This window comes from Synchiropus splendidus, chromosome 4 (genome assembly GCF_027744825.2).
Source record: "Synchiropus splendidus isolate RoL2022-P1 chromosome 4, RoL_Sspl_1.0, whole genome shotgun sequence".
NCBI lineage: Eukaryota > Metazoa > Chordata > Actinopteri > Syngnathiformes > Callionymidae > Synchiropus > Synchiropus splendidus.
Genome location: NC_071337.1, coordinates 1,432,541 through 1,503,728, shown reverse-complemented (window position 1 = coordinate 1,503,728; position 71,188 = coordinate 1,432,541). Strand labels below are relative to the sequence as shown.

Below are 71,188 nucleotides of genomic sequence, written 5' to 3'. Positions count from 1 at the left end.
AGATCAAGACCACGTCCGAGTCCAAGAGTGAGAGCGAATCCGAGTGCGAGACCAAGACCAATGATAGGGTTGGGACCAAGACCAAGTCCAAGAACGAGTCTGAGTCCGAGTCCAAGCGTGAGAGCGAGAGCGAGAGCGAATCCGAGTCCGTGAGTGAGACCGTCTTCTCAGGACAAAAAGGGCCTGATACTTCGGTGGGACGGAGGCCTCTGAACAAGACAGCTCCAGTACTTTAACTACATGGCGTTACGTGCGTCCGTGGTGTGCAGGCAAGCTCAGTAGGGGGTGCTATTGATGTGAAGTGTCATTGAAATACGATGTGTATACAGCAGACAGCAGTGTTGACAGTTGTCACTGAGTACTCCCCTCATCCAGTGGTCTGTCCCAGCTACATAGGGCCAGTGGCAGGGGAGGTCCTGAACAGCTCCACCCCTTCTTCGGTGAAACACTCCTACTGTGAAGGAGAACTTCAGCGAGAGCCAAGGTTTGGGATGGAAGTCAAGTCACTCCACCAATGTGTGTATTATGGCGCCACCTGGGGAATTACATCACTTTTACTGGTGTTTATCTGAGCCTCTGGAGATACTCTTCCTCACCACTCAAGCAACAAGGACGATGATGATGACGCCTCCTGGACCGGGTCACTTTTCAATCTCTGGAGGAGAAACACGCCCACAACGCTGCTCAGATGGAATTCACATATGCTGCCATCTGCTGGTGTAAGGGGGGAACTACACCAGGCTCCATGTTCACAGCGGGGCTTGTTCAAAAGCTGCGATGCTGCTTGTCACCACTAGGGTTAAAACGATGACTGTCTTGGAAAATAAAAGGTTATTTTAGTTTTAGACTCAAATTCCAGTGAGTGGGGAGTGACTCTGCCGCTGAAAGTTGGAGTCAGGCTTGGTTTAGCCAGAGAAGCTCGACACCTCCATTTTCCTGAGTGTCTTTCGTCCGTCTGCGACACTCGTTCATGTGAGTGTCACCGGCCTCGTGTCAGATGAGGAGCGAGTGCTGACGCTCCGATCACCAAGTCAGTTCTGCAGAGTCAGGAAAAACAGAGTCAAAAAAGACATCAGTCGATTTCTTCTTCTTGACATAAAGTTCTCATCCACAGAGTTGGGTGCATGGAGACAACCGACCCTGTGGTGCCTCCATCCAGGCATCTAGGGAGCTTCATGAGTCACCAGAGGACCACAGCTGGGGCAGCTGGACTCCTCATCTGAAGAAGCGCTTCATCTTGGACGACCTGGGACTGTGTTGGACCTTGTAGCTTCAACCTCAAAAAGACGCTGATCTTATGAGGACATTTTGGCAGGTCCTCGTCGAGTTTTGAGGGTGGAAACTTCAAACTAACTAACAGTCTGGTTCAGAGTCCTGGTCCAGGTGAGACAACAGAGCTGCTCTTCTTGGGTTACATGTTGCACCACCGATGCTCCGCAGCAGCGCTACGCTGAAGCCGACAGGAGGGTTCAGGGCCCTGTTCCTTCCTTTACGGAGTCCTTCACCCTCCAGCGCCCCCACATGGAGCACCTAAAACCGTGGCGCCCACCCTCAGGGGTGACTCGGACAGATGATCAAACAAAGATCTGCCAACACGATGAGCGGCCACAGGAAGTGTGACCTAGTGGGGTCCCGGCCTCGCCCTCCTGACTCTGGTCTGAGATGTCAGACCCACACCTTCATCTGCTGCCCTCCTCTTCCTCCCTCTGACGCCTCCATCCAGTCCTCACGAGATGAAACATGGGCTCAGGTTTGTCACACCGTCCTTGTGGGGACCTCTCATCACCCTTTCCCCAGCCTCTCCCCCTAAACCTAACCCTCCAAAACACATGGCTCACCTGAACCAGGACTCTGAACCAGACTGGAACCCAGTCATTTTGCTGTTTCCACCCTCAAAACTCTCGGAGGACCGGCCAGAATGTCCTCATAAGCTGAGTGTCTCGTCAAAGATTGGTCCACACACGAATGTTAATACACACACACACTCGTGTTTCTATCCTTGAAGGGACACAGACGCGCGCACCCACAGGCGCGTGAGTGTGTGGAGGGTTCTGAAGTCCAGGACGGTGGAGACATGACGCAGGGTCGGAACACGGACTCGAGTGCAGGATCTTGATGCCGGGATTCAGAGGGTTTGTGATGCGAGAGAGGCGGAATGACGGGCTCCGTCTCTCTCTCAGGCGCAGGCAGCGCGGCGTCACTGGATCTTCCCGGGCTGAACCCACTCTGCTCACCTCACGGTGGTTACTCGCGCCATCTTCTGGCCGACAGCCGCCACTACAGCAGCTGGGCATCCTCCAGCCTCCACAGACGCAGCAGGAGAAGCGGGCGTGTGCCTCTTCCAACGAAGCTCCTCTCTCTCTGTAACGTCGTGTTCAAGCCACACGCCACGTGTGTGGCGCGGAAACACGAGGGCAGATCAAAGGCATCGGTGTGAGGTGGCGCCATCAGAGGCGAGTGAGCGGCTGCAGCATCACAGCAGCCACCAGGGGGCAGCAGCGTGTTTCCTCTGTCTTCCAGAGCGCGTGAACTGATGCTTTGCTCGAGGGAACGCGGGCATCCACCCAGCATGAGGAGGGGTCCGAGCGGAGTCCTGGTGCTGGACCTCCCAGGTCTCCACCCGCAGATCCCGGCTGATCCAAACGCAGAGGCTCAAAGGTGTTTGAATGATGTCGACCTGTGAAGTCCTGAGCTCCAGTGACGTCATCACTGGCTCGTGGAGTCGCCAGGGTTGCCATGTCAACAGCAAACAAGAGGTCTGCTGCAGAAAAGACCAGGTACCATGGTGTTTACTGCAGAGACGGAGGTGTGGCTCACGGTTTTCACTGGAGCTATTTTGATATTGTGGTGGGCACTCGGGAGGTGTGGCCTCTCACCCAGAGGTATGATGGGTAGGGTCCTGACCGAGGGTATATATAGAGGCTGTGCGGGGAAACGTGTTTGAGTGTTGTGGCCCGAGAGACAATAAAAAACATCACGTTCTCAACCAGCGACTCCGGACCGTTTTGTCCTGCCACATTGGTGACCCCGTTTTTGAACATGCTCGAGGTGGACGAGGACTATGTTCCCTCATCTTCAGCCGAGGGACGTGTTTCCCCCTCGGCTTCAGCGCTCCAGTTCCCGCAGCCGACCAGCTTGGAGGGATCGGTTAAACTCCCGGAGTTTTGGCAGAGCGATCCGGCTCCGTGGTTTCAGCATGTCGAGGCGCTTTTCCACCTGCGTGGAGTTGTGGCAGACGAGTCACGGTACTTTTTGGTCGTTGCGGCTCTGGACCGGCAGTCCACACGCCGCGTCATGCAACTGCTGCGAGCCCCACCACGACACGGCAAGTACGTCGCGCTGAAGCAGCTTCTCCTTCGGCGCTATAGTTTGTCTGCCGCGGAGAGAGCGGATAAACTCTTGTCGCTACCGGGCTTGGGCGACGGTTCCGCGGTGGACCTTATGGACGAGATGCTGTCGCTACTCGGGTCGGAGGACGGCGGTTTCCTTTTCCCTCACCTTTTCCTGCGCCAGCTCCCGCTGACGGTGCGCTCCACTCTGGCGAACTCACCGAGCCTGGACGCCGGCGACTTCCGCGGTTTGGCTGAAGAGGCGGATCGAATCCTGATGACTTCCAGACGAGCGACCGTACAGAGTGTGACAGCAGATCCCCAGCAGATCACGGCGCAAGAGGCGGAGATGACGATGGCGGTCGGTGTCTCTCCTCGGCGAAGGCGCGATGAGCTCTGTTTCTTTCATCGTCGGTTTGGCGTCAAGGCTCGCCGCTGCATCCCTCCTTGCTCGTTCAAGGCTCCGGGAAACGACAGAGCCAGCGCTCAGTAGCAGCTGTGGGCGCTGGCGAGCATGAGGAGCTGCTGTTCGTGAAGGACTCGCTCTCGGGAAGAAGATTCCTGGTGGACTCGGGTTCGCAGAAAAGTCTCTTACCTCCGGCTGACGCGGACTTGTCGGCGCGAGGGCGCGGGCCGTCCTTGAGTGCGGCAAACGGATCCTCCATTGAGACTTTTGGAACTAGGTCGGTGACAGTTAATTTCAATGGACACAGTTTTGTTTTCAATTTTGTGATCGCATCCATCGCGGTTCCCATCATCGGCGCGGACTTTCTTTGTGCCAATAGTTTGTTGGTGGACGTGGCTAACCGTCGTTTGATTGACGCGGTGACTTTTGCCTCATTTCCGTGTCAGGCTGGAGGACCCGGCTCGTTGACGCATGCCAGCTGTGTTGCAACGGGAGACGGCTATCAGAAGTTGTTGACCGATTTTCCATCTCTTACAACGCCTGCTTTTTCGTCCTCTGTTGCCAAACATGGAGTGGAGCACTTCATTCCCACGGTGGGGCCTCCGGTTTTCGCGCGCGCTCGGCGTCTAGACACGGCTAAGTTAGCCATAGCCAAGGAGGAGTTCGCTACGATGGAACGCTTGGGTATAGTGCGGCGCTCGAACAGTCCCTGGGCCTCACCCTTACACATGGTGCCGAAAGCAGACGGCTCTTGGAGACCGTGTGGAGACTTCCGTCGGTTAAATAATGTGACTGCGCATGACCGTTATCCCATCCCACACATCCAAGATTTCTCGGTGCGTTTAGCGGGCATGAAGGTGTTCTCAAAAATAGATCTGGTGCGGGGTTATCATCAGGTTCCTGTACGTACAGAGGACGTCCCTAAAACCGCAGTCATAACGCCATTTGGGTTGTTCGAGTTCCTGCGCATGCCTTTTGGCCTAAAGGGGGCAGCACAAACTTTTCAGCGGTTGATGGACTCTGTGTTGCGCGACCTGGAATTTGTGTTTGTGTACTTGGACGACATTTTGGTGGCCAGTCCTTCAGTTGAGGAGCACCAGCTGCACCTTAGGCAGGTTTTCCAGCGTCTCCATGATCACGGTCTGATCGTGAACACAGCCAAGTGCCAGTTTGGCCTCCCAGGTATCGACTTCTTAGGCCATCGCATTTCGTCGCAGGGGGCTGTGCCTTTACCGGCTAAAGTGCAAGCCGTGTCAGCTTTCCCTAGGCCGGTCTCTGTCAAGTCCCTACAGGAGTTTTTGGGCATGGTTAATTTTTATAACCGTTTCCTGCCCCGCGCAGCTCACCTTATGCAGCCGTTGTATGAGGCTTTGAGGCTGAAAAAGGCCAACGATCAGGTCGAATGGACCTCCGAGAGGCAGCAGGCTTTCGACGGCGCGAAAGCTGCTCTGGCTAACGCAACACTTTTGGCTCATCCTGCGTCCCAGGTACCCATTGCTCTCACAACTGATGCTTCCGACATTGCTGTGGGCGCTGTGGTAGAACAGCGCGTGGCTGGTGTGTGGCAGCCACTGGCATTTTTCAGTCGCAGGTTACGGGACAATGAGCGGAAATACAGTACGTTTGACAGAGAGCTTTTAGCACTTTACCTGGCTACGCGTCATTTCCGTTTCCTGCTGGAGGGCCGTGAGTTCACCGCATATGTGGACCACAAGCCGCTGACTTTCGCCATGGGCAAGGTGACAGAGCCTTGGTCTGCTCGTCAACAGCGCCACCTGGCTGCTGTTTCCGAGTTTACCACCGATATACAGCACGTCGCCGGTAAAGCAAATCCAGTTGCGGATTGCCTGTCTCGGGTGTTGGTGTGCCCTGTGTATCTTGGGGTCGACTTTTTTAAGATGGCTGCTGACCAGACTGGGGACCCAGATGTTCTCTGTCTCAAGTCAAGCGGTTCTGGTCTCAAGCTGGAGGAGGCAGTGGTGCAGGAGGGCAGTCCAGCTCTTCTGTGCGACGTCTCCACGGGTCGCCCCAGGCCGGTGGTGCCAATAGGTTGGCGACGTCGTGTGTTTGAGTTGGTGCATTCTCTCTCTCACCCGGGAGTCCGGGCATCAGTTAAGCTGGTGGGGCAGAAATTTGTGTGGCCTGGTTTACGGAAGGACGTGAAAAGTTGGGCAGCCGCGTGTGTAGCTTGTCAACGGGCAAAAGTACAGCAGCACACAAAGGCCCCTCTGGAGCCGTTTGAGATTCCAACCAAGCGGTTTGATCACGTCCACGTAGACTTGGTGGGGCCACTACCACCTTCTCAAGGTTTCACCCATTTGCTCACAGTGGTGGATCGCACCACTCGGTGGCCGGAGGCTGTTCCTCTTTCATCCACTTCTACTGCAGAGGTGGCGCGTGCGTTCCTTTTCGCTTGGGTCGCACGTTTTGGAACTCCGTCTGACATCACTTCAGACAGAGGTTCCCAGTTTATTTCCGAGCTCTGGTCAGGACTAGCGAAGTCCCTGGGGACGCAACTCCATCGCACAACTGCCTATCACCCGCAATCGAACGGCATGTGTGAGCGTTTTCACCGGTCTCTGAAGGCCTCGTTGCGTGCTGCTCTCTGTGACGCAAACTGGGTTGATCGTTTGCCGTGGGTGATGCTGGGGTTGCGTTCGGCTCCTAAGGAGGATCTAGATGCCTCTCCGGCGGAGTTGGTGTTCGGTCAACCACTTCGTCTGCCAGGGGAGTTTTTGCCTGAGGGGCCGGCAGGGTTTCGTTGTCCCATGCTAACTGAGTCTTTTGTAGCCCCCGTGCCGGTGCACCATTGTTTTCCGCAGTCGTTCGTGCCGACAAAGCTGGCAACGGCTCGTTTTGTTTTCGTCCGTCATGATGCTCACAGGTCTCCACTTAAACCCCTGTATGATGGCCCTTTTCGGGTACTAGAGAGGGGTGACAAATGTTTTGTGCTTGATATGGGAGGCCGTCGTGAGCATATATCACTGGACAGACTCAAGCCTGCTCATTTTGTGACAGGGGAAGATGTGGTGCCAGGCCAGGTTCCGCGTCGTGGGCGTCCCCCGGCTGAGACCTCAAGGACAACAGTTTCTGGTGCAGAGCCGGCAGCCGAAGACGTTTCTCCAACAGCTGCGCTCGAGGAGAAACGGAGTATTTTCGGCAGATTGTTAAAACCCAACAGTCGTTATGCCGACTTCAAGTAAAAGTTCAAGTTTTTGTTTTGCTGTTTGTACTGGTTTAAAAAAAAAAAAAAAAAAAACTGTTTAAGGCCCTGAGGCCCTTGTGTTTCCCTCTGGGTGTTCGGGGGGGAGCTGTGTGGTGGGCACTCGGGAGGTGTGGCCTCTCACCCAGAGGTATGATGGGTAGGGTCCTGACCGAGGGTATATATAGAGGCTGTGCGGGGAAACGTGTTTGAGTGTTGTGGCCCGAGAGACAATAAAAAACATCACGTTCTCAACCAGCGACTCCGGACCGTTTTGTCCTGCCACAATATTTAGTTTAGACCACTTTCATGGGAGAGAGACAGAGACGCTCTGCAGGGCAACTCAGGAGTCAGAGTGAGACGAGTCAGAGATGAAGAGACGGAAGCTGCTGCGGTGAGGGACCAGGCAGGACGAGTCTCCTCTTTCACTGAGATAGAACAACCTCACCAGATTCGCATGGTGAGATTAGTGCGGAGACTCAGGAGTCAGAGTGAGACGAGTCAGAGATGAAGAGACGGAGGCTGCTGCTGTGAGGGACCAGGCAGGACGAGTCTCCTCTTTCACTGAGATAGAACAACCTCACCAGATTCGCATGGTGAGATTAGTGCGGAGACTCAGGAGTCAGAGTGAGACGAGTCAGAGATGAAGAGACGGAGGCTGCTGCTGTGAGGGACCAGGCAGGACGGGTGTCAGGGATCTGAGGACAAGCTGAAACAACTCTTCCACTGCGGAAAAACAACCTCACCAGTTTCACATCCGAAAAACAACATAAATATTTGTGACAAACTTCTTCTTCTAGAAACCTGAGGCCTATATGAGAAGCCAAGAAACGTGTGTGTCACTCAAACACTGGTCTCAAACTCCATTGTTGTCTGACCACCTCAGTTGGACAAGGAGGGAAACACCTAGTGGCGGGCCGCGGAATTGCATCCAAACCAGTCAATTATTTACACATACTTTTTACTGTTTCCACCGCTCTACTCCTTTATAACAAATAAAGATTTCAATGAAATGAAAAACGCCTTCAGAGTTTGAAATTCTGGCTCCATAAGTGTCTTTGGAGGAGACACACTGTTGGACACACACTCACTGAAGTGAGAGGACGCCACCTGCAGGCAGGAAGCCAGGACACCACTCGTGTGAGGCGCGTCCCTGGTGGGGCGGCCTCTAGTGGTGAAACACCTGAGCGAGTGGAAGCAGTGTTGAGCTATAAATATTAAAGCAACACTGAGATAAGAGTTTTCATAGAAGCAACACTAAAAACATGGCTGCCACTTGAACCCCATAATAACCCTGTTATTACGTTTGCGATCATGTTCCCGTCCTTGTGACGCCATTGGTTGTAAAGAAGCGGTCATGTGATTGGACAGTGAGTCATTTCAGAGGTGGCGACCTGCTGTGCAGTGACCCCTCAGCTCCAGCCCTCAGCAGGTGGCGCTCTCGGTTTGAGGTCAGATTAACAGAGCACTGACACGACAGGATGTTGCCTCTCCTGCTTCATGGTCTCAGGACTTTCCGCGGGTTTTTCATGGAAACCCGAAACTATTCTTGCTCACTTTCACACTGACCACAAGGGGGCCTGGTGGAGCCAGAGCGGTGGCCCAGTGTGGCCCCCGGACCACACTTTTTCCTGGTCTCTTTCGACATCATGAGCTTTAGAGGCTGGTTGTTTACCGGTGATGCACGAGCCACTGGGCCACCGTGCTGAGGCGAGAATACAGGAGGCGCTGCGCCCCCCTCCCCGCTCCCCAGCAGGATCAGAGTGAGGCAGGACCTCAAGGACCTTGAGAAGGGAATTAGATGCTGACGGTGCAGAACTCTATCTTCAAGGTTCTCTGCGCTCAACTTTTTCATTTTTTATCATTAATTATTTCTCGCTAATTACCAGGATTAGGAGCGAGGAATGGCGGCCGGGGCCCCAGAAGTCTCTGACCAGCGTGTGTGTGTGTGTGTGTGTGTGTGTGTGTGTGTGTGGAGCAGGTCTGCATACATATAAAGACAGGAGCGAGGAGTTCTTGGTCAGCAGGTTGTCAGTGGGTGATGATGCTTTTCCAACCAGAGAGCTGCTTCCACTAGCTCTGAGGATGGTCACATGGTCACACGGTCACGTGGTCACATGGTCACACGGTCACATGGTCACACGGTCACATGGTCACATGGACACACGGTCACACTGTCACGGTCCCTCCAGTGACGTCACTAGATGGCGCCGGTGTTTGGTCCCTCAGTGACATCAGCAGATGGCGCCGGTGTTTGGTGCCTCAGTGACGTCACTAGATGGCGCCGGTGTTTGGTCCCTCAGTGACGTCACTAGATGGCGCCGGTGTTTGGTGCCTCAGTGACGTCACTAGATGGCGCCGGTGTTTGGTGCCTCAGTGACGTCACTAGATGGCGCCGGTGTTTGATCCCTCAGTGACGTCACTAGATGGCGCCGGTGTTTGGTGCCTCAGTGGCGTCACTAGATGGCGCCGGTGTCTGGTGCCTCAGTGACGTCACTAGATGGCGCCGGTGTCTGGTGCCTCAGTGACGTCACTAGATGGCGCCGGTGTTTGGTGCCTCAGTGACGTCACTAGATGGCGCCGGTGTCTGGTGCCTCAGTGACGTCACTAGATGGCACCGGTGTCTGGTGCCTCAGTGACGTCACTAGATGGCGCCGGTGTCTGGTGCCTCAGTGACGTCACTAGATGGCGCCGGTGTTTGGTCCCTCAGTGACGTCACTAGATGGCGCCGGTGTTTGGTCCCTCAGTGACATCACTAGATGGCGCCAGTGTTTGGCGCCTCAGTGACGTCACTAGATGGCGCCGGTGTTTGGCGCCTCAGTGACGTCACTAGATGGCGCAGGTGTTTGGTCCCTCAGTGACGTCACTAGATGGCGCCGGTGTTTGGTGCCTCAGTGACGTCACTAGATGGCGCCGGTGTTTGGCGCCTCAGTGACGTCACTAGATGGCGCCGGTGTTTGGCGCCTCAGTGACGTCACTAGATGGCGCAGGTGTTTGGTCCCTCAGTGACGTCACTAGATGGCGCCAGCGTGTGACTCTCTCATGAGGACCTGTGCAGCTTGGACACTGATGATCACAGACGTGTCCTCCAGTCAGCCACGCACCAAGCCGGCGAGGAGCTGGGGCCAAACTTACTTAGGTCCCTAAAATCATTTGAGGACAGTTATTACAGGCTTATTACTGTGCATGACATCGATGTGTAAAGCTTTTGACAGCACATCACCCTGACTTCTCGATAATAGCTGCGCCTGGCAGTTCAGAAGTGGAGAAAATAAATGAGAAACCGTTCCCCGGGGATTTTTCCCTCCAAAATAGCAGCAGTGCGATGAAAAAAAGAGCCATGTGATCAGACAGAGTGGACTTTGATGAAGCAGGAGAGGGAGGCGGAGGGTGAGCGGCCTTCACGCGGCTCCTTGTCCCGCTGCCCAATCCAGACCACTTTTTTAACAAACGCTTCAGGAATGGATTCAGGATCCTTCACCTCTGAGTTTGGCGTCGCACATGACGCCATGTCAACAAGGGGGGAGTGATGCCGCACATGCCGCGGAGAGGGGCGGGGCCAAAGGAGACTTAGGAGACTGGCGGAAGTGACACACCTGCAGCGGCTCACGGAACTGGCCCGGGTTGGTAGCTCATCGCTGTGACCGCAACACTGCCTCCTCCTGGAGGGACTGGTCTATGACTAGTGACTCGGCCGCTCGATACGTGAGCAGCTTCTTTGAGACACTCGTCTTCCAGCAGAAAGTCTGTGGCGACGCAGCGTCTCGACCCAGCGGCTCCCTGAAGGCCGGACTCTGTTCAAGGTCGTGCCGGCAGACGTGTGAGCACCGAGCGTCTCTCGCCGACTGCCACTCCAGAGGGTGTGTGAAATGAGCACACCTTTATTGATTTGCTCTGGTTTGGACGCTTGACTGCCCTCTGCTGTTTGTCTTCCAAGCCCAACCTTCGGCAGCACGTGACGGGACGTGTGCTTCCATGGCGTGGCCCTCCTCTCCTTCAGGGAGCAGCAGTTAGGACGACCTTAGGAGGAAAACATGGAGGTCACGTTCCCTCCTGAGCAACTCCACTGACCAAGTCAGCCATGGATTTTGAAGAAACTTTCAGGATGAAACTTTCTGTCTCCTGCTGTGAGAGGTGAGCGAGTGAGTCCAGTCTGAAGCTCCATGACACACACCACGACGGTCACTGACGCCATCCGAGGATGAAGCACGACACCTCAGACTCACAGGCAGAAATGATACGCTCGATTGTGTGTTTGAAGCTAGGTTGCTACGCTAACTGAAGAGTCACGCAGCTTCACGCTGTTGCGTTGCCATGTCAATGAGAGGAAGGGTTATTGTGGGAGGAGCCCAGGTGGTCTGGACCCATGGAGAGGAGAGGCAGTGTTGGACCAAGGATGGTGGAGGTGAAGTAAGCTAGCATGTAGCCAGTAGCTGGCCTAAGCTAGCATGTAGCCAGTAGCTGGACTAAGCTAGCATGTAGCCCAGTATTTGGACTAAGCTAGTGTGTAGCCAGTAGCTGGACTAAGCTAGTGTGTAGCCAGTAGCTGGACTCAGCTAGCATGTAGGGAGTAGCTGGACTAGGCTAGCATGTAGTCAGCAGCTGGACTAAGCTAGTGTGTAGCCAGTAGCTGGACTCAGCTAGCGTGTAGCCAGTAGCTGGACTCAGGTAGTGTGTAGCCAGTAGCTGGACTAAGATAGCGTGTAGGCAGTAGCTGGACTCAGCTAGCGTGTAGCCAGTAGCTGGACTCAGCTAGCGTGCAGCCAGTAGCTGGACTAAGCTAGCGTGTAGCCAGTAGCTGGACTAAGCTAGCGTGTAGCCAGTAGCTGGACTAAGCTAGCGTGTAGCCAGTATCTGGACTAAGCTAGCATGTAGCCGGTAGCTGGACTAAGCTAGCGTGTAGCCAGTATTTGGACTAAGCTAGCATGTAGCCAGTAGCTGGACTCAGCTAGCGTGTAGCCAGTAGCTGGACTCAGCTAGCGTGTAGCCAGTAGCTGGACTAAGCTAGCATGCAGCCAGTTGCTGGACTAAGCTAGCATGTAGCCAGTAGCTGGACTCAGCTAGCATGTAGTCAGCAGCTGGACTAAGCTAGCATGTAGCCCAGTAGCTGGACTAAGCTAGTGTGTAGCCAGTAGCTGGACTCAGCTAGCATGTAGGGAGTAGCTGGACTAGGCTAGCATGTAGTCAGCAGCTGGACTAAGCTAGTGTGTAGCCAGTAGCTGGACTAAGCTAGCGTGTAGCCAGTAGCTGGACTCAGCTAGCGTGTAGCCAGTAGCTGGACTCAGGTAGTGTGTAGCCAGTAGCTGGACTCAGGTAGTGTGTAGCCAGTAGCTGGACTCAGGTAGTGTGTAGCCAGTAGCTGGACTAAGCTAGCGTGCAGTAGCTGGACTAAGCTAGCGTGTAGCCAGTAGCTGGACTAAGCTAGCGTGTAGCCAGTATCTGGATTAAGCTAGCATGTAGCCAGTAGCTGGACTAAGCTAGCATGTAGCCAGTATTTGGACTAAGCTAGCATGTAGCCAGTAGCTGGACTAAGTTAGCATGTAGCCAGTAGCTGGACTCAGCTAGCGTGTAGATAGTAGAGTTGCACGACACAAGCGCCGCCCCCTGGATTCAATTGCACTTTTGCATGTTTCACAGCTGAATAGTCATTTCTCTTCCATTGACTTTGGTCCCACGTCTCAGCTCTCTCCATATCCTCCTGTCATCCTTTTTATATTTACCTTTCTCCTCCCATCTCCTGTTGTTTGCCAGATTAGCGCCTCTAAATGAAACGGAGACGGCGAATCTCATCTGTCCGTGAGCCGCAGCGTCGACAGTTTCCCTCGCTGACTCTTTGGTACAAATGAAAAGACAATATTTTCCCTCGCTCCCACGCCGAGCCCGCGCCCACCTCACTGTCGCAGAGTTGGTGAAGTCTCTCTCATCCGGCTCTATAAATACGCCCAGATTAGCCAACCCACAGAAGTGGGGCTAACGTTCCCGCCGGCCAGCAGCTGGGAACATGGAGGGAGGCGGAGGAAACCAAACAAGAGGAAGTTTGGAAAACAGCTGCTGAGCTCTGGCGCTGCTGTGTTTGCAGAACGCCTCGGCAGCTGGTGACCCAGAAACTTACCGCCGTCCTCGCTGCCATCACGGATCGGCGAGAAAGCGTCCGCGGCGCAGCAGCTCATTAGCATCGCGGAACACAGATAGCGATCGAAAAAACACATCCAAAGTATAAATGAGCTCGACTCAAGTCTCACGTTGGAGCCGGCGCCGCAACACGACGTTTACACTGCCCTCAGTTGTTTGTCTTCTTCCTGTGTGTTTTGTTTAATCCGCTGGCTCATTACAATATTAGACGTAAATAGAGGGATAACTCGAGCCTGCGAGGCGCCGACGTCGCCTGCATGAAGGGCTGTTTACCGCCACACTGCTCCAGGTGACGACTGAACCTGATGCACGGAGCGGTGCGAACAGACAGCAGGTCATCAGGTCACTTCTGTGGTGACGTCGCAGAGTCTGGAGCTCAAGCTCTTGTTCTAACCACAGATGACCCGGTACTGGCCTATTTCACGCCATATACTCACTCGTGTGATACCTCCCACAGTGACCGCGGTCACATGACGCCCAGAAGACTGAATGACTGCGTTAGTCCGGCTAAGTTCGGGCTTTTAAAGTGCAAAGAAACAGCTGAGTCCGACTACTGGAGAGAAACTGGAATTTCTCGTCGAGTCGGAATCCACCAGTATCGAGACTATGCTAGCGTGAAGCCAGTAGCTGGACTAAGCTAGCGTGAAGCCAGTAGCTGGACTACGCTAGCGTGAAGCCAGTAGCTGGACTAAGCTAGCGTGAAGCCAGTAGCTGGACTAAGCTAGCATGTAGCCAGTACCTGGACTAGGCTAGCATGTAGCCAGTAGCGGGACTCAGCTAGCATGTAGCCAGTAGCTGGACTAAGCTAGCGTGAAGCCAGTAGCTGGACTACGCTAGCGTGAAGCCAGTAGCTGGACTAAGCTAGCATGTAGCCAGTAGCTGGACTAAGCTAGCATGTAGCCAGTACCTGGACTAGGCTAGCATGTAGCCAGTAGCGGGACTCAGCTAGCATGTAGCCAGTAGCTGGACTAAGCTAGCGTGAAGCCAGTAGCTGGACTAAGCTAGCATGTAGCCAGTAGCTGGACTAAGCTAGCATGTAGCCAGTACCTGGACTAGGCTAGCATGTAGCCAGTAGCGGGACTCAGCTAGCATGTAGCCAGTAGCGGGACTCAGCTAGCATGCAGCCACACTATGAGTGGACTGATGTGCGGCTGCAGCAGCTTCAGTAAACAAACTCTGAGACTCATCTCGGTCTCATGACGTCTAATAACCTTCTATACAATGGAGCAGTGGTGTGTGGAACCTGGTGCAGTGTGTTTTCCTGGGTCTGAGCCCATGTCTGCGGTGGTCACATGACTCACCTGATATCAGCTGTGTTGTGGAACTGGTCACCACCATGATCTGCAGATGTGTCTTCACCTTCCTTCACTCAGGGGGTTTGGATCCTTGGTTCTCACAAGGAGACCTGACGTGTTGCTTTCAGGAGACGACATTAGCTCCACATTAGCAACTGTTAGCATGGTTGCTAAGCTAGTCGAGGCTCACGCTGGTGATGAAAAGCCCGACTCTGTACTTCAGATACTCCACATCTATCGTCCTTGTGACACAAAGAAAACTCATTCAATTTTACTCAGAAACCTGTGAGTTTAACTCCAAACCTGTTGAAGGAAGCGTGTTGAGGACGGTGACAGCTCCATGACGGTGAGGGCGTTGAACCATGTCTGGCTGATTCTGGAGCTCTGCAGTGAAACTAGTGCACCAGTCAGCACCATCACTGTCTCCACAGCTCAGTAGAACAGTGTGAAGCGGCTCCTCGCTGCCTGTCAGATGCCACTGCTCTTCCTCTACGCTCAGAGGAAGCAGAAGGACTGAAGAGCTCACAGCGCCACCCCTGGTCACAGAGGGGAACTACTCATTTCACTGCATGTAAACCAGGAGAACATGAGGGGATCGGACTGGAACCACAGTTAGCATTTCCGCCCTATGTTCCGTGGGTTCAGTGCGTCAAGGGTTTTTACAGGTGTGTCTACTCTTATGCTAATGAGACGGTGGCAGGAAGTAATGAGGCCTCATGAAACACTGCAGGGTTGATGAAACACTGTCTTCATTTTCAGAGGCCACTAGACGGCGCTCTTGATTCATTGGGTCCGTTGTACAAATGCAAATATTATACAGCTGACTGCGCCACCTGCTGACCTCTGAGAATCAGGACACTGTTTCATGAAGCTTCATTCATTGAATGCATTCGACATGTGATGGAAATCTGACCGTAAGGTGTGCACTTACTTTGCTATGATACCAATGAGCGAGCAAAAGCAGCAGAGGTGGAAATGAACTCTGCAGGATGGTTAAAACAGAAACTCTGCCGCAGTTTCACACTGACCTCTCTGACCTCTCTGACCCCTGGAGGTCCAGCTGCACGGAGCCCGGGCAGCCACCAGGTTAGCATTAGATGTGAGTGGAAAAACAGTCGCTCATGTTGCTCATGTTGAAGTGAATAACAAATGTGTGATGCGGCCAGAGTTTGCTCTTCATCAGCTGATGTGAGGGGAAAGAAGTGATTGGATTAAAGCAGAGACGTTTTGATTTATGCGCTGATGCAGATCAGAGAGCATCTTTGAATAAAGTCGCATGGAAGCAGCACTTTCACCGATGAGTCAAACAACTTCAGCACGGCGGGAAAGAACAGCCCGTGGCTCGTGTGTGAGTGTGTGAGCACCTTGTCTCGCTTGCTCGTGGGGACCCCCTGTGGGAAACACACCTCCTTGTGGGGACCATTTGGCCGGACCCCACAAGTTTAGCCTTCAGTTTGAGGGTGAAGACTTCAAAATAACAGAGTTCCAGTCTGGTTCAGAGTCCTGGTTCAGGTGAGCTGTGTGTTTTGGATGGTTAGGTTTAGAGGGAGAGGCTGGGGAAAGGGTGATGGCCAGGAGAGGTCCTCACAAGGATAGAGACTTCTTGACAAAACACTTGCGTCTTCTTTAGCATTTTCTGATGAGGGCCAGAAACGAGGGCCAAATGGCCTCACGTGGCCCCCGGGCCAGCCTTTGACCAGCGTGCATGTCTGGAATATGGTTGCGTTGGGGATTCGTGCTACACGGCGCTATGGCACAGAGCATTTTGTCAAATTGGCGGCTTTATTTTCCAATACATCAAAGGTTTTATTAAATCCATTCCTCATCTGTGTAATGAATAATGTCGGGTGTCCTGCAGAGCCATTCAGAAGCAGCAGCGTATGAATAATTCTGCTGGGCCTCATGCATCTTTACTGAGGCTCTGAGAGGCGGCGCTCTGTGGAAAATCACACATTCCCTTTGGCAATTAGACATCCTTGATAAGGAAGGTGCCTGGCAGGTGCGGGCCCCTGACGTTAGGGCCCCACAAATGAGAAGGTCCTCCATGAATTCATGAGGTGCGGCAGGAGCGCGGCTCCATTTACGGCCAGCCACAGGTGGATCCGTCACCATGGATACCCGCCGCTCTTCTGGAGCCGTCTCTTCATCCAGCTGCGGCTGAGGCGCGGTGGTCCCTCCGCACCTCTCCCTTCGGTGCCTTCCGTGGAAAAGCAGAGGAGCCTATAGCTTCATAATAGGGCGGGAGGAGGGAGGCCATCTTTATGCATGAGAGGAGGGCGCATGCAGCCGGGCACCGCTGCTTATATCGCTTGTCACATTTCTGTCTTGTTCCATCCATCCACTGCTCTTCTTCTCACTTCAACTGTCACTTTCCATGAGCCTCTATCTCGTCCGTCGTGGTTATGACCCTTTGACTTTCCTCCTCTAAACTTTCACTGACGCTCCGGCCGCGAGGGGACGGCGGCAGGCGCGCTTCTTTTTCACCGTATCGTGGGTGATAGCATTTGTTGGGAGGGAGCAACACCTCAGAAGATCACTGGGTGAAAATGTTTCCAGTGAATCGGGATAATTTCCTACGACACAGCTGATGATCTACCACTGAACACTGGTTCACAGTTACAACAATGAAAAAACTACAAACTACAAGGCTGCTACAATAACCACGTTTTTTTTTTAAATAATTATTATTTAAAAACAAAAAATGTATTTTTCCATCTGGATAAATGAATCATAAATATTGAAATAAGTTCAGCTCGCCTCCACCATGACGGTTATGTTTTGTTGTACTGCAATAAAACTCACAGGAGATTTTCTAGAATTGCTGAGGAAATGTGGAGGGTTCCATTCTGGTTGTATTCTGTGCTCCAACATTTGTATCCTTGTCGTTGATTCATATGTCTTGTTTTTACTGGGTCAGCAGAACATGAACAAATGGTTATTATCGATTGCAGATGACATGGTGATCTGTGGTGAGAGCAGGGAGCCAGTGGAAGATCAGCTGGAGAGGTGGAGGTCTGCCTTAGAAAGGAGAGGAATGAAGGTCAGCTGCAGTAAGAGGGAATCCATGAGTGTGAATGAGAGGGAGCCAAGTGGACAGGTGAAGCTACAGGATGCAGAGATAAAGAAGGTGGGAGGTCTGAAGTACTGAGGCTCAACTGTGCAGGGCCATGGAGAGTGTGAGGAAGAGGTGAAGAAGCGGCTGCAGGCAGGATGGAATCATTGGAGAAAAGTGTCAGGTGTGATGTGGGACAAAAGGCTGTGGGCAAGGATGAAATTATTGATGATTATTATTGATGAAGGTAACTTCATTCCAGACTTTGAGCCGATGCACTGTACTGTGTACACATCGCTTGGATGTAGGTGATGACAGCAGCACTGTCCAACCGTCCACAGCATTGGTGCATCAAACACACACTGGTGCTGCCCTCGAGACCCAGACCAAGTCAAAAACCAAGACTGAGACCAAACTGAATCATTGACAAGTTCATCTGGTCCCAGTATTCATCTTGGTCTCGCACCCCTCCATGGTCTTGGTCTTGGTCTCAGGTAGGGAGTCCCAACGGCAACACTATCAGGTGTCATACTGCCCCCTACAGGTCACATACTTCAGCTTTTACTCCTGAGAGAAATGATCATCAGGTTTTTATCTAAACAATAAACATTCAGCAGTAAGTGAAGTAAGAAGTGCAGCTTCCCTCTCAGCTCCACCAAAGCAGGCTCACCAGATTGGGTTGTCCCAGCTACACGGGGTGAGACGCGGGGCCCGTGTTGAGGGATCAAGCGCGGGATAATGTCAGGTCTTTGAAAACAAGCCGAGTGAAGCACCAGTGCTGAGAGGCGCTGAGCGAGCCAGCTGGCCCTTTCATGGCTGGACGTGCTGCTCACTGACCCCACTGGCTGATCCTGCCTGCGAGGACCGCTGCCCTGTAGGGGGGTGACCTGACCCCGGCCGAGGTGGGTCTGACCCTCCGGCCCAGCGTAGCATGAGTCTGACGTCTCCTTCAGAGAGACTCGGTGCACATCTGTCATGAAGGGCAGGTGGAGGACCAACAGCACACAGAGGTGTGGACCTTTGGAGGGCTCGGATGCTCCTCCTCAGTGACCAGGCTGGACAGGATCCCATCAGAATTCACTCACCTGGGTCCAACCCCACTGGAGGTTTGTGTTCTCTGCACTCGACTCGGGTCTGGGGTCTAGAATGATGCTCCTCAACAGTGAGTTGGTTGAACAGCAGGTCATGTGGTCGTCCAACCATCATTGTTTTTCTTTCATCTGAAGAGTCTGGGGTGAAATGGCCGAACAGGAAGTGGAACTACCTTCACTACGAGCTGAAGGCATTCCTCATAAGCCAGCGTCATAAAGGTTTTGGCTGAAATGAAACTCGGATTTCCTCCATTTAGAACACTTGGATAAAGTGAAGCATTCTGGGAATTTTTTTTTTCTGTGGCGGATGACAAGCGTTTGTTGTTTGCCACCTGTGTCCAAATTCAAGGAACTGGAAAGGAATATGGGAGGCATTCTGGCTTGTGAGAGCCCTGGTGAGCCAGCGGACTCGCTCCAGCGGCGGAGGTCTGCGCTCTCCTGAGGCCCAGTTGCCGAGTTCACGGCCGCATCCACCAAAGCAGCGTGTTCTACTTGCTCTCCCTGGAACTCTCTTCTCCGCAGGCTTCTTTGTCGACAAGTGATCCTGCAGCTGTACAAAGCTCCTTCTTCTCCACAACTTCTTATCTTCTCCTCAGCTCATCCTGCAGAGTCCACTTCTGTTTCCCCGTTCTCTTACATATTTCATCTCCCCCGCTGTTTCCTTCCATAGACTTTCGCCGACTTTTTACTTATTTAAAATCACATCGGCGCGTCGAGCCGCTCTCCTCAAATCCTGCGAACATCTTGGACGTCTGCGGTGGGAAGATACGCAGGAGCAGCCTGTCGGCGCTATCATTGGAATGCTCATTTTTCCAGGCGTCTGTGATGAATGAAATCACTTTGACAAAGCTCGGTCATCATCTTGAGAGGATTGCAGCCTCGCTCTTGAGCTTAGCGTCCAGGATCTGAGCCCACACAACACACACGCCTTTCACTCGCAGAGGAGCAAACACGCGCGGCGCCTACTGTACACGCAGCGCGGCAAAACTGCGACAAATGTCCCCACGTGGTGTTGCACGCGTGCTGAATGCATTCAGGCCGTCGACAGCGTCCGCGCTGCTCTCACTCCGGCGGCTTCCTTTACCTGTTCCGCCGCCCCCAACCCACTGCTGCGGTGACACACACTTTATCTGCACAAGGTCGAAGCTGATTGAAATTCTCGCTGACAGCCGGCGGCGCTGCCTGCGTCCAAAAGAAAGGAAAACAGTTGCGTCTTTAACGTGCGCACGCGGGAAGGAGGCTTCCGGGGGAATCTTGCCTCCGCATTGCAGCAGTGTGGCGGGGCGCGAGCCCCCACAGACCCCAGCCCGTGCCACCGCAGCTGCCCACGTCCCTGCTCACCGGCTCACTTTACAGCCTCCTAGCATAAATATTTAAAAGGTGGGTAAAGCCTCTCCCCAGAGTTTCTGCTTTACAGTACAGCATTGCATCACGGTGGCGCGGTGGTCGGTGCTGCAGCTGCGCGGCGAGAGGGCTCCCTGCGTCGCTCACGTCTGTGGAGGGGGCCTTCACTGTGGGCTCCTGGACGGAGGGACGCGCTTTCAATATACTTTCATTTTTCAACACCTCGAACGACGGCACCAGCCTGAGAGTAACGTTGGCGAGTTTTAGGTCCACAATATTGATATTTGATCAATAAGTCCTGCACAGAACAATGCTTCTTACTTAGTGATCAAGGGAGATGCTCCATACGACGCAGCATCGGGGCCACATGAAGAAGACATCTTTTCATGAGTTTAATCTCAAGATGGTCGGCCATGACTGTTTTGACAACATCACTATTTTCCCTTCATGGGAAACATCACTTTACCGTCTCTGTTGGTGTCATGTGCTTCCATCCAAATTATGCTAAATCTGCCAGTGCAACCATTAATAGTCAGAAGACCTCCACTCCCTCAGGATCCACAATCTTCAGGATCATCCTCATTGTACAAGATGAATCTCATCTTCTTCTTCTCCTTCTGTCTCTGTGGGCTTCTCCCTTCAGAGGTGGCCACAGTGGATCCTCTTCCTCCATCTCACCCTGTCCTCTGCTTCCTCTTCTCTCAAACCTCATGTCCTCCTTCACCACCTCCATCAATCTCCTCTGTGGCCTTCCTCTCCACCTTCTGCCTGGCTGTTCCAACCTCCTCCTTCTTCTTCTTCGTCGTCTTCTATCTCTGTGTGCTTCTCCCTTCAGAGGTGGATCACCCTCCTCCATCTCCCCCTGTCCTCTGCTTCCTCTTCTCTCAAACCTCATGTCCTCCTTCACCACCTCCATCAATCTCCTCTCTGGCCTTCCTCTCCACCTTCTGCCTGCCAGGTCCAACCTCCTCCGCCTTCTTCTCCTTCTCCTTTCTCTGTGGGCTTCTCCCTTCAGAGGTGGATCACCTTCCTCCATCTCACCCTGTCCTCTGCTCTGAACGGAATGTTCGCCCTTGTTAGCGAGGGCCGTGGTCTATGCCTGGCTTTTGGTCCCAGTCATCGGACCAACGTGGTGAACAAGTTTCCCATGAGGACTTGAGCGAGATGCTTGACCTCACACTGACAGGAACAGTTTTGAGAACAGGAGATGGAGGGCAGGAAGTGAATGGGCTTCAGAGAAGAGACTTCAGGTTGGATGAGTCAGTATTCGGAACCTTGAGAGCGCGGCTGGATGACTCATCAGAGCCAGAGGGCCTGAACTCCTTCAAACTCTTGTGAGTTTCCTGTGACAATTCAGACGACAGGAAGCTGTAAATCTCCCGGACAGAGGTGTGGAGGTGGAGAGCTGTCGGAGCTGCTCCTGCTCAGGAGCGTCCGCATCTTCCTTCACTTTGGAAAGACGGGAATCAGCACGGTCACATGACGAACACTGAGACCAGTTAGTGCTGAGTGGTTAACCTGCATCTGTTTCCAGAGACACGTCAGAAGCTCAGAAGATCCAGACTCACCAGATGAACTGAGGCCTGAAGACAGTGTTCGGGACATTTGTTTATTAACGGGAACAGATTTGAAGTCAATTATTAACAACCCCGTCTGGAGTGGGACAAGTGTTGTCGGCTCCTCAGACAACACCACAAAGACTTGTTTCACAACATCAGCTTCGGAGTCCGCGGAGAGCAGAAGAGCACTCAGGGAGTGCAGACCTCCTGTTCTCCTTCACAGTCTCCAGTCACCTTCATTGTCCTCCTTCCTCCTCAGGTACTCCTCCATCAACTCCATCAACTTCCATGGTTGTTCTTCTCCTCTGCTTCTGCTGTCAGGTAGCTCCATCTCCAACATTCTCGGTCCAGTGTTTTCTCTGTCTCTCCACTCCATCCGTCCAAACTGTGCCTCCAACTTCTGGTCACTTGTCACTGGGTCTGGGTTTGGGCCTGGCCTGGGCTTGGTTCTGGGTCTGGGTTTGGGTCTGGTTCCAGGTCCGTTTCTGTTTCCGTTTCCGGGCCTGGTTCGGGTTCTGGTTCTGGGCCCAGGTCAGAGTCCGGGTCCGGGTCCGGGTCCAGTTCCGGGTCTGGGTTTGGGTCCGAGTCCGGTTCTGCTTCTGGTTCTGGGTCTGGGTCCGGTTCCGGGCCTGGGCCTGGGCCTGGTTCTGGTTTGGGTCCGGGTCCGGTTCTGGTTCTGGTTCTGGGTCTGGGTCCGGGTCCGCGCCTGGTTCTGGTTCTGGGTCTGGTTCTGGGTCTGGGTCTGGGTCTGGGTCCGGGTCCGGGTCCGGGCCTGGTTCTGGTTCTGGGTCTGAGTCCGGGTCTGGGTCTGGGTTCGGGTCCGGGTGCGGGCCTGGTTCAGGTTTTGGTTCTGGTTCTGGGCCTGGGTCCGATTCTGGTTCTGGTTCTGGGTCACAGTCTGGGTCACAGTCTGGGTCTGGGTCTGGTTCTGGTTCTGGGTCTGGTTCTGGGTCCGGGTCCGGGCCTGGTTCTGGTTCTGGGTCTGAGTCCGGGTCTGGGTCTGGGTTCGGGTCCGGGTGCGGGCCTGGTTCAGGTTTTGGTTCTGGTTCTGGGCCTGGGTCCGATTCTGGTTCTGGTTCTGGGTCACAGTCTGGGTCACAGTCTGGGTCTGGGTCTGGTTCTGGGTCTGGGCCTGGGTCCGATTCTGGTTCTGGTTCTGGTTCTGGTTCTGGTTCTGGTTCTGGTTCTGGTTCTGGTTGTGGTTGTGGTTCTGGTTCTGGGTCACGGTCTGGGTCCGGTCTGGTTCTGGGTCTGGGCCTGGGTCTGGGCCTGGGTCTGATTCTGGTTCTGGTTCTGGTTCTGGTTCTGGGTCCGGGTCCGGGTCCGGGTCCGGGTCCGGGTCCGGGTCCGGGTCGGTCGGTGCTGTGAAAGTGCCCCTGGTTGCATCGTGTAATGTCTGATAGGAATATAGGTCAATGTTGTGACAGGAAGCTGGAATGCAGATGGATTTACATCTCTGTCTCCCGACACACACACAGAGAGACAGAGGGAGTCACACACACAGTTGTGCCTTTGCTGTCCTCCACCAAGGTCGGGTCCAATCTGCCCCCCCCCCAGCACCAGCCCGCCTCATTTCCAGATCAGACTTCAGTGCGAGTGACTTGAGCCTGGGATGAAGCCACTGAAGGCTGCCTGACACTCACTGAGCAACACCCTTGTTTTCTTCTCCTCATCTGACTGACTTGAGAGGAAGTCAAGGTTGAAGTTTTGCTGGGACTTCACAGACGGATTCATTAGCCATCTGCTGTCCATTTAGCCTGCTGTCCTCCTCCATCACTCTCATGGTGACGGTGGGCTGAACCTTCCTGACCCAGCTGAGTCGGCATCTCTCCTCTGAGCACAACGTCCTGTGACAGCGCGCGCACGCGCACGCGTGTCTGGCAGGGTCGGCGTGTGCGTGTCCTGCGTCCTCTCTGTGTAGGAGGTACAGTGCAGCAGGATGCTGCTTCAGCCAGCACTTGGCTGCAGGATCTGGGTGACATACAGGGTCATTGTCAAGAAGCTTTACAGTAACAGGCGTGTGCACGCATTAACACCCGGAGGGAGAGAGTGTGGCGCCTGACTTTCCCCGCGTCTTCAGGAGGAGCTTTGGAGCCTTGGATCTGACGTGGACTTTGGTTTCCATTTGACTGGAGATGCACAACAATGTTGTGTCTTGAACTTGAGCATTAAAGAAAGAAGATAGGACCATAGATGGACCTGAATATAACAATATTTTTATGAAGAATCATTTGCTTGTTAAGGTTTTTTAAGTGAAGAATAACAACTTTTTTTTTTTCCACTTCAAAAAGACTCATGGCTTGGGTCAAGAGGTTCACCAACATGTGAGTCACTGGCGGAAGAGTCTTTCAAATGGGCGAAATCTTTCCAAAGCATCTTGGACACACTTCCACTGCAAAGCTGGATGTTTATCTCCAGGTAGCAGGGTTTTTCCAGGCAGGAACGGGCTCCTTCATTTAGCACGTGTCCGTGGAGAGTGTTTTGTGAGTGATGACGTTTCGTTGTGGTGCGTTCCATTTGCCTGGCAGGTCAGAAGGTGACCAGCCTAGCGATAGCCACCGTTAGCTCGGTCCACATTGTAGTTTGCATATACAGCGTGGACATTTGAAATGACACGACAGAAACACGTCGGTCGAAACACTTCTGAGCAGGGGTCATATCTTAGCAGAAATGAAGGACTTAATCGTAAGCGCTCTGCTCTCCGCTGACCCGAGCAGCCATCTTGGATTGCGACCTTGGGATGGTGACAATCCTCCCACCTTAGCTGGGAATGTCCCACTTGTGAGGACAACTGGGACACACCATTATATCCTCTTCTGTCAGGGCTCGGCCTCCTCCTCTCATCTCTTTTCTTCACGTCCTCCTTGGTCTCAACCTCGGCGGTTGGCTTCAGACCTGCATGTCTAACATGCTTGGTCCAACACGTCCTGTGTCTCTCCTCCCCTCGTGTCCAGACTGGTCTGTCCTCCCCAACTTTGCCTCTGAACTTCCTCCTCTGGTCCACTGGTTCTTCTGACTCACTCCCAATGAGAACTTCATCTCTGACTCTTCCATGGGACAGAACCAAACAGTCCGTCTCCGGTGTGTGTAAAAACAGCATGGAGGTTTGCCCCCATGACAACGGTGAGGACGGAAAACAAGGGATGGATCCTGAATCCTGCTCTGAGGACCAACACAGGAGGAATACAGTCATGGTGTTTAGCTTTTCATGCTGTCGAGTCTCCAGCAGTGAAAAACCAGACCATTTCAGCAGCTAGATGTCAGTTCCAGGTCCAGCTATTTTCGGCGGAGCCAACAGGGCTCTCGTCCCCTTCATCTTCCAGTCCAGAGTCAGTGTCACTCTAAATCCTACACTTGCTTCTCCCTTCCCTCCTGACCTCTCGGTGCCGAGTGAAAACATCCCGTCGCTGCGTGTCCTCCAGCCCTTCAATAACGTTCAGGGCCAGAAGTGAAATGCAGCTTAAAGTAGTGTTGACTTACAGCTCCGCTCCAACAGACACCGTCAGAGACAAATAGAGGCCTGAAATACTTACCCCATTTCATCCTCACTTCTGAGGAGATCAATATAATCCCTGAAGGAAAAACATAAAAGAGCTTGAGTGCTATCATTATTGACCATGTCTGGGACGAACAGTCTCACGTCCTCCGCTGTTTATCTCCTGGAGGAGAACACCGGGGCACGGGGAAGCGGAGAAGGTTGTTCCATTCCTGTTTGGCCTCGAGGCGTCTGTGAGCATCAGGACGTGAGCGCCAGACGGTGATCTGCTGAGGGGGGCGGGGCAGCAGTCGTGTCTCACCTGTGACGGTGGTTTTCAGCTCAGGTGTTGGGCGCCTTCACCCACCTTATCTTCATCACAGCGCTAAAGAAGAGCTTCACGTGAAAGCTGTGTGTCCCTCACACACACTGGTGCCCGCCGTGAGCTCAGATGACTGAGGGAAGGTGGTCGGTTCTCTCACAGAAGCAGTGGTTGCTCTGAAAGTTCCTGCAAAGTTTTCACGCTTGAGCTTGGAGACTGCATGAAAACGCCAGTCGCTTGTTCGTATTTAGCAGCGAAATAACGGAGCGGACTTGGCGCGATCCGTCATCGTCGGAGGGGGGGCAGTGCTCCCAGACGAACCGCTGACCGTTGCCCTGCAAAGATGGCACATAAATTTGCTTTGAGAAATATGGGAGTGTGCAAAGTTGAGCCTGAGCCAAACCGCTGACCTTTACCCAACTGAGTTGGCGCTCGCAGGGCCGGGCAGCGGGAGCACATTATTTTATAGAGCTCTCATCGTTCTGGAGTTATTGCGCTGGATTTTATTTACTTCACTCTGCCCAGTGTCTCCACGTTGAACTAAAGCCTGTGTCTTCAGCTCTCACACATGAGCAGCGGAGCAGTCAGCGAACATGTCGCAGAGTAAAGAGCAAAGTCAGAGGAGCGGTGGCTGCAGGTCCAGGAGGCTGGAAGGTTCAGACACGTGGAGAGGAGAGAGCAGCTCTGAAGGAGAACAGAGGACGAAGGCCAAGGTCAGGATAGCATGAGGCTGGAAGATGAAGATCAGCACATCAACTCGGTGCTCAGAGGGCCACGGTGGAGGCAGGACTGTGATCCGAACAGTCAAGTTCGCTCAGCAGGCGACAGCTACTGGCTGTTAGAAGAAGCCGTTTCTATGACCACAGTCTTCGGATGTGATGGCTGCGCTGCAAGTTTGTGATGCTTTATTTTCAGTCAAAACATCTCATCTCACTAGATCTGAGAGAAATTCACTTATATATATGACATTTCAGCAACATGGAGGGACTTTCTTTAGACAATATCTTAAATATGCTGTTTTTCACTTGTTGTATTGGCAGATTTTTCACTTATTTCAAAGTAAAAGCACAGTGAAAATAAGTGAAAAAACAGCATATTTGAGAAGATACGATATGAATATTGTCTTAAAAGAAGCTCCTCCATCTTGCTGATAGGAGACATACAAGGGATCTTCAATGAAGCCAGATGAGATGTTTTGATTCTAAAAAGATACAGCTTTTACAGAGTGACTTTAGATGAGGAGGAGGTGACTGGGAGAAGGAGGGTCAACATTCGGATGGCGGATCGCTCCCAAGTTTCCAGTCCTCCGTCCCTCTAAAATACGCATGTCAGCCGTCTCATCCAGTGATCTGTTACACGACAGTCAACTGGGTCGGAATGGCACGTTGTGGTGCGTCAAAGTGCGTCAAAAGTCACGTCCCGTGAGTGTAAATGACCCTGCTGCGGCGACGCCAGGCCACTTCTCCTTATTTATTCAGGAGCACGAGCCCAGTGATGGCGGCAGCGGCGGCGTGAGTGATGCAGATTCGTCTTCATCACACTAAATGCTCTGAGAAACTTCAATCAAAAGCCACTCGGAATCATGTTTCTAATCCATTTCCTTGGAAAGTGCAGCGGAGGAAACAAGGTCGGTGAGACTCTGGGCGGGACTGCACCCTGGGTCGGGGGTCGCCGTCGTCTTCAGGATACGGAGTAATTGGTCTCCGCTCGGCCTCCGTGGAGAAGGTTGAGGATGTTCTTCATGATCTCAGCCGGAGGGCAGATCTCCTGAACAAACAATGGACACTTGAGTATCACCTTCACAAATCACCAGTTGAGACAAACTCCAGATCAAAGGCAACATAACTATAAACCGACCTGGTGAATCCACACCTTCACACAAAAGTCGGTTTGTAAAAGTCTCTTTTTAACAAGGGATTTAAAGAAGTCACACGGCGAGTCAGTCTTATCTCATTGGGGAGACCCAGAAGTCGGGGTGCCATCACAGAAAAATGATTCGAGCGTGACGTTGAGAAAGTGGACTTTTGCGTCCCATACTGACAAGAAAGGAGCCTTCCGCTTCGCATGTTGACGCACAGCTGTGTCCATGGACTGAAAGAACGTTTTCCTCCCGTAGTGTTCAGGGAGCGTGTGGGGCTGCATGGAGCATCATGTGCGGTGAAAGAGGGAAAAGAAGAAGGCGTTTTACTTCCATACAGCGGCTCTCATCACTGAAAGAGTGACTCACTCCTTAGTGAGCCATTATGATTAAACGTAGACTGAATGGAGCGCCATCCCATGGCTGACCCTAACCCCAACCTACCTCTTTTTTTTCTCCGTGTGTCGCGCTGCCAAGGCGTCGACCTGCGACGCTGAAGGCGGCCTTTTTCCTCAGTGTAGGACGCAAACCTGTCCCAACGATAAGTCAGTCTACAGGGGTGAGGACGTGGTCGTCCTAAACGGGCTGCACTCTTCATCTGCAGAAACTCTGGCTGAACACAGGATCCCAGAGCCGTCGGATATCAGTGAGTCACTTCCCTGAGAAGTTTACTGAACTCGAGTTCTGATCCTTGAAATATTGTGTGCTGAAAACCTCGGGAGGGACTTCCACGTCTATTCTTTGATGGAGTCGACTGTAAATGGCTCCATGCCACTGTCGACCTGATGCAAACAGAAGACTTCAACTCAAAGGTCACGGCGTTGACACTCACTCACCTGGCTGCTCCAAAGTCCTGTTTTCACTGGACTTAGTGGCTGCGTGAGGCCAGCTGAATCAACAGCGACTTGCTCCTGCGAACACTTCTCTGCCTCTCTCCTGGGCTTCCCCCCCTTTTCTGCTTCCACACTTCATTTCAATTTAATCTACACACTCACTTTAAAGCCTCAATCTATCCTGACCTTGGTCTCTCTTTGCTGTGCGACAAGCGCTTCCAGCTCTCCTGTATAGCCGACTGTCACAACTCATGACATCAGACTGCTATAAAGTCCTGCTCCGCCATGACTTTTCTCTGTGTGCGGGTGTGTGTGCGTGTGTGCTGGTGTGTGTGTGCGGGTGTGTGTGTGTGTGTGTGTGTGCGTGCGTGCGTGCGTGTGTGTGTGTGTGTGTGTGTGTGTGTGTGTGCAGGTGTGTGTGTGTGTGTGGGGGTGTGTGTGTGTGCGTGTGCGTGTGTGTGTGCGTGCGTGCGTGTGCATTCTTGAGGGTTGGATGGGAGAGAGACACGCATGTGTTCCATCAGACACTTTCAGCAGAGTGTCGACATGGACTGCATTCACACGTGGGAAGGATGTTGTCGGGAGTAAGTTAAATAAAAACATGAAAACAGAACGGTTTCCACAATAACAACACAATAAATATCCTCCCAACCAGTATCCAGGCTAAAGACGTATTTGTTCAGTAAACTGTGCTCTTTTGACTCTCTTCTATGGGGCCGGTGGCTGGGTAAAGGGGTGGCTGCACTACTGCCTGTTGCCTTGTTGCCACCTGGGTTTATCACATCATTCATTGTGTTTGTGCCGCACCACAGACTGACTGCAGACTTCTTACCTTCATGAGTGGCGTCTGTGACAGATAAAAACAAATAAAGTAATAAAAATAAAATAAAGCTATTCAAGTCCCACTGGATGAGTATTTTCTCATTTTCATTTTTCCTTCCTCGGAAGTCCATCCATCCATCCATCCAGCCATCCATTCATCCATCCATCCATCCAGCCATTCTTCCATCCATTCATCCATTCATCCATCCATTCACTCAACCATCCATCCACCCATCCATCCATTCATTCATCCATCCATCCACCCATCCATCCATCCATTCATCTATCCATTCATCCATTCATTCATCCATCATCCATCCATCCATTCATCGATCCATCATCTGCTCATCCGTTGCTGGGTCATGGGGGCAACAGCTTCAACGGAACGCACTTCTCGCGCACAACATCCAGCTGGCCCTGCCTGAAACACCTCCAGAGGGAGGCGTCCAGGGGGCGTCCTCATGAGATGCCACCACAGTGGACTCCTCTCAGCACGGAAAAGCTGCGGCTCTACTGCGAGTCCCTCCCAAGTGACATGACTTCTCACCCTCTCTCTAAGGGAGACACCCGCCACCCGTCGGAGAAAAACTCATTTTAGCCGCTTGCATCCGGTATCTGGTTCTTCAGGCCACGATCATGATCTTTGGTGAGGCTTCAACATTGGCTCTTCCAGTCTTTGTGAAGCAGAGTTCACCAAGTGTAACAGGGAACATGAGCTGGGTTCAGACCGTAGTGAGACAGGTCTGTTTTACCTGACTGATAATAGTAATCCTTGTTATCGTGTAATAACCGTGAGCGAGTCAAACCAGCACTGACTGATGAGTGAATTGGGCTGGCGGTGAAGGCCGACCTCACAGACAGGAGACTCGGCAGCGCCTCTCCAGTGACAGTCAATGGATCAAAAATCGGGACGCGTCTGGCAACAGATCAGCCCTGGCACAGGGAACAGGAATTCCTTCATTAAAGGATTAGCGTTGCCTCTGGGCTTTGAGTAAAATCAAAATCCTCCTCAGATGGGAAATCAAATGCGTTTGGCTAATTTGAAGCAAACACATCAACACGGCGTGAGGAGGGAAGGGACATGAGGTTGGGCCTTATTTTCTGAGACGTCGACGCTCTCCGCTCTAAGATCTTGGGATTTGACTGACCATTTCAACGGCAGCTCGCATGAGCGCCACCTACTGACCTCTGAACATCAGTTACACGAAGCCCCACCAGCCCACTAGCTAGCAGTGAGAATACGGGAAGCGAACCTATGGCCTCCTTCTTGTGAGGCAAAGTCCACATCTCCTCGCATCCAGTACTGATCTGTGGTGAACTGCAGACTGCTGACCCCTGCGGGACCTTTCTCCAGGCTGTTTCCCCTGACGTTCCTCTCCTCCCTGCCGGCCGGCCGGGGCCGCTGGCTCGGGGCTAGTCCTGGACCCAGTGGCAGCCACATCCCCACTGCAGCTCTTAAGGCTGTGGGTTCAGCCAAGTGAATGACAGTAACCAGCCACGCAGCACGGACAGCACACAGTTAGCGTGGTAAACATCAAAGTCTGTCAGAAATAATTGGACTCTACGGAGGAAGAGAATGATTCATCAAAGTCCAAAAAGGAAAGTATCCATTATGGGATGAGTGAGGGAACAGGACGAGCGTCTCCGCTCTCCTGTGTTGAGCAAAATAATGGCAAAACAGGGAGTTGAGGCGAAGAGAGGAAGGAGCAGTGCAGGGGGAAACGCCGAGGCGGCAAAATTGCACAAGATGAGAAAACACTGAATGATAAATGTGACGGCTTCTGGAGAGAGCAGCGGAGGGGTTGAGCAACGTGTCCTTTAGATTTCATTTCCGCGAGTGTGAGTGAGTGTGTGCCGTGGGGTTCTCATCGATTCTCTCTGAGCTCTCTTCCAATCCCGCCTGCACCTCTGCCTCGGGGATATTTGTGTTTGCCCGCAGTCGGCTGCCGAAAAGAGCCTCCAAAAGAGACAACGTTTGCTTGGGCCCCGTACGCACACGCCACACCTCACACAGACTGAGGAATCAGCAGCGCTTCTCACATCTGTCTCCCATGTTCCATGTTCTGTCGGCGGCGCTGTGTACCCAGTCACTTCAGGGAACGTCTCGCCGGCGGGAAGCAACACTTGGGAACGTTGTTGACCACCTTTCATTGGCGTGGTATTCACCACTCGGCTCCTCATCTGTCAGCACTGGGTCCTCTTCTGTTCTGAGGCCATCGAATGTGCTGTGGAGGGTTGAAGCCACCGTTAAAAACCACCTGGTGGAAAGCTGCGTTGCTGCGGTGGAGCTCTGATGATGACAATTCAAATGTGTTCAAATGTAGAGAGCTATTTTGAAGGTCCACGTGATGGTCAAGTCAGAAGTTTTGGAGTCTCACAGACTCTTCTGTTGATCGTTGCAGCCAAAACTGCCTGATTTTGCTGAGGAGTGTTTTAAAAATTGCAGTGAAAGTTGCGACCATTTGTGGTTCTGGTGCAACATGATGGGAAATGAGTAGCTTTGCAAATGAGCTTGTAAAAAAGTAGTGTCAGTTTTTAGCCTCAACAAAGCCCCAGGCTGCACTGATCATTTGCAAAAAGCAATGAGCAAAACAAACTCTGGAACGACGCTCTGTGCCTTTTCTTCAGCTGACAACTGCTTCCACATCCAGCCACCATTTCTCTGGGCTCCGTCTGTCGAGTATTGTGGCCAGAAATGTCTCACTTGTGGCAGATTTTTAGAAGAATTGAGGTGAAAGTTGTGATCATTTATGGTTCTGGAACAACATGACGGGAAATGAGGAGCTTTGCAGATGAGTTTGTAAAAAAACTAGTGTCAGTGTTTAGTCTGAAAAAGCTCCAGGCTGCAATGGTTTGAACCAAATATGCTTCATTTGCAAAAAGCACATGAATAAATAAGTGTAGATGCTAAATAAAACTGATGCTAAAATAAGTCCATCTTTTTCATGCTGATGTTCCGTAAGTAGTTTCCCGGTTGTTGTGTTCCGGAGCTCCTGACGAGGGCGGAGCCTGACGGAGGGGTGGATGGGGCGGAGTCTGAGAGGTCAAGGTGTGTGTGAGCTGCTGCTCTGTTGATGTAGAGGCTCAGAAACAGCTGGAGAGAGATGGAGGTCGGCCATCTTGCTTTATAGTGTTGGGCTGACGCTGCACCACTCACTTCCGCTTCTCACTTCCCTCTGTTCTACAGTTTCATCATGGGGATTTAGAGGATCCAGGATCCTTCAGGTCCGAATCGTTTTGTGGGCAGATGTGAGCGTTTACCAAACTATACCATATATTTTTTTAAAGCACAAGATCATCACTACATGCTGTACAGAGTGTAAAATCAAGATAAAACAAACATTGAAAATAATAAATCCATGGAATTAAGACATAAAGGGCAGCAGACTGTGCAGATCATGTCACTATCAGCTGTGTGGTTGTATCAAAGCGAAAGAGTTAAAGTGTGTTTTAAGAAGTGTTTTAAAAGCGTTTGGCGTCGCACATGACGTCATCTGAACGAGGAGGGAGGGGATAAGATGCTGCGGAGTGGCGCGGGGCCAAAGGAGACTCCAGTGAGTGGTGGAAATTTTCCGGAAAGTCGCAGTGACTGGAAGAAACCTCGCACAACTCGCTGGGATTGGTTGGAATTGCGTTGATAGTTGCAACATCGCCACCTCCTGGAGAGACTAGCTATTGAAGGCTAGTGTAGCTAACGCTCTACAGGCAGCATGGTGGTCTATAGGAGGCACCGTTGCCTCCTCAAGCAACATGTCCAGGGGTGGCCCCACCTTCACGCCGCAGCTGGTGAGACAGGCTGCAGCAGGGGATCAGAGTGAGACCTCCATGAAACATCTGCTGGCTGTGAGCTCAGTGGAACAGCAGGTGGCACTAGTGATGCACCCACCAACACACCATCATCTGCTCCGAGTCCCATGACCAATGTCTCCTGAACGTCTCTGTGAAATTCTTTCTCAGTTATTCTGCTGACAATACAGCGACGAGTCGACTGGACCAAAGCAGAAGTGTCATGGACAGGTCTCCACTGAGGTGCCAGCAAGTTCATTGGTGTCCTGGACCACCTTGTTCCAACCACTCTCCTTCCTCTTGATGAATCCACGGTTCATGCATCTTCCTGATGTCTTCATGTTCTGATGGTCCTGGTGTTTAGCAGCTGGCGCCCCTTTGTTCCTCTGCTCTACAGTGCAGCCAGTGTTGTGTGGCCTCATGGCAGGGAAGAGTGAAGCAGAGCTCGGTTCAACTTCAGGCTTCAGAGAGGAAGCAGGCTTGCACCATGTGATCAGACTCTCAGCTCCACCAGGAGCAGCGAGCGTGCGAGTGAAGCCACACGCGCTTGTTTGTTTACCTGAAATAAATCAAGACCAACGTTCCAAAGCGGAGCGGCAGCTCAGCCGTCTCCATCCCGAGACTCTGCGGGAACATCTTCATCCTGTTTTCAAGTCTCTTCTGGGCGAGTGTTGCATGATTTAAAGCCCATGACTCATTTGAGTGTCAGGCCAGATTTCACTGGGCCAGACTCATCAAACATGCAGCAGCCAACAAACACTGCATCTTTTTGGTTGGTCTTTCAGGGAGTCGTGACTTCAGCTGACACCTTCTGTCAGTCCGCCGAGTCAGCGAGTCAAGAGTGGGCGACTCTTGCACCTCGTACCTGGATCGACATGGGCGACACACACGAGCAGCTCTCGGAGTTCAGGAGCCTCTAGAGAGGCTCCTGTGGGCCACAGGTGAAGCGAGTCACATGACTGCCTGCTGGCAGTTACCCAGGCTCATTACGCCACTTACTGCTCCGTAATGTGCACGCAGCGTGAGCATGTGCACACTCGCTAACACACACACTCACTAACACACATGCACACACACAGTCACACACACACACTAAGACACTCACACTATATTTATAAAATAAAATAAAATAAAATAAAATGATGAGGCTTCATGAAACAGTGTCCTGATGTTCAGTTCAGAGTCCACCAGGAGCTGCTGTCAGCTGTGTTTGGACTTGAACAAGTCATTCACTGAAACCTCACATCACTTCTAACCCAACAGCACCATCTAGTGGCCCGTGAACATGAGGTCACTGTTTCACGACACCTCATCTTCCCATCATGACTTTCACTGCCGATGAGAACCTCAGTGTCTTCACCTGTGACTCCATCCTGGCAGGCCTCGCTGCCGTCCTGCAGAGCTTCCCTTCTCACTCCAGCAGCCACCCTTCTGTCACAGATCACCCACAGTGACAGTGGCCTCCGGCTCTTCCACCCTGCCTGCACTCTCCTCTTCACCTCTTGGCATAGCTCTGCCCCACCGTCTGTTTTCACTAACTTCTCATCCACACACCTGCTCTGCCTCACCTCTCTCCATCATGTCCGTCCTTTGACCTTGAAGCCCTGTGTCACTCCGACAGCAACGGTCCTCACACACGTCCTTCCCTCATGCAACACCAGGTCAGGGGCCCTCTCCAGACCCTCTCTCCCACGTCTGCATGAACAGCCTCAGAGTGCTGTTTCTCACCTCTGACGTGCAGGTTGGGCTGCAGAGAGCCCCGCGCCCAGGACGCTGCGCTGCCTGAGTAGCTGGCCGCGGCCCGACACGCTGTGTTTCCTGGCCTCGTTCCTCTGCTTCATCTCTTGAGTTCAAACAGTGGGACGGAGGTGTCCTCCCATGCAGGCCCGGCCTGTGATGTTGTCCCTGCCTTACATCGGTGTTGTCTGACATGGTTTGGGCTGCGGCGCAAGGTTGCTGTTTTTCTAATCTGCAGCCAGATTGGTATTTGCATGTGAATTGCTCTTGTGTTTCCTCTGATGTCAGGAGCGATAGCACGCTGTACGGGCGCCTGACGGCAGGCAGGAGATTCAGAAGAGAAAAGAACACCTCTCATTTATTCATGTTTCCTTTGAGGCAGGAAACAATAGGGCGAGCTGCTGCGCTGCTGCTGCAGGAAGGAAGGGAGTCTGGTGCGTGACTGACTCACTTCCCCGCATCACTCCGCTCTGCTCCGTCCTCAACTTCCCCACGTTCCTCTCCCCTTCTTCTGCGTGTGTTTCCCCGGCTCCTCCTCCGCTTCAGAGGCAGCTGTGTAGCCCTGCTAATGACGGCAGGATCGCTCGCTGTCAGCGCATCCTTCACGCCGCCGTGGCACCATTATGTAAGCTGGTTACCAGAGCGCCGTGACTCACACACACACAGTTCATGTCTCCCCCTGTCCATCTCAGCCCCCGACTCTCACCGCTCACTCTCCCCGTCGTCTGCAGGGTCCAGGGTTTGGACAGTCCTGCTTCACTGGAGTTCAAATGTGGCCCGGGGGCCAAATGCGGCCCAATGCCTGTGTTTTTGTGGCCCGTTTGATGTCACTCTAAAACTATAATATGTCCTAATGTTTCTGCTTTTTTTGTTCTTTCTTTTAGTCACCACCACTTCATCAGTGAATGTTCTTGTTTAAAGACAAAATTTCTTCTTTTCATTGGCCATTTTTTTTTGTTCCACAAAATACATTGAAGTTATACTGAAAATATGTTTTGAAATAGTTGCCTTTTTACCTTGAACGTAGTCGATTCATATTCAAATTAAGTGGATATAAAATGAAATACTTCAATAGGTTTCATGGTATATTAACACCTCTTACATTTCATTTCATCTTCTGAGGATCATTTTGCCCTTGTTACTCAAGAATATATTTTGGAGATTTTTCCATCATGTTTTGTCGTCGCCGCTGTCTTTCTTCTGGCATGTTAGCCCCTCACAGCTGTCACAGTTTCTGGTGTGGCCCTTCAGGAAACGGAATTGCCCACCTCTGCTGTGGTTTAACACAAGAGACCTGAGCAATCGTAGCTCTGCTGTTACGGTTCAAAACGCGAGGAGGGACCCAAATGCAGAGATGGAAGTCACGGGAGGCAGGAGCGAGTCAAATACAATGGTTTTATCATTCACAACAATATAGTCGCTGAACCGGGAGAAACAGAGGAAAGTCAATTTGTCCCAAATCAAAGCGTCAAACTGGGAGATGTCCCTGAACGAGAATAAGAGTCCAACAGAAAGCATCACAGAACAGGGAGAGTCAAACAAACTTAAATCCGTAAGCAAAAAGAGACAGAAAAAGCACCATGAACAGAAATGGCAAATCACAGAACAAACCAGGAAACACACAGAAACAGAGGAAGGAACAGAACGCTAACTCAGGCACCAGGGTTTCAGACACAGTATACAGCAATAAACAAGCGCACCGAGCGAGAACGGACAAGGAGCGCTGGTTTACCACTGGAACACATGTTGCTGGAGTCCAGGTGTTTTTATACACAGGTGATCAGAGGGAGATTGGCTCCAGCTGTGTCACACCAAACAGGAAGGAGGGAGGGAGACACACAACAAGGATCAAGGGACAAAATCATGACATTCGCTTCATATTTGGCTTTGTAGACCGAAGGCGGTCAAACTTTAGATGTTCAAAGGTCAGTTCAACAGTACAGTGGCACACGTGCCAGTCTTCCCAAACTGAGCCTCTGTCCATCAACCGTCCGTGTCACACCTGTCCTCTTCCAGCTCAAGAACGTGATGGGTGGAGCAAAAGGAAGGTGAAGAGGAGGGCGCCAGCAGGGTGAGGCAGGTCCCAAGTCTCACCCTCACACTGGCACTGAAGTCCACTTTCCCTGCATCAATATATGAGGACATGTACAGAGGAGAGAGAGAGAGCCAGTACATTGGTAGATGAAGATGTTGAGATGTTGGAACTGGCAGGCAGAAGGTAGAGAGGAAGGCCACAGAGGAGATTGATGGAGGTGGTGAAGGAGGACATGAGGTTTGAGAGAAGAGGAAGCAGAGGACAGGGGGAGATGGAGGAAGATGATCCACCTCTGAAGGGAGAAGCCCACAGAGAAAGAAGACGACAAAGAAGAAGAAGAAGAAGGATGTTGGAACTGGCAGGCAGAAGGTGGAGAGGAAGGCCACAGAGGAGATTGATGGAGGTGGTGAAGGAGGACATGAGGTTTGGAGGTTTGAGAGAAGAGGAAGCAGAGGACAGGGGGAGATGGAGGAGGGTGATCCACCCCTGAAGAGAGAAGCCCACAGAGAAAGAAGACGAAGAAGAAGAAGAAGAAGAAGAAAATAAAGGAGAAGAAGAAGAAGAAGAAGGAGGAGCAGGAGAAGGAGAATATATGACAACATGGTGGGGAGGATGGCTTGACATAAACACGTCTCCACAGAAACCCTGCGTGTACAAGCAGAATTTTGGATGACTGTCCAGCACCTCTTCTCCCAAGCAAGGTCATTATAGTTCATGAAAAGTAACGGAAAAAAACAAAAACAAACGATAGCTAGAATTGTAAATCATTTTCATTAACTGAAATGAAAATGAGAAAGTTTTTCGTGCATCGTTAACTGACTGAAACTGTTCGACGAATCAACGAATCAAAACAAACTAAAATTATACTAAAACTAAAAAGTACAAAAATCCCAAACCAAAGAAAAAGAAAAGCTACTGAAGAAACTGTGACAGCTCTGTATGCAGTGTGGTGGCCACTGGTGTGAGGCAGGCAGGCACCAGGCAGCATCTCCCGCACCTCTCACCAGCCGCCTGCCTCTCTGGGCTGGAGTTCTCCGGCCAGTACTGGCACACGCGCTCGCCACAAAAGAACAATAAGCTCATTATAAGCAATTATGGGATTCATATCTGTGTCAGAATTGACTTACACCACTTACACTCACCCGAAGGCATGCGCAGATAAGAACGCACTGCACACTCGGCACTTGTTTCTCAGTCCCCTTCCATCTTTGAACAGCTTCTCTTCTCGCGTCTCTTCCCCCAACTCTCCAGCTCCCCACAGCTATATCCTGGCTCTTCCACTCTCCACTGAGTTGCAGGAAGAAAAGGTCTGGGCAGACGGAGGGAGTGAAAGACACGGCAGCCGAAAGTCAGGAGGGAGAAGCGGCGCCGTCGCCGTCATCCGTCCGGGATATTTCCATGAATATATAAAGTGATGTAACATGACTGATACATATTCAGCCGGGGTGTCAGGCATGTGTGGCCTCGCTCTCACAGCGACCTGCAGAAGAGACCTCGGTCAAATAAAAACAAATGAGAAGCGAAACCATCTCTATCCAGCCAAGGCTGCCTCCGTCTTGGTGAGGACATCACCGAGTTTGTAAGTGATCCAGGAAGCTCACGGGACAGTGAGGAACGACGCTCTGTGCCTTTCCTTCAGCTGACAACTGCTTCCACATCCAGCCACCATTTCTCTGGGCTCCGTCTGTCGATTCTTGCGGCCAGAAATGTCTCATTTTGAGGCTGACTTTTGGAAAGATTGCGATGAAAGTTGAGATCATTTATGGTTCGGGAACAACATGATGGGAAATGAGGAGTTTGCAGATGAGTTTGTAAAAAAACTAGTGTCAATTTTTAGTCTGAAAAAGCTCCAGGCTGCAATGGTTTGAACCAAAAAGCACATGAATAAATAAATGTAGATTCTAAATTAAACTGATGCTGAAATAAGTCCATCTTTTTCATGATGATGTTCTGTGAGTAGTTCCATTCTGGAGCTCTGACGAGGGCGGAGCCTGACGGAGGTGTGGATGGGGGCGGAGTAGAGCTGGAGCTGGAGGTCGGCCATCTTGCTTTATAGTGTTGGGCTTCTGACTTCCCTCTGTTCCACAGTTCCATCATGGGGATTTGGACATTTAGGAAGGGAAAACTTTATGCTGCAGAAATATCTTCTCAATATTTTGGGATTCCCACAGTTCCTGAGGTTATTACAACCAGTGTTCATCGGCACATGTGCAGATACATACTGCAGACCGAACCCAAACCCCTCGGCATCTTTCTTGTTTGAACTTTTCTCACTCACCTCCTTCCACTGAAGGTCACGCAAGCTCGCTCCATGTTCACGTGACGTTGTTGTGCGCTGACGTGGCGGTACAGTTGGAGCCTGCAGGCTCTTTGTGAACAGTTCATTCGGACCTTCACTAAACGATGTAACAGAGGAATTGAATGAGAGGCGGGGCAGCAGATGAGTGAGTGTCTGCTTCATGGAGACAAAGTTGGGCCACTTCTTGAGTGTTGTTTGGTCAGCAACTTCAGCTGTAAACTTTGGGGCCCTCGTGTGACTGGGTTTGGAACCCCGGTATCGGATTGACAATCTGATCAGATTCAACGATGACACTTACTGGTGTTTGGTGCGGACCCTCGGGCAGCAGTCGGACACTGGTCATGTGATTACCCCGTTCACACGATGGGACTTGTGTATCATCTCGCACATTCCAAACACAGCGCCCTCCTTCCCAGTAACGTTACGCAGTGAAATGGGATTTAAAGCAAAAAGAGACAGAGAGAAGAGTGAAAGAGCTGAGAGCTAAATATTGCCAGATCTATCGTGGTGATGGAACGTGCGTCAACACAATACGAGGCTCGGCCATTTAAGAATCATCTTCTTAATGGTCCCGGAGTTTGGAGATGTACGCTCTCCCCTCCCTCCGGGGCTCCGGTCTCCCTCTGGCATCCCTGTCCTGCTCCAGAGTCGGACCTTCCCGTCTGCCTTACGCTGCTAAATCTCAAGGTGCATCTTCCTTGCGACGCTGCCACACAGTCAACACCAGTCAACACCAAACGTAGGCTAGAGAAAAGTTTGTCGCAGCTGAAGTTGAGAGTATTGAAATGCTTCACTGGGAACAATGTAGAGTTGTGAGCGACACTGTATTCTATCCTCCACGTCCACGTTCACCTCTACGCTGCTAAAGTGATGGGGAGAACCCACTGTCTGTTCCCACCTTGGCAACACATTGGCTCTTTGCACCAGAGGTCGCCACAGGTTTCCAGCCTCCAAAACAACCTCCCCCAACTCTGACATCATGTCGCCAGTATAATTGGAGGCCTCACTGCAGACCAGTGGAATCACGGTCATTTGATTTCAACCCCTGGTGTAATACACTGGCGTTGGGAAAGTGGACTTTTGCGTCCTATACTGACGCCAAAGGCAGCCTTCAGCGCTGCATATCAACACACTAGGACTCCTGTCACGGGAAGCATCGCATAAAGGGGCGAGAGAGAAAGGCATTTTATTTCCATTGTGAGGGTGTAAGGGACCCAGCGGCGCTGGGAAAGAAATAAATAAAAAGTTTTATACAGCGTTGCAGGCGCGTCGCGGAGCACGAGGAGCTGGATGCAAATGGCAACTTTTCCCAACAACAATATATGACATACATACGGGAGTGAGGATGAGTTGTATTCCCCGTCTGCTGCAGCTGTGAGTGGCTGTGGGACGCACGGAGCGCATTAACGTCATGAAAACACCTGTGATTTCATTTGTCTGGCGTGACAATAATGATAATGATAATATCTTGGAGGCAGAATCCGTTTACTAGCTGCATCGATGTTTAAAACACAGGGTTCTGAGTGAGTGAAAAACGTAGAAAGGATGGTAATAACCCGGCTGAGAAGGAGCTGCTTGGCAGAGGTCTGCTCCCCGAATGTGAGAAGAAGCGCAGAAGGTTTCCCAGGGGCGACTTGTCACCTGACGGTAGCTGAAGGAGCTAAATTACAGCGGCGAATTCCAAATGTTTGAACTGAGCTCCAGCGATCTGCACGCGTTTGCGCCAGCAGCTCCAGCCTCCTCTGCCATGGCTCCAGATTTGATGCGCTCACATCCCCCGGTGTGCCACGGTGAACAGTGCATGAGAGAAGTAAGGAAACATGAGCGAGCGCTGAAAAATTCAACGAGATAAAAAGGGGAATCGGAGAAAATAAATCAGTGCGTGATGGAGAGGGGCGGCTGGTGGGAGGGGCTTGTGGAGCGGGCGGTCGCATGCGCCGTCCTGCGGGAGGCGGCAGAGGCACAGACGCACTCGGCAGCAGGAGCTAACCGGAGCCATGGTGCTTGCCACTCCCTTCTCCTCCTCCTCCTTCTCACATGTGTTTGGATGAAGCTCCACACTGACGCCTGTGAGAGAGAGTGTGCCCCGCACCAGACCACACCTCCATGTCCAGTCACCTCCTCTGTAATGGGCAGCGCTGCCCCGGCAGGTGATCTGCAGGGTGAAGGCGCTGCTTCAAGCCACGGCTAATTGGTGGAGACTGACTTCAGATAGAGGGTGGAGCTGCTGAGTGGCTGAGGGGGCAGGAAGGGGGAGCCAGAGGACACGGCATGGCATCGCACACGTGCACGTGTGTGTGTGTGTGAAGGGGTCAGTCTTCCTCCAGGGCTTTGTTTCATGATCATCAAGGGCACGGCGATGGTTGAGCGAGCAGCCAGTGCTGTGCAGTTGTTACACTGAACATGGCTCAAGGCTCCTTCCTTACACATGACCTTCATTCACTCATACGTCATTGGCACAACAACTGCCCATCAGTCCACCTGGCAAAGTGGAGCCAACAGAAATGGTCCTTCCTTGATCTGAAGAGAGGAGAAACCCGGACCCTTGAGGGCAGCAGAGGAACAGGGACTCTGGTGGGCGGCAGAGGAACAGGGACTCCGGTGGGCCGCAGAGGAACAGGGACCCTGGTGGGCAGCAGAGGTACAGGGACTCTGGTGGGCGGCAGAGGAACAGGGACCCTGGTGGGCGGCAGAGGAACAGGGACTCTGGTGGGCGGCAGAGGAACAGGGACTCTGGTGGGCGGCAGAGGAACAGGGACTCCAGTGGGCCGCAGAGGAACAGGGACCCTGGTGGGCAGCAGAGGTACAGGGACTCTGGTGGGCGGCAGAGGAACAGGGACTCTGGTGGGCAGCAGAGGTACAGGGACTCTGGTGGGCAGCAGAGGAACAGGGACTCTGGTGGGCAGCAGAGGTACAGGGACTCTGGTGGGTGGCAGAGGAACAGGGACTCTGGTGGGCAGCAGAGGTATAGGGACCCTGGTGGACTCTGGTGGGCGGCAGAGGAACAGGGACTCCGGTGGGCGGCAGAGGAACAGGGACTCCGGTGGGCCGCAGAGGAACAGGGACCCTGGTGGGCAGCAGAGGAACAGGGACCCTGGTGGGCGGCAGAGGAACAGGGACTCTGGTGGGCAGCAGAGGTATAGGGACCCTGGTGGACTCTGGTGGGCGGCAGAGGAACAGGGACTCCGGTGGGCGGCAGAGGAACAGGGACTCCGGTGGGCCGCAGAGGAACAGGGACTCTGGTGGGCCGCAGAGGAACAGGGACTCTGGTGGGCGGCAGAGGAACAGGGACTCTGGTGGGCCGCAGAGGAACAGGGACTCTGGTGGGCGGCAGAGGAACAGGGACTCTGGTGGGCAGCAGAGGTATAGGGACCCTGGTGGACTCTGGTGGGCGGCAGAGGAACAGGGACTCCGGTGGGCGGCAGAGGAACAGGGACTCCGGTGGGCCGCAGGGGAACAGGGACTCTGGTGGGCAGCAGAGGAACAGGGACCCTGGTGGGCAGCAGAGGAACAGGGACTCCGGTGGGCCGCAGAGGAACAGGGACTCTGGTGGACCCTGGTGGGCAGCAGAGGTACAGGGACTCTGGTGGACCCTGGTGGGCAGCAGAGGTACAGGGACTCTGGTGGGCTCTGGTGGGCAGCAGAGGTACAGGGACCCTGGTGGTTCCTTAACTCTCCATGTCAGTAACAGACTGTTCTCTCATGTGTTCTGGGGTGGTTCACTTCATCTCAACTGGCCCAATCTAACCACCAAAGAGAGCAACGGAAGTCGACCCAGGTGCCCTCCTCTTCTCCAAACGGCTGCTTTGAACGACACGTTCAGCAGGTAACCAACAATGTGCTGCCCTGGAGGCAGGAATAAAATGGCTGACAAAACAAATGAAGTTATGCAACACTGCAGAGGCTTCATTAAAATTCAGACGGCTTCAACAACATTGATCTACGTGACTCAGCAGCACCAAAGAAACCTTGTTCAAACAAAGAAATAATACAAAAATGGATGGCCATTTCGGTCGGTACCGGACCTGCTACTGATCCAGAAATGATCTTGGTCTGACATTTGTGCATCAGGAGCGATGGCCTTGAAATTCAAATCAATCATGACGGTCCGGAGTCCTACCAAGTGTTGAATCTTGATGTTTAAGGTAGAACATATGGATTTACTCTACTACCCACGTGCTGTTGAGCAAAATGGCGAAGCCCAACTCTGACTTGATTTAAAGCCAATGCAGAGCCAGAGGAGTCTTCATGTGTTAGCATCATGGCTCAGCAGGTCAGAGTGACTGGGAACACTGGATGAATACAAGACACAAACGTTAGACAACGTTAGACGATGGTGTTACGATTGTTACGGCCGACTGGGTAAGTCTTTGCCTTAATTCCTGGTGTGGAGGTTCAAACCTGGGTCGCCACGGAGGGACCGTCAACGACAGACCCGGCAATTGAACCACGATGTGGCGGCACGGTGGCAGGTGGGAGACGAGCCTGGCACCTTCATGAGTGGACATTCTATCATCTTGCCGTGGTTGCACCTCTTGGTACTCCAGTTTCTTCCCAAGGAAAAGCTCCACCCACATCTCCTCTTACATTTGTTTGGACACTTCTTGTTCTCGGCTCCCTGTGACTGGGCTCAATGACAAGTGAACCCTGTCAGCTGCAAAACTGGCGGGGCAGCAGTCACCACAACGTTACGCCTCTTTCTCACCTCCATGGTTTCCTCTGTTGGACTACTCTTGAGACCTTTGCCTCTCCTGGTTTTGGCCGTCCCTTTGGAGCTTTAATCCCCTGTTTTTTGTTCTAGCAGTGCAGCAGGTGTTTCGTGTCCTCCACAGTTTGACGGTGCCCAGTTACTCCAGGGCTCCACCAAACTGTGGCTCCACTTTGCGCGTCTGTTTTCGGACGGCGGCTGCTGAAACCGTCACAAAAATCCGAAGCAATGTCAGTTTAATGTCAGTAGAGGGCGCACAGTCGACAACTTCTGACCCAAATGTGGGATCAATTTTGACTTTGAAGACTATTTTCGGAGCGGTAAACACCACTGCGTTCATGTGATCAATTCATTTTTAATTTCAGCCCGAGGCTCTGGCTTAATGGCTGTGTATGGACGCGCTGAGAGTCTTCAAGCGAGCACGTGACCCCGGGCTCCCTGCAGCGGCGTCAGAGTTATTCAATCTGAGTGAATCATTCAGACGCTTGCAACGGCGAGTTCAGAGAGAAATCCGAGGCAAGAGGAGCAGAGCTGTGTTTGCTTGAGGGGAGAGAAGATTTCAGGGTGGGACAGACAGATGGGAAGAGCTGGTCATGGCTGGTGAAGCCGGGGAGGTGGAGTAACACGGCAGAGAGCCACTCGCCGTCCAGCACATTCACGTGCCTCTGATCTCTCTTTAGAGCAGGGGTATGCAACCTGTGGCCCGCGAGCCTGACGCAGCCGTCCAGCGCGCCACAGCCCGCTCTCTGCGCGGCACCGACTCTGATGGCACTTCAGTCCACCTTATCCATCAGTTTCTCTCGTGGTTAGTCTTCCACCAACCAGAGTCAGACACGAGGAACCACTGGATGGTGCTCTTGAATTGGAAACGAGGTGAGGTTTCACTGAATGAGTTGTTCAAGTCCAAACATTGACCAGCAGACAGCGTCCTGAACGTCAGCACAGTGAGTCATGAAGCCTCATCCACCCTTCACGCTCAACAACAAGCTCAGTTAAACCACCCTGACGCTCCACGATGCTCTGCAGCCCAGTCACCCAACCGCCATCATTGAGCACTTCAATATGGACTCCTACTTCATGCTGCATGCGATTGATCACGCACATCAGATCAATGAAATCACAGGCGTTTTATCGACTGCAAAGAGCTAAAATGTGTTTTCGTTCCACCTTCTTCTTCTTCCAAAATATCCTCACCTGGCCGTGGAGACGGAGCCATGTTGACGAGATCACATCTAGCGTCACAGTGGTGAGCGTCTGGCCTCAGGAAACTAGGTGTCCAGCGCGACTCCACACCAACATGAGAGATGCCGGGCAGTGAAGGCTCTGATGGCTGTCTGGCCCGACAACATCGTTCAAATACAACACTGAGGTGAGCAGCTTCAGCGGCAGGAAAATGGTGCTGGGGAACAGGAGCGCAGGGGACCAGGAAACAGGATGTGTGCGGGGGTTTGATACCTCAGGTGTTTTCGCCTTTATTAGGCTGATCAACACCTGATGTTATTGACAGACAGAGTTGCTTCAGTGAATCACGCTGCGCTCTACAGTCACTGTTCTCACTGCTGTGATCTGCAGCTGTCACTGCGTGAGGAGGACAGTGAGGAGGAAAGAGTTACTGAAGATCACCAGACCATTCATGGATCATTTCTGACGTCTGGATCTGGACCTGACTCACTAAAACCTTCTCCATCCTCAGTCATCTCTCTCACTGTGGTCAAGGTGTCGTGAGAGCAGCGTGGACCAATCCAGACGCTCCGTACTACACCGCTGTTTCCTCCGTGGCAGAGGTCCGTCATCAGTTCACATTGGAGGTGAGGACGACCTGTAGAGTGAAGAAGTGACAGAGAAATAAGGAGGTCAAGGTGATGGTGGCAAATAGGTTGTCGCGCGGCTGATGGCGATGTCCTTGAGATATGTTTGGTTGTGGGTCACAAACCAGCTGGGGAGGAAAAAAAGGACGTGCCTGAGGCGCAGAGGTGGAGGCTGCACAGCAGGGGGCGCACCGGACTCAGGCCACCCGAGACAGAACCCGCAGTGTGAAACTGCCCTCAGAGAGTCAGGGTGAGAGTGGGTGCAGAAGCCTGGATATTCAGAGCTCCTGGACTGAGCTGCCGTTGCTGCCAAACCAACCAACAAACAAAACAGTTCTATTATTGGCGTTGCTCTAATTTAGAAAGCACAAACTTGAACTGCATCTGAAGTTCAGCCCTCCCACTCACTCACCGCAGCACAATCCTAAACGTCATGAGCTCAGATGTACACAAACGCTTGACATTTGTCTGCAGTGACTGATGCTGAGGCGGGCGCAGCTCCAGCGGCTGCACGGCCCCGAGGCAAGACTCGCTGCTTCCCTCTGACTCATCAGCACGTGTGCACTCACGCACCGGCACATGCTGACACACACACACACACACACACAGCTGTGGATGTCAAAGGCAAGTGGGGGGTCTCCCCCGTCTCTCGCTGCGCCGGAGCTCAGCCCAGCTCATCCAGGTGGAGAGTGGCTCCTCGCCGCGGGGCCGGTATCTGGCCGTGCCTCCGCACACCTGTGTCGGAGCTATTTACGTGACTTTTCCTCGCCGTTGCTCATCACCACTTAAACACAGCGTATGTTTTTGTGCATCATTTAACTCCAATGATTCACCATCAAGCACTGCAGTCGAACCATGTTCACCTCCCTGTTTTGGTGCCATGAAACATCTGCAGGATGTAAATTCACACGGAGGAGTGGGCGACTACAGGAGCACGTGAGTTAGGTGCTGCTGCTCTCTTCGTCAGAAGATGGTTTTGGGGAAAGACGCCAGCATGAGTCACTGCGCAGAGATGACACAGGAAAGTGACTGGTGAATTGCAAAATCAAACCCTTGTTACTGGAGTTTGTTCAGACAGAGTCAGCTCATGGAGCGTGTGGCTGGTCTGTGAAAAATCTCCAGGGCAGATCACCATCAGGGAGCTTTGACTCCCAGCTCACCCTGGTGGTCAGGCATGAGAGGAGAGACCACGGTGGGATCCCAATGGAGTCATGGCTATGATGATCTGCCCTGGGTCTCTGATGATGAGGGAGGGAACTCAGACATGAGATCAAGGTAGAAGACTGCTGAGTCCCATGTCTCCCCCCTAACACTAGCCTTGGTTCTGAGCTCCCTCCACTGTGAAGCTCCCTCCACTGTGAAGCTCCCTCCACTGTGAAGCTCCCTCCACTGTGAAGCTCCCTCCACTGTGAAGCTCCCTCCACTGTGAAGCTCCCTCCACTGTGAAGCTCCCTCCACTGTGAAGCTCCCTCCACTGTGAAGCTCCCTCCACTGTGAAGCTCCCTCCACTGTGAAGCTCCCTCCACTATGAAGCTCCCTCCACTGTGAAGCTCCCTCCACTACGAAGCTCCACTGTGAACCTCCCTCCACTGTGAAGCTCCCTCCAACGACCAAGTGAAGTGACTGACGTCCCTCTGAATTGGGACGACACTTGATGATGTCACGCATAAAGACAGCGTGTCATTGGCTGCTGTGCTGTGTTTTGTTTCCTGCATATCCAGTGTTGGAGACAATGTTTTGGAAATGCCAGCTCCAACGTTTCTGCAACCTCTTGCATCGGCGCTGATCATCTCACTTGGTTTGGTGAACCAGCGGAGGAGAAATGGGCGGAGCCTATGTTGTGGTGACAGATGTGTCAGAGGTGTGAGGATGCTAACGTTAGCCTGGATGCTAGCCCACTGTTGTTTGTTCAGAAGAAATCCAAACCTACTGTTGAACATCCATGTTGTATTGTTCATGTTGTGGGACATGGTGGAGCATTTGGCTGGCTGACGTGTGACACCAGAGAGAGTCAACACAGGGAAGAGTGGTCCTGGCTACTAACATGTCCCTGTTGTCCTGTCCAACATTGTGGTGAAATCAAGTCCTTTGGTCTCCTGGACATCTCTCCACACTTCATCTTCCCACTTGGTTTCAAGTCAGCTCCGGAGCTGCCTGGGTTTGAAGGGATCATTTCAAGTGGTGGGACACACCACACTGACACGTGAGGCGCAGTGTTAGAGTGAGAAATGGGACACAGCCAAACCCTCGAACCGAACAGGCTCTTGATTTCACGCAGGAGGAGGAGCCAATAAATGATGCCGTTCCAGCGTGACTCCATCACGATTGGTTCACAATCTGGTTAACTTGATCTCGAAACGTTGGTTATCATTGGTGCTGAGACTCACACTGGAGTCTCGCTGACATCCAAGACTCATTCATTATTACCGACTGACTGCTGTAGCGCAGACCACCAGAGATGACGTGAGGGCTGCAACAAGTCCGAGTCGACAACAAGACCTGAAAGCACAAAACAGCCGTCCATTTGTCAGACTGAAACATGCCTTCGTTTCTAACTGCTGCTGAGGCCACGCGCCTGCAACAGAAGCATCCGGACTCCAGCTTTAATTAAGAGCCCAAATGTTTTCATTTTCATAAGATGAAATGTTCAATAACTCACAGCACCTCACACGGTCAAGAGCCTGGAGCTAATTACTGGCTGGATTAATGCTGGGCTCGGAGCTGGCTTGACACTCGCAGGTGGAGCTCTCTGCTCAGGGTGAGAGGACGCTTCATTAGCACCGTGCACGTGGAAGCAGGCGCACGGTGCTGATCCTCACAGGCCTCAGTGGCTGCAGTTTAACTCGGGAAGCTCACAGGAATATGCTCTCGACTTGTCTCCTGAGACCAAGGACTTGGAAGAGCGCTCCTGAGTCGGGGGGCGACACCGGCCTCGAGTACTGGAACACCTTTTTAGAGTGAGCGTGAACTACTGTTGTGGTCGGACCATCAACCCGCTGCTCCTCACCTGCAGCCCACCGCTGGCCAGTGGAAGGAGCAGCGTCCCAGTCTTTGTTTTTGGTCGAGAGGCTTGGTGCCAGGCCTGAATTCTGAATGAACCTGTTGTCATATGCTTCGGAAAACATCAAATTCAAGAAAAGGCCTTTCTTTCAAACGACAGTGGAACCAGAGGTCCACCCTGACTCCTGCCTAAACACCAGAGGATGGCCAGTGTTTTCTCCCCATTAAAAACAAGGGTTCCTGACACGGTGGGACATGCGCCCCCTGGTGGTGCGGGAACACCAGCCCTCTGTCCCTGCAGAAGAAAAGTGCCCCTCCTGGAACCCCAGATTCTTGGGAAAATCAGCCTTTCGGCAATTATGCGCTAACCACAAGGCTGCTGTTCTAAATGCTGCACTTTGAGAACACATTTTTGTTGAAACAGATCAGAATCAGAATCAGATTTATTGCCATGGTCAGTGGGGAGCTCACCAACTAGGAAAGTGTTTTGGAATAAAATAAAATGTTCACAAATTCAACAGTCTGACGGCCGAGGGGAAGAAGCTCTTCCTGTGACGGGAGGTTCTGGTCTGGATGGACCGTAGCCTCCTGCCAGACGGAAGAGGAACAAACAGTCCATGTCCAGGGTGAGAAGGGTCGGCTCTGATCCCTCCTGCACGTCTCTGGGTCCTGGAGACATACAGGTCCTGAAGAGGTGGCAGGCTGCAACCCTTCACCTTCTCAGCAGAATGTACGAAGCGCTGCAGTTGGCTCTTGTCCCTGGAGGTGGCGCTGTTGTACCAGACAGTGATAGAGGAGGTGAGGATGGACTGGATGATGGCCGTGTAGAACTCCACCAGCAACTTCGTCGGCAGTCGTAGTTTCCGTAGCTGCCTCAGGAAGAACATTCTCTGCTGGACCTTCCTGATGAGGGACCTGATGGTTGGCTCCCATCTGAGGTCCTCAGTGAGGGTGGTTCCTAGGAAGCAGAAGGAGTCTACAATAGGAATGGGTGAACCAGCCAACATGAGAGGGGACAGAGAAACTGTGACTCTCCTGAAGTCTATGACCATCTCCACTGTCTTCTGGGCGTTGAGCTCCAGGTTGTTGTGACTGCACCAGGACACCAGCCGCTCCACCTCCCTCCTGTAAGATGAGCCCCATGATGGTGGTGTCATCCGCAAACTTGTTCAGCTTCACGGCCTGGTGGCTGGAGGTGCAGCAGTTAGTGTACAGAGAGAAGAGCCATGGAGAGAGAACACAGCCCTGAGGAGACCCGATGTTGAGGGTCGGAGACAGTCGTCCCCAGCCGCACACGCTGACTCCAGCTAGTCAGGAAGTCTGTCATCCACCTGCAGAGGGAGTCAGGCACGTTGAGCTTGTCTTCAAGATTATTTTGGTGACAGCAACATGATAATGCTTCTGGCTTCAGCACCAGCTTCCGAAACTGTGACTGCGGGTGTTTTTAGAAGGGCGTGTGGAGCGTTACTGAGGCTGGTGTGTGAGGAGCGTCAGAGCAATAAAAGACAACCACTTGTGTTGATTCATTATTGTAGCTTCATGATTACTACGTTATATTTCCTGGAGGGATGGAAAGTGGGCAGAATCCCACATCTCCCCGCAACTGTCTCCCCTGCCATGACGTGAACACTGGCTACAACCCTCCAATATTTAGGCCTCACCTTCTTGAAACGGCTTAAAGCACAAGAGTCAATCACGTTGCTGTAGAGACTCGCTGTGATACCTTCTGTAGTTTACATCCCTGTAAGTCATGCCTGGCCAACCCTGGGCTCCTGAGTCACACGCGGCTCTTTCCTCTGTTTCATGTAGGTCTTTACCAAATGGATACAGGAAATAAGAGGAAAGAGTGAGAGCTATTCCGGTGAGATGTCCAAATAATTCACTTGCGTTTAACGTTGAAACATAAACAATAAACCTGGCTGCAGGTTCAGTGGCGATGTGAGTGTGGGTCCTCAGACTTGGAGCCTCATCAGACCCACCATCAACACCCCTGACATGACTCAGGTCCACGCCTGACTCTGTCCTTCCCTCAACTAAAGCTCAGGCATGTGTTTCACCTGTGGTTCACTGTTGATGGAGGTGAAGTCTGTGAAGAGGAGACGCTCCAGTCTGCAGCGTGGCTCACACACACACAGACCAGGGCCACGTTATTGGTGGCAGGAGCCACGTCCAAACATAGAGGAGTCAAGTCTATCTACGCCGCTTGATATTTCCAGGAGGATCAGGGTCAAATGGAGGAGTTTGAAAAAAACATGCACCAGAGACGTACGCCGGACGTGAACCAGCAACCTGGTGACACACAGGGAGGAGCTTGAACCACTGTACTGAGTCAGGTGAGCAGCTGCTCAGGTGACGCCTCACAGCCTGACGTGTTTGTAGCATGTGACTCTGTTCAGCAGCACAGTAGAACAGTGGGGCTCTCAGCCTGGGACTGCTGCGAGTTGTTCTGGCCGCTAGTTTAAGCTGAAACTGAAGTGGATTTGTGCAGCACAGCAGAGCCTGCAGTTAGGAGCGAGACTCCAGCGAGTGCAGTGCGCGACTCTGGAGGCGCTCTCCCCCAGCTGCTGCGCTAATTGAGGCATAGAGACGAACCTCAGCCAGATGGAGCAAAGATGCCGCAAATTGATTCCTCGCATTCGTCTTCATTAGGGTCTCAGCTCTGGGGCCCCGAGTCGAGCAAGTACGAGGGAGAAACTGCAGAGAAGAAGGAGGCGGGAGGAGCAGAGGGTGGAGGAACAGCCGGGGCAGTTATGGCCAGAAAGCCTTCACTCTTTGTTGTGGTGACACCTGCTGCTCCCGGGAAGACTCCGAGTCAGTCTCCCTCAGAAACACCTCATCAGGCGAGGCAACTCCATGAAGGCTGGACTAACCAGATCGTGACCCTGGCAGTCGAGCGTTTTCACTTCCTCTGACCCCGCACTGGTGATTCAGCGCCTCTCTCTCGCTCGCTCTCCCTCGCAGCACAACAAGCTGGCTGCCACTTCCAATAACACTTGCCGCCTCCTTTAACTAGTGACCAGAGAGAGTAACTATGGAAACCGATCCTGCTGTTCACAGCTCTGACGCACAGCTCCACGCCGTGTTTGACTCAAACCTGCAGCTGTGACTCGCAGGCGCCTCACTGGTGTTTCTCTAAACCAAAGACTTCATGGAAGGCTTTAAAACCATCAATGTTGATCGACATGCTCACAAGGCCGTGCTTGAATAAACATCTAAAACGATGCGTTCAGTTTGGGTTCTGGTTATTATTATAGGTGAGGGAGACCACTGCAGACGTGACGTGACATCATTAAAAACCATTCAGTCTCCTCCGACAACAGCTCGCTACATGCTAACCCACATGCTAGCAGTTAGCTGGAGGCTGTGTGGCATCACAGGCCGAACACGGAGCACGGTCTTCCAGCATTCTACCGTGGTGTCGAAGGGCTTTGCTCAAGCTGAAGTCGCCTCATCTCGGCAAACAAAACACATTGCGACCTGTCGCCACTCAGCTGGAGGTGGTGACGTGGAGCGAGTTGGAGTCGGACCTCAGGCAGGAACCAAGTTGAGCAGGCCTGGGCAAAGTGCGGCCCGGGGGCCATATGCCGCCCGATGCCTGTATTTTTGTGGCCCGTTTGACGTTACAACTTGTGTCCTAATTTTTCTGCCTTTTTCTGTTCTCACTTTTAGTCACCACCACCTCTTCAGCAGTAAATACTGTCCAGCAAGTTCTTGTTTTTATACTGAAATTGTCTACTGTTCATTAGTTATTTTGTGTTTTTCTTGCTCCTCAAAATACATTGAGAGAATACTGATAATATATTTTGAAATAAATGACCTTTTTATGTTGAACATCTAGTTCATGGTTGATTTATATTCAAATTAAGTACATATAAAATGAAATATTTCAATCAGTTTCATGACATATTTGCATCTACTTAGGTCCATTTTGTCCTCGATACTTAAGTATATATTTTTAATAGATATTTATCCATTATGTGTTCGTTTTGGCACGTTGGCCCCTCACAACCGTTACACTTTCTAATGTGGCCCTCGAGGAAGCGTAATTGCCTCCTCTGAAGTAGAGGGAGAGAAATGAACAGATCTCAATCAGATCAGTTCTCACTGCATCCACCAGATCTGCGTTTACACGAGAAGGAACAGGACACATCCACGCACAGATTCTGACGTCACCGTTATCAATGACATCAACTCATGGGTGCAGCCTTGCTTTTCCCCTTCACCCACTTTTAAAAACTGTATCTTGAATTACAAAAGTTCCTCCAGAGAGTGCAGGAGGGTGAAAACAATAGACCTACACTGTTAGATTTGGAACATTGTAGCAGTGTAGCAGGTGAGAAATGCTGCTCTGTTTTGTTGTAAAGTTCTCCAGAATGATTTTATTCTGTATAACTTTTATTTTGACTCTGTTTTCCCGATTGGCAATGACATCATCTCCATGTTCACCTCAGTCTGTGCCGTGCCGTGCTGAAGAGGTGAGTGTGCGTGTCTGTGTCACGGAGAAACTGCCGTGAAAAGGTGGCTTTGTTGGTGTGTGGCGTTATTGCGGGTGTCTGTTGTTGTTTGGGTGTGTTGGCGGGATTAGGTAGTGTTGAGTTGTGAGTGTTCCAGCGAGTTGTGGGACTCTATTGAGCATCCAAACTTGCTGTGCATCAAGTTGGCAGCTGGATCACTGATTTTCCTTTTTTCCCCTTTAACAGTGTGAGAGCTGCAGCTGCACGGAACTGACTTTGTTTTCTCAATTACTCCTGAGAGAAAAAATAAAATTGGGGGACAGTTCAGTCGGTCTGGTACCGGAACACACTGGTCAGTCAGAGGGGGGCGGCTACACACCTGTGTGGTCAGAATCCCTGAGCCGTCAACATGAAGACTCCGCTGCTGAAGACAGCCCAGTCTGTGGCCTGGTCTCACACCGACGCTGGACGGCACCTATCTTGAGCCTCATAGTGTCGGGGCCAAACGCGTGCGACACCCAGCATCCTGTCCTATTTTTCTCAGCACAAGTGCAAAAAAGCGGCGGATTTGTCAGCGCTGATAAGCTGGCGGAGAGTGGGTGAACATGAAAGGGGATTTGAGATGGCGCCGACTGGCTGGCAGGCCATAGTTGCTTGACTGAAGGTGGGAGGTTGGCAGGCCGGGGGGTGGGCAGGGGCTGGTGGGGCTCCGTTTGATGTTGCATCTATTATTCATGCCACGTTACCTGGATTATGTGCAGACCGACTCGTGTGTGTGTGTGTGTGTGGTGACTTAGTCCTGTCACCCAGCTGTCTGCCAGGGATTCACCCAGTCCTCCATTCCATCCTCTTCACACTTCTCTCTCACCCCATGACATTCCATCAGCAGCTCAAATCCCCCTTTTTTCCGCGTGCGTCCGTCAGTCTATCCTTCCTCTCCAGCCCTCCGTCCCACCCGGCTGCCTCTGTTCCGCCGTGACATTAAGCAGCTTAGAGCGTGTCGTGTTGCAGGTTCTCGCGCCCGTCTCTGTAAACAGGTGCGCGGCGTGAGAGAGCGCCACCGGCTGCAGATGATAGGAAGGTGACTGCCATTTGCATATATCCAGCACCAAGCCGCTTGCTCATCAATCATCAGGCCGCGCCACGTTTCCGCTCCGCTCTGCTCCTTCTGCACTTTCATTTCCATATTTAGCCTTTTATTAGGGGTGTGTGGTCAAGCGAGGCAGCGCCGGCTTGGCCTTAATAAAACACACGAGACGCTGTGGGATTCAAAAGCAGCGTGACTCTCACACTTTCCATCAGCAACTCAGTCCCTCTCTGACGCGCACCAGGGACGCGCACCAGGGACGCACACCTCTCTGGTCGGCCAAAGGTTCTCCTCCGACCCTCCGTCTTCTCGGTCAGAGATGACCAGCATCCACCCCTCGGGTGACTTGTCTCGCGGGTCGTAGAAGAATGAGACTGTGGATGGAGGTGAGTTTGGCCGAGTCAGAAGGGTCAGGTGTGTGTGGCGTCCACCCAGTACCTGCTGGAGATATCCCAACTCACCAGTGGCCTGGTGAGTGGGGCTGCTGCCGTGGCGACGCAGCCTCAGAAAGGTGGCAACTCACTATCTCTATCAACTCACATTTAAAAAATTAATTGTGAGAAATTGACATGTATTTTAATCCCATACCACACAAGTTTATTTATGAACAAACTGGTGGTTGAAAATGAAGAACTTGGTTTTGGGAGTCTGTGTGAGAAACAGTCCAGGGTAAATATATTGATCCACGGACGTCTCATTTATTTCTCCTTTACAATCTGTTTTTTCATTAAACCCACAAAACTGCAAACAATAGTAGTGATACTTTTAAACTTTTGATTACCATGTGATGATGAATTTTTACGGCCCCTCGGAATGAGAGCAAAATAGCTTCACAGGGATCAGAATGCCAGTGGTTCTATTGGTTGAATCAAGCGACAAGCCTTTATATATGTGTTGTTTGAATGAATGAATGTTGTGGTAGTGGAACTTTAGAAAACCATCGCAACTGATACGGTCATGTCCGTTTGTCTGTTTCACCATTGTCTTTTCCCGTGCTTTTCTTTGGTTGTTGCCTGTCGTTTCCGTTTCCTGCTTTCCCAACAGCTTCATGGCCGCGCAGCTGGAACTCATCAGATGATCAACCTCCACTGATTTCTACACCCAGGTTCCAGTCTGCGGGGCCAGATGGTTTCTTCACGTTCCATGGTTTTTTCCCCAACCCTTACGTGTTCCTCCCGGTCCATGTTTTGGCGCTGGCGCCTTCCGTTTTTGGTTCCTGGTCGTCTGTGTATATCTCGTCTTCCTCTATCAAATGATTTAATTTCATCTCGTCTCCGTGCCTTCTGTAATCCTGTGATCATTTGCACCTGGGTCCATCCTCAGACAGCCACGACAGATACAACTGCATCAGTGTGTGAAAAAAGATGGAGGCACGAGGCTGCACACACCATGGCTGGTAGTAAGGGATGGAATCATTATAAACATGTTATTATTATTGTTATTTTAATGAATCAGGGTCAGCCCAGTAAAAGAGTCGACCAGGGGACCCCTGCATCTCAGTGTTACCGTGGCAACAGTTACTGAGGTCATGTCTGTTAACGTTTGTTATTCGACTCAGATGCTTGTTTCTCTGTTGTTTATCGAGTTATTTTGGTGCAAATAGATGTTTACAGCTGTGTTTTTCACTAAGCAGGTTGTCAGTCGCTGACATGGTGTGTCAGGAGGGGGCGGGTTATGGGTTGGGGGCGGGGATTTGGACACCCTGCTCCAGAATCCTAGCTAAAAGCCTGCTGACACACAGAAGTGGAAGGGGCAACTTTTCACTTTTTCACTTGGCGCCGGTGCTCCTGAACGTGTTGCCCTGACAATCATTGAGGCAAACACAAGCAGCTCATAAATAGAAGAATCCCATGATATGATGTCAAATCTGCATCAGTGGCGGGGAACATCTGTGAAGTCCCGAGTCAGCGGAAGAGTCAACTCTGATGCCCGGAGGGATCAGGGCCAGTCAATATTCAGCATCAATCCTGTCCTTGATTTTTGGGCATCTATCATTCATGTCCTCCTCCTGCTCTCTTCCTATATGCGCGCGTGATAAACGTGCACGCTGCAGCCGCCTCAGGGATTTGGCAGCGTCCTCAATGCAGAGAGCCCGCTGAGCTGAGCGCGCCTTTGAATCTGACCTCCGAAGGGCTGCGCATCCCTCCAGCGCCTGCGGGCTGCTACACCAACGCCTACTTACATTCCCAGCAGGGCAGCGGGTCACCGAAGCATCGCATCCTATGGAATTACTAACCACCTTCTCATCAGATTATGTCACGTTTGGCATTTGGCTCGGCGGCTCCACTTCCCCGGGCTGCTTTCTTTTTAGCTTCTCCCTTCATTTCTCTCAATTACGCCACTCTCTCAGGGTCTCTTTGTCTTGACTGGCCTGCTTCCTTCTCCTCCCTCTCGCCGTCCTTCCCGCCACGGCGGCGCCACCTTTCGCCTCCTCGTGATGGGAACATGTTTTTCTAAATCGCCCTGGTTTGTGCTCCACTGTGTTTCTGCTGTTCAGCGGAAGTGAGAGGTGAAGGCAATGATTGTTCCATGCAGTCCGGCGTGTCTTGGGCGAATCCCTAACCTGCCTGTCTTCAGGGATTCCCTGGACACACACACACACACACACACACACACACACACACACACACACACACACACACACACCGCTCCACACACACACACACACACACACACACACACACACACACACACACACACATACCCACCGCTGCACACACACACACACACACACATCGCTCCACACACACACACACACACGGAAACTGGGGTTCCTTCACTGCAAGTGGTTGGGGAAAACACACTTAACTCTAGAAGTGTTTTTTTTTTTTTTAAATCGACTCCTGTCCTGACCCTGGGATGTTTATGAGGGAAAAATAAAAACATTGCGATGATTACTTTCTCATTATGTCTGTGTATCTCCAGGGTTCATTTCAATAACTAATTCACTCTCACTCATTTTCCTTCAATTACCAAACAGTAGAAGTCATTTGCTTCTGTGTTGTGTTCATGTCACTGCCTGGAAATATACAACCAATTGTTCTGCTCGCACCAAGTGCTTGAAAACTGCAGCCACATTTGAAGGGACATCAGAAAGGAAATCCTTCATGTTGGGCTGTGTTTCCTCTCCGTCTTGCTTCAGTGAATTAGCTCGTAGCTCACGTGACTAACTTGAATGATCTGAGCCAGAGCTTCTTCCTTTTTCTTCACGCTAATGCCGTCTCCTGAAAGCAACACGTCAGGTCTCCTTGTGAGAACCAAGGATCCAAACTCCCTGAGTGGAGGAAGGTGAAGACACATCTGCAGATCATGGTGGTGGCCAGTTCCACCACACAGCTGATATCAGGTGAGTCATGTGACCACCGCAGACATGGGCTCAGACCCAGGAACACACACTGCACCAGGTTCCACACACCACTGCTCCATTGTATAGAAGGTTATTAGACGTCATGAGACCGTGATGAGTCTCAGAGTTTGTTTACTGAAGCTGCATAGCTGAAGCTACTGCAGCCGCACATCAGTCCACTCATAGTGTGGCTACATGCTAGCTTAGTCCAGCTACTGGCGACATGCTAACTTAGTCCAGCTACTGGCTACACGCTACCTTAGTCCAGCTGCTGGCTACATGCTAGCTTAGTCCAGCTACTGGCTACATGCTAGCTTCGTCCAGCTACTGGCGACATGCTAGCTTAGTCCTGTCGAGTTTCTCAACAGGGTCCAGAAATCATGATCTGACTCAAAGATCTGAGGACCCAACAGCTGCACAAGTCAATCTGACTCCTCGAGTCTAAACCCCGCACGGAAGTCCGTCCATGTCGAGTCCCACAGGTTGCCGAGTTCCTCCAGAGTGCCGGTGCTCACGCTCTGACTCTTGGTTTGATTCAAGGCCACAGTCGTCTTCAAAGCTGGAGCCCAGAGTCACGTGGTTATTTCTCCTCCAAATGGAGTGAGCTCTTCAAGACGTCGCCTCCTCAAGTGTCCATTGTCAGAGCTGTGAACCTGCCGGAGCGCCGGGTTTTGGTGAGGGTTCAGTGCAAGAGTGCCTCCTTCACATGTCACGCTGGGCTCATGACTTCACTTTCCTCTGGTGAACTGATGGAAGATATTTTCATCCCCACATTAATTCATCGGCCATCGTCCAGTGGCTCACGCACACCCACACAATCAATCCAGGGAAACGCCTTCCCCTCAGTCAGCATCAAGTGGAGCCACTCCACCGCCGCCCACTCCCTTCAGCGGACACGCATGAGGCATGACGTGGCAGCGACACGATCACCTGGGGCGCAGCTGGAGCTCCGGAGCTGGGAAGAGCTGAGGACGTTTCACAGTGAGGCACTGTGGACTGGTGGCTGTGTGTGTGTGCCATCGTGTCAGGAACGTGGCCACCTCCAGATCTGAGAGTTCCATGTGGTGGAAGGTCTGGAGGAAGGACACTGCAGTGTTTGGTTCAGGCACCGAGGAGAGTTGCTCTTGCCCACTGGACGGACGGACCGTTGCGACTCCTGTCTGGCTCGACGATGCTGGCTGAAGTGAACTGTGACGTCACTGTCATCTTCACTGAAGTGTCTGTCCAGTAAACTAGTTTCCACTGTGGACAGGTTCTAATCGACTCAGTCAAGGTCAGTCAGCCTGGAGTGTTTTGAAGTTCCACACATTTCATTTGGATGAAGGAATTCAGAACCTTTTCTCAGCTCTGTTGATAAACAAGGCCCCTGGGATCTGCTCAGTCTGAGCTCTGCCAGGTGTAAAAGACAGGTTCCACCCAGACTTGAACTGGGATCACAGGATTCAGAGTGCTGACCATTCCACCATGGAACCACTGGTGTTGAGGTTCCTTCATCAAACTGGTGCCATAAATCCTGCTGTCTTGATAAAGTGTCTAAAAGCAATGCTCCACCTCTGAGGCACTGCTGGGATTTGAACCCAGGGTCTCCTGTTTACTAGACAGGTGCTTTGACCAACTAAGCCACAGCGCCACACAGGTGAAGAGAGAAGCCCAGTGGTCTTGGAGATCAAGTCTGTGGAGCAATGAAATACTGATGAAGTGTCATTGATTCAACCCTTTAGGTGCCACGTGAAATATCCAACTTTGACACGACTGTTTCAAAAGGCTTGAAAATGGCAGGAGACCAAGGCTGAATGTCAGATGTTCACACGGCCACGGCACGTTTGGTGTGGGAGGATATTCAGATCACAGAATGAATAAACATGAATGAATAAAAGTTTATTTCAATGAGAGACTGAAAACAAACTTTCAGTCGTTGAATTCTTCTAATATGCTAATCATTTTGCTTTATTTTTTTTGTAAAACAACCTGTGAATGGCCCACAAGGCGCAAGGAAACCCTCCAACAGTGGTTCTTGTGTCATGATGGAAGCACTCTAGCTGCAGCTGAAGCCTTCTCAGTGATGGCTGCGAGTCAGGATTGCAACGTGTCACCACCAACCTCTCCACTGGAGTCACATGCAAACTGGAATCAGCATGAATTTGAGGAAATACTCATCAAAGGCTCTTCTTCTTCTGTCTCTCTGGGCTTCTCCCTTCAGAGGTGGATCATCTTCCTCCATCTCCCCCTGTCCTCTGCTTCCTCTTCTCTCAAACCTCCAAACCTCATGTCCTCCTTCACCACCTCCATCAATCTCCTCTGTGGCCTTCCTCTCCACCTTCTGCCTGCCAGTTCCAACATCTCAACATCTTCATCTACCAATGTACTGGCTCTCTCTCTCTCTTCTGTCCATGTCCAAACCATCTCCATCCAGCCTCTCTGACTTGGTCTCCTAAACACCTGAGCACATGTGCTGTCCCTCTGATCCTATCATCATCCTGCTCTCACTCCCAGAGAGAAGCTCAGCATCTTCATCTCTGCTACCTCCAGCTCTGCCTCCTGTCTTCTCCTCAGTGCACAGCTTGTCCTCAGCGTGTCCGAGTGTTGGCCTCGGCTCAGTCATGGTTATGTCCTTTCCACAGACCAGACTTGCAGGTGCTGTAGTCCCGAGGTTTATCTCAGGACTTGGACCCCGGCGCTCCATTTGTCATCACTCTTGTGAGTTTGACCTTGACCTTTAGCACTCGAATGCTCTTTGTGAGTGAGAAACACTGAATCTGTGTCAGACAAGGAGATAAGCACAACCAAAGATCTTAGCTAGGACCAAGACTCCTCATGATGGAGCGATCATCTCTGTCCTGACTCTCACATGGAGCCTGTAATTCATGAGTGGCCACAGTGGTTGGGTCTGGTCTCTCTAGTGGGGCTGACCATGTGACCTTGATGTGACCTTCATGTCGCTCGGTTCAGTAGTGCAGGGAGTCAGTGACGTGGTCCCAGCTGTCAGTGGAAGTGACGTGTCCTTGATAGCATTAAAGTGAGCTGAAGCTGAGTCAGAGTGGGAAGGCAGCAGAAACCATCCTGTCACGGAGGGTGTGTGCATGAGCCCACGCACTTGCTGAGGTTAGCTGACAGCTGAACTCTCCCAGACCTCGCCTGCCTGCGTCTGGATTACTGTACATGATGCCAACTTGCTCCTTCTCCTCCTCGTACAAGAAGTTGGAAACTTGTCTCAAAGTTTGCCGCAGTTTAAAGTTGGGCCCCTGGCTCCACCTCACCCTGTCTCCCAACTGTCTGGTGTTCCCCGGACGCCTCAGCAGCTCAGCTAACCACCTCCTGCTGATCTCCAGGCCGGCGGCAGCGAGGGGTCTCACCACGTTTCCTCACCTTCAGACTGGCCCACATCTACAGCGCTGGGATGATGTGTGGCGTCTGGCGAGCGCTGCCCATCGCGCTGCGTAGAAACTGCAGGGATTTGCTGATGCCATCTATCGGACAAGCCAATTTCACCCTTGTCAAAGTCGAGCTTTCTGCGCTCTGCTTCTCTCTCCAGATGAATTCCTTCACTCTGCAAACCGAGGAGATCCTGAGGCTTGCCTTCTCACTCGGATTCACCCGCAGCCGCTGCTAAACAAGCTTGTACACAAGCTGCCCAGCCTCTCGCTGCCCTCTGACTCTGAGTCGCCAAAGCTTCTCAGCCAGCGTCAAACTCTAAAGCAATAATGAACAGTCTACTTCACCTCACATTGGTAAAATACAGGCTATTAAAGTCCGGCGCTCCTCTCGCTGGAGCTTCCACAAACATTTCTAACCTGCTCCCAGTGTCCTCCATAGCAGCTTGGTGACTTTCTCATTTAAATTCAATGTGTGGAACTGATGAAAGTGTAACTTTTTTCTTTCAAGAATCTAAGAAATGAAGAAAAATGGGGCACTTTTATAGGAAAAAGAGGGATAAAGGTGAGGCTCGAGCACCACTGGGGGCTCTCTCTCTCTCTGTGCCAGGAACACAGCCACCTCCGTTATCACTTTATCTTTATTTTTACTTTGCACTGTTGTTTTTATACTGCTGTTTTATAATTCTTTATTATTATCATTACAGTATGCATCTTGTGTGCACACTTCTTTTCTTTTATTGGAAGCAGGGACATACAGAATTCCACCATGCGTTGTACCACGTATAACTGTTTGTGTGATGAATAAACCTCTAGAATCTTGGGGTGAAAAACAGAACTGACAATCCACCCTAGATTTTTCTCCAACTTGACTAGTGCTGTTTCCTCCTCACCTGCCTCGGCCCCATCAGAGTCAGAGCCAGTCCTGACCTCAGAGTCTTCCTCTCTGACTCAGGAATCTTTTCTCCTCTCTTCCTCACCAGTGAGACAAACTGAATAAACAAACTGTTGAAGGGAAATAATCTTCGCTGTGATGCTTCAGTGTTGCCGTGGTGACATGTTGCTGGACACAAGAGGGTGGCTTCCTCTTCAGCAGGCATTGATCCAGTCCTTCCAGTCAGTTCCATCTTCCTGGTGATAAATGCCGGGCGTAATCAGAAACTCGGGCCAAAGTGCAACTGGAGGCCTGGCAGCGTAATGGCTGCCATTTGTCGCTGCCAGACCGGGTGGCAGTTGTGTAACTTCATGGGCTGGAATGAGAAAGGGCCATATTAATGAGAGTTTCTATAGGCCTGATAGAACGGCTGGATCACCAGGGGAATGGTGTCAGTGGAGGGGAGGAAGCAAAGAGCGGAGTGAGGGGGAAATACTTCTTCTATCTGAGTCTAAAAAGAACATTCCAGCTCCCGTGCATTTGTCACTGCTGCAGCATCATTTTAAGGCACACTTGCTCTGGCTCTGGTGTGGCTCTCAAAGAGCTGCGGTTTGTCAAGACGGCTGCTTTTTGAGGGCGGAATTTCTGTGATTTCAAGTTGCCTGTGAGGGGCTTCACCAGGTTATTCAGGCCTTCTTCCGTGCTCTGGTCTAAACACTGAAATATCGCCAGCAGCTGAAACCTTCTTGTTGACGTATCCGTGCTGGGTGGTGTTGGGTGGCGTCATGTGTTTATCCAGAGTCGTCCTGCCACAAAGCAGGAAACGCTTCTTTTGATTGTGAATGGCGAGACTCCAACACTGCTCCTGCCGTTGGGACTTCACTCTGAAGGCCCAAGTCCGAAGTGTTCGAGTCTGTTTCGCCCCCTGCTGTTTCACTTCACACCTCCTCTCTCGTGCCCATCCTCGTATTCGCCAAACTGTTGTGTCACATGGCAACGTTCATGGTGACAGCGAGCTTCATCGTCCTCTGTCAAACCCTCCCTGACTGAGAAAAGCATTCAACCTTGTGGCAAGGTCACCCCTTTCCCACTGCTCCGTCGGAGACAAATCACAGGATGTTTGTCTGAATTTTGAGCAAAACAAACGTTGACCCTGGTCAGAGTCTGCAGGCAAACTCATACGCAGTCTGAGCAAATCAGCCCCAGAATCTGCACCTCACCAGCCAAAGGTGTCCTGGTGATGACCGTCGCAGAAAGTGGGGCGACAATCAGGCGAACCTCAAGGCACCGGACTTGAACCCTCTGGATACGAAACGTATGTCGCTAGGTGCCAACAGCCCAGAGGCAGGTATATGAAGAGGCAGCGCTGCCCAAGTCATTGTTTCACTTTAGTTTCTCATCAGGACGCGTCTTTCAGCTAACACAGAAGTGGCAGGACCGATTTGGCCGCGGTGAAAACTCCTTCATAGATGCATATTTTCCCTGGCAAATGAAGAAAAATGTATCTGGAAGTGTTGAAGTGCCTACTGTGGACTCTGTTGTGAGTTCTTGCGCGGTATCAAAGAAAAACAAAGCTCCGCACGTGTCAGCCAATCATGACACGCGTTGTTCTGCAACGGACAAAAACTTCGATCGTATTTTGTGGGAATAAATGCTATGCATGCGGTAGAAATCGCCTTCCTGTGGCTCATTAAAACGAAAGATACGGTATATGGTATATGCCGGATGTGACGTCATCACTCCGCGGCAGCTGGGACACAGTTGGTAGCTGCACCGGCTGAGAAAAAGCTGGGCGTCCACTTGTCGTGTTCTGCACTTCTTGCTGTCCTCAGGACACCCAAGCTAGCTAAGAGCCAGTCATCACTCTTCTAATGTTCTGAGCAGCCTGCTAACGTTGGTGAACCAGAATGTGTTGGGATCGATCCAAGATATAATCAAAACTCTTTTGTGAGCACAACACTAAAGTCAGTCGACTGTAAATAATGTCGAGACGGCTCTCATAAATGAACTGGCTCTCAGTTGAGTGACAGCGTGGCAGCTGGTAAACCTCATCGCTCAGTGTTATTGCAGCCCAAGTTCTGAGCTTGAACTAGCTACAAATGAGCTCCAAACTGGTCTCACCTTCTTCACCCGGCACTGGTTTGTACGGCTGGTGTTTGCGATCACAGAAGCGACGTGCTGAGGATGAGGGGTAATGAATTTATATCCACTGTCAGCATCGCTGAAGGACAGCTGCAACGGCCTCAACAGCCAGAGGACGCAGGCTGAGTACACACGCACCAGCACAACACACACACACACACACACACATGCGTACACAGTGCAGTTAGCAGCAGGAATGAAAGTCTGCAGCCGTTATCATTGGGCGTCTGCTGGGGCCGCCTTGTCAGTCAAGACAGAGGAAAACTGTACGTGATTGTTGGGCGTGACCATCTTATCGGATGGCTTGAGATGGTCTGACTGGTGGACAAATGTGTAATGTAATATACCGCTCCTCTGTCTGAAGAACGATGATGACAGAGTCCTTTCGTCCTGAATTATGACCCGATTATGATTTTGTCTTCTTCAAAATGGGACACAGTTTTAAGCCCATTATTCACCCTAACACTGCGCCTCATGTGTCAGTGTGGTGTGTCCCACCACTTGAAATGATCCCTTCAAACCCAGGCAGCTCCGGAGCTGACTTGAAACCATGTGGGAAGATGAAGTGTGGAGAGATGTCCAGGAGACCAAAGGACTTGATTTCACAACAGTGTTGGACAGGACAACAGGGACATGTTAGTAGCCAGGACCACTCTTCCCTGTGTTGACTTTCTCTGGTGTCACACGTCAGCCAGCCAAATGCTCCACCGTGTCCCACAACATGAACAATACAACATGGATGTTCAACAGTAGGTTTGGATCTTCTTCTGAACAAACAACAGTGGGCTAGCATCCAGGCTAACGTTAGCATCCTTCATAGTGGAGGGAGCTTCACAGTGGAGGGAGCTTCACAGTGGAGGGAGCTTCACAGTGGAGGGAGCATCACAGTGGAGGGAGCTTCATAGTGGAGGGAGCTTCATAGTGGAGGGAGCTTCACAGTGGAGGGAGCTTCACAGTGGAGGGAGCTTCATAGTGGAGGGAGCTTCACAGTGGAGGGAGCTTCACAGTGGAGGGAGCTTCACAGTGGAGGGAGCTTCACAGTGGAGGGAGCTTCACAGTGGAGGGAGCTTCACAGTGGTGGGAGCTTCACAGTGGAGGGAGCTCAGAACCATGTGCTCAAGTTCAGTGCTGGTGTTAGGGGTAGACATGAGACGCAGCCTTCTTCTTCGCTGTCATTTCTGTTGGAGGGACAGAGGCCTGATGGCGCCCCCAGCCCCTCCCACTGCTCAGTGGCCCAGGAGTCGTGAAACCAGAGGCTCCTCTACACTGTTACATTTGCATCATGCCATCTTGGCTTGTTGGCGTTTTCCCAGCCCAGGAATCCCATCTCTTCCAGCAGGTCTGGATTGATACCTCCGGCACGGTACAAGTGTCCACACTGAGACGCAAGTTTCCACTGTCCAACACAAGCGAGCCCCTGTGATCGGCAGCCGCCAGGACACGTGGTTCAGGTCGTATAAATGCTGTGTCTAAAGGTTGAACCAGGTCAAGTACGCTGCCACCCTCCAGCCTCACAAGCGTTAATAATGAAGAAGCCGGGACAAAACAATGACGCGGCACAATCTGACTGTTTGACAAGGCTTTTGAATTCCAGCAAGTGTGACCAGCATGATGTTCACAACCGCATTCTCAACCGAGTCGCTGTCTCTGTCAAGGCCCTGCATTATTCAGCCGCCTGTCCAGCTTTATTATTTATAAAACACTGAGTGCAGGATGGTCAAATATGCAAGCTTCCCAAACTCCTGTCACTTGCTGTGGCTGGTAGCAGCGCCTGACACGACAGAGGAGAGCAGGACTGAGCCAGTGCTGCTGTGTCCTGCTGCACTTGGCAGGATGGCACCTCATTATAGTTCACACCTCACCTTGGCTGGACCCGTGGCCTCGGCCCGGGCCAGATGGTGTCGGCACAAAGAACCGCTCAGGAACGGCCCCCCAAGAGCACAAATAATGAACAAATGAGAGTGGGATTCTGTGTACTGGGCTGGAGCAACACTCGTGCCACCATGAGAGCAACTGGTGGCAGTGCAGCGGAACAAGGAACAGCACATGCAGAGGACCAGTTCCACCAAGTGTCAGTATTTCTGAGTAGTGAAGAGGAGAGTGGAACAGGTGGAGACGACGGTCTGGAGTGATCAGCTGGGACAGTCCTGAGACCTGCCCTGATGTAGAGTCAGAGACGGTCGCTGTGGCAGTTAGACGAGTCAGAGTTGGAGACATGGAGGTCAGAAATGAGAGTAAGATGAGAAGTTTGGAGATAACGTTAGGGAGGACAGTATTGTTCAGGTTAAGAGTGGCTGTGGATGAAGAAGAAGTTGTGACCTGAGGGATGTTCTGGTGACCTTATGGTGCTGGGAGTCTGCCCCACTGTTTGTCTCAGAGCCACTGTCGGCCCTCAAACCTGAGCTGGATCCCTTCGCATCCATTTTCACTCTGGGAATCCTCAGCTCGTTTTTTCTTTACATTTATTATGGGCAGAATGTTCAAGTTTCTGGGCCAGATGTATCTAATATACGACTCACCTGAATCATCACGTAGAGTCTCACCTTCAGGTCCTGGACCTGCTCCACTGACTCCCACACGTGCTGAGCTTCAACAAGTTCTAGTGGCCTGTGGCGATAGGAGGAAGATCTTGTCAGTCCATGGGAATTAAGATGCAGATTCTGAACTGTCTCAACCTCTGAAACAAGTCGAATCGAATGCTTAGCTAATGCTAACCAGGAGTCAATGGCCATTTCATATATGATTAGATTGAGGAACTACAGTGGTGCCTCGTTTCTCGACCACAATCCGTTCCAGACGGCCGTTTGAGAAGCGAATTATTCGAAATCCAAATCAATTTTTCCCATTACAATGACTGCAGGTGCGCTGTTCCTCTGTGTGTGTGGCCGCTGCATGTGGGAGGGGTTGCCCAGTGAGTGAGGTCTCTCCAGAAGGGAAGAGGTGCCCGGTGCGTGTCCAGCTCTGAATGTGCGCTTCTGTGCAGTTTGGCTGTGACAAAGTCATAAACCAAGTCACGCTCTGTCCCAGACTGGCCTCATCCCTGTCCCAGCTCCTGCCCACAACAGGACATCAAACCCTGGAGTGAGCGCTCCAGCACCTCCCCTGTGACACTCGACCACACTCCAGTGTGGAGACAGGAAAGGTTTGACACCTCAATAGGAAGAAGAAACAGTCAGTCAATGGAGCTAACGGGACACGTCTGCGTACAGAGGCTGTGTTATACACAACAACAGAGCGCGTCGTGGCTCAGCTGATCGATCCACGCACATTATGGTTTTTCCAGGGGCGTTCCAGTTCTGGATTTTCGAAATCCAAAGCAAAAAAATCTAGAAATTTTTGTTTGAACTCCAGTTTGTTCGAAGTCTGGTATGTTCGAAAACCAAGGTACCACTGTATTTGCTCAAAACAATTAACCCTCAGGTCAAGCTAGCTTTGAGCTCATGGCTACACTGGTCTCCTGGTGGGGCCAGGGAAAGGGGAGTCTGTCATTCACACATTCCATTATTTTCCGTGCCTCATTTTGGTTCGGGACGTCTGAATATTGCGGAGCCCTTGTGAAAGTTTCCGACCGGTCGTCTGTGTTGGTGTTTGAAAGGTTTGTGGAACTGGTCGGCGTGTGCCAGCTGAGAAAGCGATGCCAACGCTGAAATGACAAATATGCAGCAGCGCCTTGTGTAAAAGAACTGCCTCTCCTTCAAAGGTTGTCTGTTCCACTCGTCTTCAATTTTCGTTATCTTTGACTCAAGGTGTTTGCAGCCTGTGTGGCCGCCGCTCTTTTATTTACTCGCCCGAATCAGATCGCATCCACACAAAGCATCTACACCCACATTCTCTGTGGAACAATGGTGTTCCGTGGTTGAGGGAGCAGACGGCTCGATAAGGCCAGGGACTTGATCCTGTCCTTTACACTCTCCTCACACAGAAATCCACTGTAATTACAGCCACAATCCGCTCTGCCCTCTGAACATCCCCACTGGGACACGCTTGCCTGCGAGTGTTTGTGACTCCTCGCGTTCTGCTGTGTCATACTTTTAGTTTGTTTTGTTTCAGCGTGAGCACATACCCCGTGACCAAACACAAAGAGACAGTTCACAGCCAAGGTCCTGGGAGGAATATTCAGACACTTGGGTTTACCGCAGCTTCCATACCCTCATTTGACATGAAACCTCTCAAGACCGATCAACCTCACCGGGAGAAAAGGCGAGAAGAAGTAGAACATAGTGATCGGATTGTCCAGAAGATCAGGTCTCAGCATCAGGAGTCCGACACGGTCTATCATTCTGGGACAAGAGGACAAGTCGTTTGTGTATGGTCAACCCATCCTCACTCCCATGGCGTCATATAGTGACGTTGATGTTCAACACTAGCATGTCAGCGTTGAGTTTTGCCTCCAATACTGACACCTGAAGGAAGCCAGCAGCGCTGCATGTTGACATATGAGGTTTTCAATTGAAGCACATGTTCCACCTTCCACGGTTTCAACATCATTCAGCTTGAACAGCGTAGAGATATGTGTGTGCAGGTAGCATTATCTTGCCCTTGGGATGGACGATAACTTATGGTCACAATATACCGGCAAACACAATCTCCACGACGACATTTTGGCATCTTACGATAAATTCCATAAACACGCTGCACACTCCCGCACATGAACATGAGGAGAAGGTGACGGCGCGGCGCTCTCCAGCTCCGCGGTGTGTGACAGTTGTGGAGAGTGTGGTAGACTTTGGTTCACCATGGTAGTTTGAAAGTGATGTTGAATCCAGGGAACCTTTGATCATGACACTGGTTGACTCTGAGTCTCTGGATCCCTGTTTCTTTGATGAGATGGAGTGGTCCTCATAGGTTCACATCAACACATGCAGCTCTCCCGCTGCCAAGGTGACAACACTTGGATATTGGCAGCGGCGTCCTCTTCCGCGTCCCCATGAGGCTTCACTGATGGAGGACACACTCTCACAGGCAGCGCTAATGCTAGGAGCCGCCATCAGTTAGGGACCATCAACAAATTCTAAAGCCTCAAAGTCTGAGTGACATCTTCAATAAGGCCATGGAAAACAAGCATTTTAGGAGAGAGAATTGTGAAAAGGTTTTTCACCACACAAGACAAAGGACTGACAGTTTGGATCATGATCTGGAGAATAGACTCTGACTCCATGATCATTTCTTCACCTGATGGTTTCTCATGTTTCTTCAGCAGCATCTAGGAACTGTGTCCAGACTGCTCCATAGTTCAAGTCAACTGTTCAGAGACATGAGATACAGCAGACAGATGGCTCCATTTAACCCCTAAATAAAGCTGGCAGAGCAGCCTGTCAGACACCAGCGGCTTCTACCAGAGACCTGAAACACTGAGTTTCTCATCTCTGCACTGAGTTCACTGTTCTATTGAGACATCAACAAACCATGGTGTTGGAGACAAACTCCACTCATGAGTTCCATCATGAAACTGTTTGAAGAGAGACTGTAGTGTCCAACACATGGAAGAGAAGGAACATGGATTTATCGTGTCCATTGTCCATCTGGCCCGCCCCTAACTTGCCCTCATGGATCTCCTCATGCTCTTGATGCCAAGGACTGAAGACACTGTACATCGTAGTGGAATTGATATCAAGAAATGAACCTTCAGTATCTCTAAACCAGGGGCCTCGGTTTGCCCTCTCAACAGCTCCACCAGCTCCATGACAACAACCGTCTTCTCTTGTGAAAGCCCAGCTCCACTGACAGCTGCCAGTCTGAAAGAGTCGGCAGTGATGGATCAGTCAAGTGGGGAGTTTTCATGAGCCTTGACTAGTCATGAAAAGAACGCTCACTTTCCAAAGTGGAGCTGTCAGTAAATCGGGAACAGAGGCAGATAACAGAGACTTTACAGTGGATCTCCGTCCGACTGTGAAGCACGGTGCCATCTTGGGCATCATTGTGTCGCCCACACAATTATGTGTAATCAAAGGCAAAGAAAGGCGTTTTAGAAAGTGCTGCTATTTGCGGGAGATAGCAGGTTGCACACAAAAGCCCTGACAACGTCGCATCGAGCCAAATCGTCTATTGTGACTAATGCAATTGGATTACAGCGGCGTGGACCTGCTGTTTTCCATGTAAGACTCCCCGACGAGTCCGGACGCGTCCACAGGCCTCTGATAGAATTACCTTTTGTTCGCTGCCGCTGCTGCGGCTGTGCCGGATTGTCGTGTCCCCTGGAAGCAGAATGAAAACCTCGGAGCGGAAAATGGTTGCGAGTGTGTGGGTATACAATATATATCTACACCCAAATACTTCCCTTTCAATTGAAATCTCCGGAGGTTACCGCAGCAGGTCGCCCGCCACCCGCTGTTCTGTGTCCTGCCTAGTCACACCTCCGCGTCCTCATTCGTTCAAACTCATCTGAGCGTCGCTCCTCTTCTCTCTAGCTTGTTCCTGCACCACTGAAGCTTCTCCTCCACCCACTCTCTCGGCGTATCACTAGAAACAACCGTGTCTGTCCGTCTGTCCATCACCTTGGCAACAAGGCAAACCAGTGCAATCCGACTCTCACACGAGCCACTCGGCCACTCATGCAATCACACCACAGAGACAGACACTCTGGGGACCGGATCAAACAAACAGCGATTTGCTCCCGAAGGAAGTTTGAAAAGAAGTTTGGAGTCAAACACTGAGACAGTGAGGTCTTCGTCTTCTGAGGAGAAGCTCCCAACAGGCCGGACTCCACCGCCTGTGAGGCAGAGCTCATACTACAGACGGTGAATAAACTGAGATTACACCCATCATTTCTACCAGTTCCAGAGAATGTCAACAAAACTGGACTCCCTCCTTAAACGACACCATGAGGGCTATAACTGAGGACTATTGTGAGAGGCGACTCGTCACCAAATATTTCACGAAGTAGTCGGCACAAGAGGAGTATTAACAATGTATTTTTGAGTCGAAATGAACTTCAACGTCTTAAGTCTGTCAAGTTTTGGCGTTCAATCGAGTGAACAAACATTGTAAAACTGATTTCACAGCGGGTCTACGGAGCGTGGAACGTAGCTGGACCCTGAGCTGCGTCCGTGACATGAATCCAGTGTCTGCGTCCTCGGAGCTCCACGGTGTTGAAGATCTCTGTTTAGTTAGCAGCTGGAGCTCGGTATACACTTGAATTCATGATCTTGTTTGTGTCTAGCTTGGAATAAAACTCAACTACTAAACCTTTTGACAGGCCTTTCTGTTGAGCGTGAGACGTGATGTAGCCAAGCAGCCACTTTAAAACCCTGAAGCTGCACCCAGGTATATGGACGGAGTCTGGAAGGAGAGTATTCAAAACCACATCCGGCCGTTGTTTCCGTCCCATCTTACCGAGGAGCGTTGGAATCCGCTTCAAATGTTGGTGAGGGACATCGTGCCACTGCAGGAAAGGCATCTAACGCCAGTGTTTGAAGTGTATATTGTGAAATGTTTGCATACTTTGGATGTTTTTGGGTCACAGTGGCCCAGGAGCATCAGTCATTTCTGCTATTGTGCTCACTCACGCATGCACACAACAGAGAGCGATGATGTCATGACGCCTCCAGACATGATTCAGTGTCGCCGCACCAGACTCCAAAACCACTCCTTCCTTCAGTACCAAACTGTTGGTCACGTATTTGAAGAAATGCGATCCGTAGTTGGGTGGATATTTTTACACAACGACCGTTAAGAGCCCGTTTATCGGAAACCACCAACTTTTTCCAAGCATGTATCGGAAGCCGGCACTGGCTGGGGCTGTTGACATTATATGACATTTAAGCTTTTTTTGCGGGAAGTTACGCGCACCCTCATCTCTGGCTGGTGATTTTGTCTGACATT

The 71,188-nt window shown here is 51.7% G+C and overlaps 1 protein-coding gene and 1 non-coding gene across 2 annotated transcripts; both read right to left on the bottom strand.

Moving 5' to 3' along the window:
* Positions 1-21,814: 21,814 nt before the first annotated feature.
* LOC128756778 (uncharacterized) lies at positions 21,815-43,288 on the bottom strand. Its single transcript, XM_053861434.1, has 6 exons — positions 43,283-43,288; positions 41,121-42,170; positions 26,897-26,974; positions 22,636-22,806; positions 22,183-22,572; positions 21,815-22,057 (listed from the first exon to the last, which is right to left on the bottom strand). The coding sequence occupies exons 1-6, from the start codon at positions 43,286-43,288 to the stop codon at positions 21,815-21,817; spliced, it is 1,938 nt and encodes a 645-aa protein (XP_053717409.1).
* Positions 43,289-58,536: 15,248 nt separating this feature from the next.
* On the bottom strand, positions 58,537-58,610 carry trnat-agu (transfer RNA threonine (anticodon AGU)). The gene has a single exon. It is a non-coding gene; the product is annotated as a tRNA-Thr (tRNA).
* Positions 58,611-71,188: the final 12,578 nt, after the last annotated feature.

What these genes read in the sequence shown, in the direction of transcription:
- LOC128756778 (XM_053861434.1), bottom strand. An exon ending in TTCCTCTGCTGCCCTCAAGG is followed by an intron (nt 26,975 to 41,120) that starts GTCCGGGTTTCT and finishes TTGTTTGTTCAG; the next exon opens with GAGATCTGCCCTCCGGCTGA. An exon ending in AGACCCAGAACCAGAACCAG is followed by an intron (nt 22,058 to 22,182) that starts GCCCGGACCCGG and finishes GACCCAAACCAG; the next exon opens with AACCAGGCCCAGGCCCAGGC.